We start from the raw sequence: 72,089 nt of genomic DNA on the forward strand, positions 1-72,089 counted from the left end.
GGGGGCAGTAGAGGGCAAACATGATTCTGTAAGTGCCGAAGGCAATTTCGACGCAGAAGAACGGGACGTCTTGAAACGTTCAGCACGTCTTGGTGTCGACACAGCTTTGACAACAGTGTTTTGAAACATATGCGTGATCGTGTTGGACATGGCAGAACCCTGGCAAAGGCTTTTAAAAGGGCGGGGAAATGTTTAAATGTTTTACCCTGTTCATTACAATATTTCTGAATAAAAATCTTTGAATTAAAATGTTTCTAGACATAACTATTTGTTAATTGAAATGTTTTATTGCACCGGGGGAATTTGTGTTTGTACACAGGGGCACAATGGTAAAAGATAAAATCACAACAAGCTAACGTTATACAAGCACTAAATAAAAAAGTGACAATGAAACCAGTGAAAGGAGAGTCTTAAATACGTGGCTGCAATGACAGCTTCCTCCAGCAGATTCGTTTCGAAACATTTAGAAACACTTACAGTACATGTAAGTGTCACCAATGTTTCAAAGTTTCCAATTTTCCATCCCGACTGGTAAGTAGAATGAAAATCACAACAGACAAACATGTCAGCAATGTGTCCCCTTGTATTTATTGTATAGGAGAAAGGGGAAAGAATAAATAGACAAAATCTGTATACTGACTGAATTTCTGCCTGAACCCAGTGGTGGAAGGATACGTCCAACATGGCGATCATGATCCTACAGGTCTCCAAACTGAATGCTGGAATGAGAAATGCAAATAAGGTAAATTATCCAACTAAGAACAAAAGGCTTATATTAGGGCCTCAAGTTAATATTTACATAGCACTACAAGACCCTCTGCACAATCCACTGTGATAATAATTAAAGGAGGCAAAACCCTTATGAATAGATCAGGACAGGGAATCTGGCAGCATGCAATAAAAGTTATATTTTTACAAAAAGAACAATTTTATCAACTATTACTTACTAACTTACTATTAATTACTTTGACTAACTAATTATATCTATATATTGAGTTTTGAATGGACAATAATTTAGACACCATTGTGTTTAATGAGTCTTTGATGGACCAGGAAGAACTGATGACATCACTGAAAGACATCAAATGGTCAAGAGGTATAAAATGACCCATAATTGCGGTGATAAAATATATTCCTCCACATCTAGTCCTAAAACACACATATCAAATACATAACCCCATATTGGTTTCAGCGACGGTTCAGACGCTGCCTCCCAGCGCCGCCGCCGCCGCAGGTTCAAGTCCAGACTTTTCCATTCAAATCCCATTGCTTTAACCAAATGCTTTGGAGGAGACGACCTAGCTCCGTGAGACTTGCCAGCTCAAAGACGTAAGCCGCTGACTTGAGAGTTCGGTGCCGAGTGAGCTTTTTGAAAGCCGGCACCCTGAGGGCGTTTAAAAGCGCACGGAGACCAGGGCGACGGGTGAAGGCGACCCGGTGGCCAGATGGTATTGTGAAGGCCGACCCTGAACACATCCGTGGATGTCGGGCGTGTGCCGGGTTCAATTCACTCTCCAACCCGATAGCCGGACGGCAACAACAACAACAACCCCAAATCCTGCTGCGGCGGCCCCCAGCCTCTGGCAATGGTGGCGCTAGGGGGGTTTTCTGAGTTTTGAAATGCATTGACTGTTGCTAAGGAGAGTTTCACTGAATATGACCTATTATTTCACAAGCTCTTTTTTCGTTTTGTGGCACAGAGCGGTTAGGTTTTGTAGAGTACTGGAACTAAAAATGGCGCATAGGCTACCGCGTATTATCCGTACGACTGCGTGCTGCCTTATCATTATTTTAAGGGAAAATGATTTTCTTAAAAATATAAAAATAAAAAAATAAAATAAGATTCGGTCTTCAAAAAGTATTTTTCCAAAAATGAGTCTTGAAAAAATCGTCTTACAATCAGGGCCGTCTTATATTAGGGTCAATACAGTATATTATAAAGAAGTGCTACATGTTATACCGTGATATAATTCCTCCAGTTTGATATTATATGATAATATAATATCAACTGAAGCGTGGACTTACGGGTGTAGCTTCCGCTAATGCCTGTCTGGGTCAAACACCTCTGCAGCTCCTCAGCGTCCACCTCTCCGTCCTGTTTCCGTGGAGACAGAACATTTTGATTTATCAGCCTACAATGACATTCTAGAGAATTGTGCGTTAACAACGTTGCGGCAACAGTTTGGGGAGAAGCCCATTTCTGTTTCAGCATGACAATGGTTTACTGAAGAACTAGAAACTCGGGAAAATAGATTAAAAAAAAAAAAAAACACTTCTCAAAATGTTCTCGTCTATTATAGGATTATATTTATTGTAGGTTTATTGTATTATGCCAAAATGTTAGCGTTTATATATTTACATTTTCTGGGGGTTGATTGTCTATCTAACCTGACACTCTACTTTCCCCATTGAGTAATAAGATAAGTGGAGGTTAAAAAGCATCGGAATATAACTCCCTGTTGAGAAACTGGTGGAAGAAGGTAGCTAAGAAAAAATTAAATAAAAACACTTCCCTGGATTACAATGCGTTAAATGTATATTCATAACACCCATCAGGAGAGGAGCGTAAAACAGATTCTTCTGACATCTGACACTCGGGAGCACCGCCAGAGGAGTTCTGACATTTCTCTTACGGGGTCCAACAATAATTTGGGAAGGTACATAACTATTAGGGCTGCACGATTATGGCTAAAATGATAATCACGATTATTTTGCTCAATATTATGATTACGGTTTTTTATCACAATTATTCATCCAATTATTTTTATTGCACTTTGTTAATCGACAGAAAACTGCCTTCACAATAATTGTGAATTTTATAAACCTATAAATAAATAAATAAATAAATAAAATGAAATATAAAAATCTTCAATCAAAATAGGACTTTATTCACATGAATTCAGTCTTCTTCAGGCTAAATTACATTTTACAAAAAAAAATAATAATAATTAAATTAAATAATGCTACTCCATAAGCACCAAAGAAAAATAATTTATTGACCAAACTAGGTAAAAAAATAAGGTCCTCAAAAAAAGGATTATCGTCCTCGGCACGATCAATTAATTGTGGGGGCCAATATCGACATCACGATTAATATATGATAAATTATGCAGTCCTAATGCCGATTGGAGAAGGGGTTGTTAACCGAGGGACAAAACACCTTAAAGAGATACTTTCTGCGGTACTCTCATGCCCTTGGGTCAAGCCCATCTGTCTGGAGTGAGTTAAAGTGAGTTTTGGGCTAAGCTTAAATTGAGGGACAGTCCCTCTTATCAGGTGTTCTCCCTCAAGGCATATCTTATCTTGAACATCCTTGAGCTGTTTCTGCCTGCCTTGTGCCTGAATCACATATTCTTACACTTATACAAAGAGACAACGTACATCTTCAAGGCATCGTACAGTTACATGTTTTTGCACCTTTATATGAACAGACAAGGTGTCTCTGTAACATTCAGTTGTACAGTCATGGTCAGTAATTTTCCATCACACGCTCACCTGTCCGGCTATGGAAGTGAAGTACCCCCACATGGGATCGTTGGCAGCAGGGGGCGGGGCGCCATAGGTGGCAGGGTAACCCGCTCCGTATGGGGAGTACCCACCCTGGGGTCCCCCCATCGGACCCCCCATGGGAGGACCCCCCATGGGACCCCCCATCTGTCCCCTCATAGGTCCTCCGGGCATTCCTTGAGGTGGAATTCCTTGGTGGGGCATTCCAGGCATGGCTCCCCCATACTGACACGGAGAGATGAGACACATTAAAGTGGACACATAAGACCCCCTCAAATCAAACATGACTTAATATGAGACCTCCCATTTAACAGACATAAAACATTCTTCTCTTTCTCTTCTCTTTCAGGCTTCTCATTCTTCTGACACTCGTGGATTTTTTAACCAATATTTGACAACTACAAAACATAAGCCTCAAACTGTCCGATCTCTGGTGCACCATGTGGGGGCATGCACCTCGCGTTGGGAACCACTAGTCTCCACAGGAAACAACTGAGTTTAATAAAAACTGATTATACGGTACCTTAAGATATTACAATTTGATTTACACACTGTACACACTATTCTTTATTCCACTGCCTAGTATTTTCATTAACGATCCTTCATCATATATAATAACACTCAACTTTTGGTGTAATGTGATCTCTCACCAATAACCTCAGAAATCTCAAGATGCCAGCAAGGATATAGAATGTTACAACCCAACCATTTTGGATCACGATAACAGTATTATTAACAACATTGTATATTTGTCTATATTACTAGCAACGTCCAGGATTATTATTATTTTTTTTTTTATGATTGAGTTTACATTGCAAAGGGAACACACACACACACACACACACACACACACACACACACACACACACACACACACACACACACACACACACACACTTAAAAATACATATAAAACAGAAAGGATATTTACGTTTAAAAAAAGGATGTGTGTATATATATATATATATATATATATATATATATATATAAAAAACAAATACATGGTGTGTGTGTCTGTGTGTATATACATATATATCTATATGACAAAAATACAACTAGTGCCCCTCCCATTACCGGAATGTGAACCTAAAACGACCCCAGACTCCCAGGTTCCTAGATTATGTAATCACCGCGGAAAAAAACACAAACAGAAAGATGACACACTCACCCCGCCATAACCCGGATAAGCCATCAGCGAGAAAGACGTTGGAAAAGTTGCGAAAACCTGCGGAATTTAATGCACAAACACTCGCATTACACCAAGTCTGAGCACTAACGGGTTGACGGCAACTTCCTGTACTGAGACGGCGCTGGCAAAAACGTCACTTCCGTGCCATGTGACCACAGCCGCCGGAAGCCCTGGTTTGATTGACAGCCGGGGCGGCAATGGCGAGCGAGGACAAAAGGTTTCATTTTCATTGCTTTATCGTTTTACTTATAGAGTCCATGTGTTTTGTAGAATAAAACTAATAATAATAATAATAATAATAACAATGACCTCGTTTGTGGTTGAATCCACGAGGACAGGGCTTGCTGCCCTGGTATCAAATGCGCTTTATGAATAAAGTGTGACTTGACTTGATCCGCTGCCCCCCCCTAGCGGTAATGGAAAGAATTGCCGGCAGTCGTAGCAAAACGTTACATTGATGATGATTTTATCACATTATTTTTTGTATTTTACATTCTTAAAAATATAATGTACTCTTAAAATATAATATGAAATATTATATATAATATTTATTGTATGATAGACTCCTCACCAATGATGGCGATTTTTCTGTGTGACGTGTACACTTTATCAGCAAGACACTGTATAGGTTACATGTTAAAACCATTTCAGAATCAGAATCAGAATCAGAAATACTTTAATAATCCCAGGGGGAAATTACTTAAAATGTATAATTTATATATATTATATATATATATATATATATTTTTTTTTTTAATATAAATTATATATAATTTATAATTCATAATTTATTTATGTATTTATTTGTTCTTTTCTGCAGAAGCAGGCTAAAAGTTGATAGTGGTGCATGTTTGTCTCTATGTGGATGTAAGTTTTTTTCCTGTGTGGAAAAACTGTCTCAATCAGTTGTCTACCATCCAAAAGGTCACAGTCCACAAACAAGCTCTGCATGTTCACATAAATAAATAAATAAAAAAACAATAAATGTAAAAAAACACCACAGACAATCGTATCTTCAAATATTAAAGTGGTTATCCACAAAATGCTCAGTGTCGGGTGGATTACACCACAAGTCCCAATTCCAATCAATATTAGACTGGACCAGACAATATACCATACAGGTTAAATTACCAGTGCATTTCTTTTCGTGCATTGTTTGCACAAAAATAAAAAAAACACCTTTAAATCAAAGGAATGGATAGTAGGTGTAGGTGTTAGGATAAACATCTAATTTCCTCTCATATTATCCATTAATAGTTATGATTTAGAATTGGATCCCTCTTTATGAAGACCCCACTTGCACTTCAGTATTTGCAGCAAATCAAAGTACAACTCCAAATATATACATTACATCTGACCAGTTTGAAGCCAGGAACACCATTATCTCTGTCTCACTTACATCATCCCTGCCTATGTGTTTGTCAACAGGAATAAACAGCAAGGCAGCTTCTTTGGTTAAGGGTTACAATGGATGATCTGCTGAGGGGTTGGGATTGTGTAATCGTGTATGTTGGCTATTCTTGTGTTATGATAAGATAAGGTAAGATGACCAGTGGTGGAATGTAGCAAAGTAACAAAGCAACAAAGTGACAAAGCGACAACGCGACAAAGCGACAAGGCGACAAGGCGACAAAGCGCAAAGCTTCAAAGCGACAAAGCGGCAAAGCGACAAAGAAACAAAGCAACAAAGCAACAAAGTAACAAAGAAACACAGCAACAAAGTAACCAAGCAACAAAGCAACTAAGTAATAAAGCAGCAAAGTAACAAAGTAACAAAGTCAAAAAGCAACAAAGTAACAATGCAACAAAGTCAAAAAGCAACAAAGCAACAAAGTAACAATGCAGCAAAGTAACAAAGTGACAAAGTCAAAACGCAACAAAGCAACAAAGAACATTGTTACGGCCAGCCATAATTACTAATTACAATTTTTTTTTTTGTATTTTCAAAGCATTGAGCTCTCAGAGCCACCGTAAAGTTCAGTTTACATGAAATACGACAAATATATTGACATTTCTGTGGGTGATTGCAATTGCACGGCTTCTATTTTTCTGATGCCACGTTGGAATTTGAAGGCACACCGACCGATTACACGCCGCCCAATGGACGTGGTCAACTGGACATTCTCAATCTGTACATTTAGAGTAAATAATATGTTGACGTCATCAAGCGCCTTACTGTAAATCTAATCTTGTTCATTTAAGAATAATATCTGGTCAGTTAACAATGACCAACTGAATGTTTTGGGTCAAAGTTGTTTGGTTTTTCACAAATATCTGCTCCGTATGTGGATTGATTTGGATGAGATTTAAACCGCGAGATCCTTGTGACAGAAACGACACCTCAACCGTGTTTCTAGAATATGCCCAAGTATGTCTTCCAGATAGTTTTAGCCGGCTTGGACATATTTCGGTCGTCAGACATACTGGCTTGTTGGTCTTAAAATCGTTCAAAATTTGATAGGTTTTTCGCTAATATCTGCTCCGTATGTGTATTGATTTGGATAAAACTTCAACCAAAAGTCAGCGTGGTTCGAACAAGATATGAACCGTGTTTGTCTGTTATTCCGAAGTTGGTTTTCCAGATAGTATAAGGCCCCTGGACCCCTGATAATAAATATAGCTGCAGGCAGCAATACACAGGGTCCATTATCGTTACCAATTAAACATTTTTGAGTTCTTATGGAATGTAGGATCAGTTCGTGCTGTCTCTTCTCTTTACATCAGCATGAGGTCTTAAACAAGTTTCATTTTCAAAGTTTCCATTGGATGCAGCATCGACTCACGTAATGACGCACTGTCAGTTTTCCGAGTCCCTGTGACACGCATAATTACTAATACAAGGATACACTTGTTGCAGTATTTATTGTTACACGAATGTTGTTGTTACACTAATCTCTGTCGCAATGTAGCTTGAATGTTATTCTCCCTTGTAAGTCGCTTTGGATAAAAGCGTCTGCTAAATGACTAAATGTAATGTAATGTAAATGTGCGTTAATGATTTTATCCTAAAAATAAGATGGCTGTCTACTACTGTACCTGTAGTCTACAGAGTCCTGCCTCACGGTGTCCCTGTGGAAGGAAAACATTCCTTGTGGAAGTTCCCAACAACACGGTTCCATTTGAGGTTTCTGAAAGGTTTGAGGTGAATAGGTCACTGAGCTCACAAAAATGAGATATAGTGCGGTAATAATATTAACGTATGTTACTTTGAAAGTTACACAGAGAAAGTCAACTTTAGAGTGTGTACATTGGAGGCCCAGCGAGGAGAGAAGCGAAAATGTTTAGATTTATGACAAGACAGAGGCTGAGCTGACACCTATGGATTGGAACCTGTCACGACCAGAGCTAGGAGAGACCCAAATGCACGACACGGGGAGACGGGAGGCAGGCAAAGGATGTTTATTAGCCCAGACGGTGGAGCTGGCCAGGGGGACCCGATCAGGTAGGGGTGGAGCCGGACTGGGCAGGGATGATGATGACCAGGAGGAGGGGTCCAGGATCCGGTTGGAGAGACAGGGAACCAGGCAGGTAAACCGGGCTGGCTGGAGTTGGACAGACAGACTGGGTCGACGAGAGGAGACAAGCAGGTAAGGGGAAGACGAGACAAAGAGACATAAATTAGGAACTTGAAACAAGCACTAGGAGCTAGGATCTTGGAAGGGAGCCAGTAGCTGTACAACTCGGGTAAGCTAGTTGATGGTCTGGCAAGGAATGACTGGGAAGCTGAGACAAAATACTGTGAGAGTGATGCAGGTAATTGATCCCAGGTGTGTGCAATTGCGCTCAAGTAGGGAGCTGCAGATGGGGCAAGAGCGGCCTCTAGTGGCGCTGGGAGGACGTGGGCCTAACAGAACCAGATATGGTATGTTATGTCTGTACAGCAATTAAAGCGAGTGCCGAGTGCTGCTCGGCAGAGAACACTTCTGGCTTTGTTCTCTCCTGGGCTGTCCATGGCAAGCCCGTTTTGATGCTGATTTGTGTAATAAAACTATTATTTTAATCAAGTCAGTGTCAGCAGAGACTCCTTCTTCATCAACACATCAAAATCATCCAGAAACCACAAAGTGGCGTCACAAACAGGATGTGTTGGGCCTCATCTGCCACTGCCGCCCCGCTTCAGAAGATACCACTTTAATACCTCAAGGGTGAGTATTCACTTACAATACGAGCTGTTATGTGGTCTGAAGCGGTTGTGTTTTGTGCAGATAGGCTGCACTAACAAGAGCAGATTGTGCGGAGATGAGAGATGATGTGTTGATGTGTGAAGTGAGTTTCCCGCCTGGGGCGCTGTTGGCACCGTGCTCTGGCAGGTTATCTCCCAAATAGGAGCCTTTCTGTGTGGAGTTTGCATGTTCTCCCCGTGCTCACATGGGGTTTCCTCCACCTCACGTTAGTAAGGACCCCCACCAAAAACATGCACAACATCATCGTCTGACCAGCGATGGACACTTATCATCTGGTCCCCGGGCGCGTCCACAAATGCTGCCCACTGCTCCTGGCTGTGCCCCCGGAGGAAGGACAAGCCAGGATGGGTTAAATGCAGAGGCCTCATTTCACCGACCACCATCCAAAGCATGTGTGTGTGTGTGCGTGCATGTGTTGTAGTGTGGTGTGCTGTGTGACGATTAAAGATTGTTCTTGTTGTTCTTCTTCTTATATTATTCAACTGCCTATTCAGAAGTAGAATTGGGGCTACCACGGTGCTACAGAGCAATGGTGGGAGTTTATCTAATGTATGATAAAGCATCATCAGTAACTATGGGTTACCCATTGAGAATTCTTACCCATTATAGTCTCAGAAATCTTTTGAATTTTGGTAAATGTATATTGACTGTCTAGGCTAAGAGACTATCATAGGCTCTTAGAGCAGGAAGATTTCACCTTAGTAAGGTGCGTCATGGTAAATCCAGCTGAGAAATTGCCAACACCAGAGGATGGAGAGCCACATGATTGTGTTCAGGAAGTAGAGAGGTATGCAAAGCTCAGATCAGACTTGCAAGCTTTCCCACTGCATGTGTCAGATGTGGAGTATTGGACTGATGGGTCCTGCTATTGAATAGGAGACACATTGAGTGCTGGTTATGCAGTGGTCAAAGCCCAGGGAACTGAATTTGTTGTTGAGGAAGCAGAAGTAATACCACAACCTGCTTCTGCACAGCTTGCTGAGCTTGTGGGCCTGACTGAAGCTTGTCTATTGGCTGAAGGCAAGCGAGCAACAATATATACAGATTCTGCATATGCACATAATGTGTGTCATTTATTTGCATCAGTGTGGAAAAATCGAGGATTTAACAAAACCGATGGTTCTCCGATACAGCATCATGCCCAGATAATGAAATTGTTGCATGCAATGATGAAGCCAAATGAAATAGCTGTAGCTAAGTGTGCAGCACAAAAAATGGAAACGTCAAGGGTCACACAAGGTAAAAAAGCGGCTATAGAGGCTGCAAAAGCAGTTACAGGAGCAAACAAAGCAGGCAAGGTTCTTCTGGTCACACATGAAGTGGACTTGGAAGATAAAATCACGCTCAGAGATGTGATTGCGATGCAATCACATCTCTGATGAACAATTGCGATGAACACCAGGGCTAGCTGGTTAGCACAGGTCTTTAGTACACTGAGAGTGCGTGCTCATCCCCAGCCGCGTAACTCCAATTAACAGGAGAGCTAGCGGTGCTGTTGCCAGACTCGAACCGCGCATAAAAGCAGTTCAGTTGGTTGGCAAGGGAGGCATCCACACTCCTGGCTGGGGAGGAGCTGCTCTTGTAGTTTGTTATTGGGCAGATCTGATGATCTTGGGCCCATTTCAAAGTGCTACCATTGCCCCCCCACCTCACCCTACAAGAAAACACATAAGGTGTTTTTGTACTACAGGAACCGTCCCTTTTTTTGTGTTGCACCACAGGAACTGGGAACGATCACAGTTCTTAGAACGCCGTTCTTGAGGGACTTTTTTATAGCAGGGACTCAGTACACTCAATACACAGTACTTTTCAATTATCGATGTGAGTGTGTCGTGTGTACTGTGTTGTGTGTGTCCTCTGTACTGTGTTGTGGTTGTACTGTGTCGTGTGTGTACTGTGTACTGTGTGTACTGTGCACTTAAACAGTATTAAACTGAATTTTCCAATTGTAGATTATTAACACAAAAAAAACAATAAAGTAGTAATTACAACTAACAAGTATTTTCATATTTATAAAATGAAATTATGAATTTATTGTTATTGTTATGAAAAGTAATAACAAAAGTTGTTTTGGTTATTGTTGCAGTTGCTGAAATATAGCCAAAAATCTAAGACACTAATGAAGCCATTGTCCAAAAATCCCGTTGTCAAGGTCGGTCACAATATAAAAACAAAAGTACTGAAGAAAAATGCTGTGAAAAAAAAACACTAATTGTAAAACGTTCAATGTAATTGTTGATTCCCCATATCAGTGATTTTCACCAGGATGATTTAAAAGATTCAGAATACACTTCGACACAAAATGACCTAGATCAGGGGTCCAAACTTTTTTCATTGAGGGCCACATACAGAAAAATATACGAAAGGCTACGCCACTCACTAGAGGTGAGGTATCGCCTTAGCTCTAGTGTATTAAAGTGAGCAATATCAGTCAAAAATAGGTAAATAATGCTTGATGATTGAATATGCTTAAAGAAAAAAACAGCCTACATCACAGCTTTCCATTAATGAGTTTTCATTTCTTTTGTTACAAAAATGGTTGGCAGCACATTCTCAAAACAGCTGCCTCAGACTGCTTCTCAGTCAGGATGCTGATCCCCCTTCACAGCTCTGAATAAAGGGGGGGAAATAAGGGGGAAAAGGGGATGGGTATATTTCAAACTTGAACTTATCAACTTGAATTGACTGGATTTAATAAGTAATTGGGCTTAATAACACATGAATACTGTGTAATATATATTTAAACTCACCTAAAATGGGAACAGCGTTGTAATCAGTGGGAGCAGTGATGCTGCACTTTGGACTGAAGGATGGTCTGGCAGGTCAGGAGTAAGTTTGGTGGTTAAGATGTGAAGAACATCACAGAGATGGCTGTCGGTCATTTTGGTTCTCAATCTGCTTTTGTTCAGAGTTCAACAGAGAAAATGTTTGCTCACATAATGTTGAGCCGAACAGACTCAATCAACCATCAATCATTCTTTTTGCGTGGCGTCTCATCAGAGGAAACTTGGCCTTTTCCAAGCTCTTGTAGTAGTCGGGTAGGGAGCGAAGCTGATGTTGATTCTTCAGAGAATTATCACACTGCATTTGGATAAGTTCTAATTGCAGACTCTCTTCCACTTCCTCTGCATCTTTCAGGAAGGGAGTCGAGAACAGCTTGATTTCTTTCTCCATGAAAGAAAAATCTTGGAAGCGCTGACAGAATTCTGTCATGAGAGATGTGATCACAGACACATATTTCCCCTTTTTAACAAAAAGCTTGGCCTTTGGAAAAGCAGATTTGATTACGGACAGCATGGGGAAGTGTGTAACATTGAAGTTGCTTAGTTGTGAGACGGAGCTTCACACAGAATGCTTTCATGTGCGCATAAAGTTGTGGTACAAGCTGGTCTTTGCCTTATATGTTCAGTGTGTTAAGATGATCAGTAAGATCAACTAAAAAAGCCAGGTCTGCCCACCATAGAGGGTCACTCAGCTAATGAAGTGTGTGTGTCCTTCTTTTTCAAAAAGTAGTTGATTTCTGATCTCAGAGAATAAACCGCTGCAGCACGGAGTCGCGACATAGCCAGCGCAAATCAGAATGTTAGAATAGGTCCCTGTATTCAGCATCGACATCAGATAGGATAGCTTGAATTTCTCTGTGGTAGGGCCCTCGCGCTCAAATTATGTTGACAGTTTTCCCAACAGTGTTCATCACATCGCCAAGCTGGACTGTCTTGGCACAGAGAGCTTCTTGGTGGATGATACAGTGCATTTTATAAGCCTCACCTTCACTCTCTTGCACCTTGGCGCACACCATAGAAGCCATTCCTTTGCGCTCGCCTGTCATTGCTGGAGCCTCATATGTTATAACTCCACACAGCTTGTCCCATTTTACTCCCATCTTGTCAATTGCATCTGACACAGCTTCAAAAATGTACTTACCCATTGTTGTGCCCTTTGGACTCCTGAGATCAAGCAGCTCCTCCGTAATGAAAAAGTTATCGTCAACTTCCAGCAAAAAAATTAACAGCTGTGTGGTTCGTGGCATCTGTGGTCTCATCACATGCAATCAAGTAAAAGTCAAAAGCACAAGCTTTATCTGACAATTGATGTTTTAAGTTAGCTGACAAGTCTTCGATTCGCCACACAACTGTGTTTCTGGACATGCTAACGTTGTTGAATTCTTACATTTTCTCCGGTTACAGTATTCCTGCGAATTCAGTGAGGCACTGTTTTATGAAATCACCATCTGAGAAAGGTTTCCTGTGTGGAACAAATAGTTGAGCAACCTCCTAACTTGCTATTGTGGCATTTTCTTGTGTTTTGTTAGCACGGAAAACATATTTTTGTTAAGCTAGCAGGCTAGCTGCCATTTGCTTAACTTAATATTCTCGCTCGGCATCAGTGTAGGACATGTAGGTCTGATGTTTGGTTTTATCGTGTCGTCATACATTATAGTCTTTCATCACTGCAACAGTTTCATTGCAAATCAAACAGACACAGTTCCCGTTGCTTTCTATTTAGAAATATTAATTTTCGCACTGTGTCTGAAATTTTCTTCACTCACTTGCAATTTTGCGTTTCTTTGGTTCTGCCATTTTTGGTCACCCGTAGCAATTTTTATTTTATGATTGCTCTTGTTTTGTGGAGAAGCTGCCTTGTTCAAACAAGTAGCTCCAGCTAGAGTTAAAACTAAGAAGTACAATACAGTGAAGCCCAAGTTTCATGTGTGGGCCATATTCCATTTTATTTTTAGAATTTGCTGCTGGCCAATTAAAAAAAGGACCACCGGCCACAGTTGGCCCGCGGGCCGTAGTTTGGACACCCCTGACCTAGATGATGTTTTGATTAAAGGAAATAATCTTTTTCAGGATATTAAAAAGTCTGAGGGAATAAAAGCTAATGTTCCAGGAAGACAGCATATTGCAATAACAGAATTGCCAATGAGACAAATCATGTTTAATACAACATTCCAAATAACCTATGCTGAGCCGTTTACCGTCTGCATTGGTGTGGATCATTATGACTCAGCGTTGTATAATATAGCTATACCAATTGATACAGCAGATTAATCTGTAAATAGTAAAGATACTGAAAATAAATACAATGTGCCATGAAGAACCACAACAAATAAATAATAGTTTAATAACAAAATCATATCCACTCCAAATGACTAAAAAGAACAAAAATGTGTGAATACTAATAAATCTATTCAACCATCCATCTATCTTTATGTTTATTGTATATCGCCATTGTTTAAATGTTTTTTTTAGGCGTATTGCATAATTTTATTTAATAACTAATCTGTTTCTCAAATGAATATGGATGAGTACCCCAAGATACCACTAGATGGCAGTACAGCTCTGAGCACCATGCGCAACGCTGCTGCGACTACTCAATCCATGCGCCAACTCAGACCACATCCACAAGAAAAATATGGACAAATAAATACAGTCCATTTGTAAATTTATATCTTGCCTTTTCATCTGCATCCCTCTTCTCGTAATAAAACAAAGAATGGCAGCGGCTCATTAAAAAACCCAGGTAATTTTTCACAGGCTTATAATGACACATTATCCTCTGTGGGTGGAAGACCGTACAGAGGTGTGAGGGGGAGGAAATCCATTTTCTTCCCGACGGAAATAGAGATGAATGTGTTCTCTGCGTGACACTCGGCCCCGCCGCCTTCAACGGCAATTTACCATCTAAGAGTCATCGTACATGAATCAGTGGATCACTGCGGGACGTCGCGGCCCCTTTGAGGACGGAAAAACCAACCGACGAGCGATCTCTGAGAGCCTCCGTCGCATCATCCTTCCATCGTAATGTCATCACCGCGCACACACACACACCTGGAGATCACCGTTTGCATTCGTTGACCCTCAAAAACGAAACCGATCTCCATCAAGGAAGGGACAGAGGAGGTAGGCGATCTTTCCAGACACACAAATAAATAAACAGGCATATAGTAGTAATCGTAGTCGTAATCAAAAATGATACTGAAAATGTAATTCAATTTAAATTAATTCAACTCAAGAATAAGCAAAAGCAGTCCTCCAATGAACGACTGTATATATATACACAGTATACATACTTCATTAAAAGTAAGGATCAGGTGTTATCGTTAAAAGGGGTTAGAGGACAGGGAAGGTCAATGACGTATAGGAAGACCTTCAAACTTACGCATTTAATTTCAATTTCCACTTTTTGACACAAAAATGCGTTGTAACCTGTTCCAATGTGAATGCTCATGGTGCTAAAGGTTTATTTCTGTATGTTTTGAATTTGTGTGGCACCTTTCTTCGCTGGGTCTCCTCTTGACAAAAGAGGCTACCCTGGTTGAATAAAGGTTAAAGTGGTAATCCGTTCGGTTATTTTGTTAAAAAAAAAAAAAAACAACAAAAACAATCCCACTTTTTGTTTGAGCTGAACCCTGTTCAAGAAACAGCCATTTGATGTATTTGCGTTACGCAGTTGCTCCTCTACTGCGCGGGCTGTTTCCATCACTGGTGGCCCCAGGAAGAACTGTTCGCAAGAGCTGAAAGGCAGCCGAATTTGATGAACGGGCATAATATTGATTAAAAAAAAAGTTAAACAAAGGCACAGTTCCTAAAAGCCTTCCTTGGAAAACTACAGTAATTCCTTCGGCAGAGTACTTATATAGGCGAGTACATGAAACTAATGACTCCCCCCCCACATACACTCACAGAGCCAGCAGCTGAGACCCATTGAAGAAACTACCTGCGGGCTGCGGTTTTCAGTGCCAGAGCCCCCCCTCCAAAAAAAAGAGACGGAGAACCTGTCTCACCCCCCCCCCACCGCCCAAATCCAACCGAGATATCCACGGGAGATGGATGCAACTTACATCTCTTCTTTTTTTTTAAAGAAGTGTTCGGGCTTCCCTTTGGTTAACGAGCCGCCGGGAGCATTGTGGAAACACCGCTTTTTTTTGGGGGGGGGACCCCACACCGACACGGGGGATTCTACGCCAGCATCACGTGTGAGGAGAAGGGTGGAAAGATACACAAAAGAAAAAAAAAAACCCACACAAACACACTCACACACACTCTCTATTAATGAGTCCATTTAAAGCATCACGGCGTGTTGTTTTTATTTGGGGGTGGAAGTTATGAGGAGTATATCTCTACCAATGGGGGGTGTGTAGGTTTGGATGGCGTGTCTGTGTGTGTGTGTGTGTGTGTGTGTGTGTGTGTGTGTGTGTGTGTGTGTGTGTGTGTGTGTGTGTGTGTGTGTGTGTGTGTGTGTGTGTGTGTGTGTGCGTACCTCGGACCACCGGGGTAAGCGTCGAGGTCTCCAGAAAGAGGCTAAAATGTCAAGGCGTGGACACTGCACACACTTCGCTCCGCTGAGTTACGCTCCAATTACACGGGGGGTCGGAGGGATGCTCTCGCACAAACTCTCCTATTTACCTGTGTTTCTGCGGTCGTCCGCTCAGGGAACGTTAACGTTCGTGGGGAGAATGGCTTTCAAAAGTTAAAAAAAAAAAAAGAGCATTTGGAGGAATCAACGTGCCATCGTTTTTTACGGAGGAAGTCCATGAGGACGAAACAGTGTAAATAAAATGGATGCAATGGTATCTAATCGAAGCCCTTCACATCTGGAACAACAGATACAGGAGTGTGTGCAAAGTCAAAGGTATAGCAAAGAAAGACGATCCCCGGTGTGTACAGTATCAAAAGAGCTGAAGGTATAAAACAAGGATGGTAATTGGACACTGCGGGGACCCCGTGGGTCGGCCCCCACTGGCCCCTCCAAGAAATCCTTAAAAACTCAACGTCGGCCTTGGAGCTGTGGAGACGCCGAACAAACACAACCACATATTACATACTGTATGAAATAATTGCCTCAGCCGAACCGGAGACCCTGTGACTTCTGTATTTCTGACAGACAACTATTCGATTTCATTTTAAATGATCTTTATTAATTAAAGCATCGTTCGAGTTTGGGCGTCTGGTCTCTATTGCTCATCACTCCCAGCGCGGTGTGCAAAAAGCATAGGCAAACCTAATGAGCTAGAAATATAGGAGTGATGAGTGTGAAACCCCCCCCGCCCCATTGAGGAGTAGAGCCCAACGGGTGGAAGGCGAGGCAAACAATCAGGCAAAAAATCAGGTAACGGGAGGGATTGGCTGCTTAAATTGGAAGGCCAAATAAGGTCGTGGAAGCATGTGGCGCCGTCAAGTTGTCTGACAGAACTAGCTACGCAAGCTCGTCTCTTTGTATACTATTTCATACCCTGGAATTCGTCACGATTTACTTGCTTTTTCGGGGTGCAATGCTAGATTTTCACTGGACCACCCATCGAAAAGTCCAGTCACCAGCACCACAAATCACCATTTTACCTCAATTTCGATAATATGGCACTTTAAATTGAAATAATTTGACGATATCTTGGGGGGAGGACTATTGGGGATTTCATGAGATATTTACACATTGAAGTTCAGAAAACTGCATCCCTTTACTGTAATGCAGCCTTTAATGCAACATCAATCCCAGACAATTTCTGATATAAACTGATGTATCGTCCTATCTATGCTTTTTTTCGGACACAATAGAGGGACATACGATGCGATGCGCTGGGGCGGTACCTCCGAGTCGTACGCACCACAAGACGCAGAGTAGATTGCCGTCACAGAAGTATAGATTGGAAGTAGAGAGTGTTCGAAGAGAATCTCTCACTTTTGTTACATATTACAGTCTAGGATCGTTGAGACGCATGAAACAACGCTTTGCGGTTGAATCGTCGCTTTAAATTTAAAAGGCCAGTGGCGAAGAGGGCCAAAGATCAAATCGGTTGAAGTTTAAGGGGAAAACGTCAAAAAACGTAGACTCCATTTTAAAATGTTCGGCTGTTTTCAACCCCAAAACTTGGCGGCCTGGAGGCAGCCATCTTAGAGTCGGAAGCCGATTACCGATTGGGCGGGAGGCGTTTCCATGGTATCCCGGAGTGGACGCCCATAAGCCATCGACGGGAATTGTCGGCTCATCAACTCATACCCGAGCATGGCCCCGCCCCCTTTCAAACATAATCAAATGACTTTTTTTTACAAGTGAACATCGGGAGAGATTTTAACATGAAAGGAACCCGGTTTGCAGGTGGAGGTGAATTTGGAATTTCTTCGTTTGGCCGTCCTGGTCACTGGCGTCAGTGTGGGCGGGGTTGAAAATAAATTCCGGGAAACAACCAGCGGAGGTGCTGCACATATCGTGGCTCCCGTTCTACGCTCGCCGTGCAGGTAAAAGCATCGTCTCGGCAAGCGCTGAGCGGTTTCCTCCCGAGTCACATCTTTTGCTTTTTGGGGGACAATCTTTGTGTGTGTTTGTCAATATCCATCCGACTCCCCTCCGTGCTTATGTGTGTCCATGTATGTGTGTGTGTGTGTGTGTGTGTGTGTGTGTGGGTGGGTGTGTGTGCGTGCAGTTGAAAATGGGTAAAAGCCGTATTTCATTAACGCCACAGGACCACTCACCGGTCATGAGAAAAAAACACCAACCCAAGGAGAACCCCTTCAGATATTTCCGAAACGTCATGGGTCCCCCCCCCGCCTCCGGGTGAGGAAACCAGCTGGCAGAGGGCGGGGGCGCACGGAGGGGCTTCCCTCGCCTCTGCCGTGAGAGATGTGGTAGTGGTTAGGTTTAATGGACCGGTCCATAAAAATGTTGTTGTTTTGCAGCTACCGGTGAAAATGATGGGCTTCCCTGGAAATTAGAAGCGCCTGCTTCCCAACCCCTGAAATAGGTCACACTTGACGTAAAAAAATAAAAATAAAAAAATACTCTCGCTCCCTTTCTGAATTGGTTCCACCTGTGTGTTAAAGACCCCCCCCCCCCCCCCCTCCGACCCCCAAATTTCAGTAAACAACGAGGGAAATCCAATATTTTACCTCTGGGCATCGATTACTGGAATGCTGCCAAAATTAGACTTTTTGGCGTTGCATTTTCGTACTCAAAACACTGAATGATTTTGTTTTTTTATGTTGGACAAAATTAAAATAATGATATTAACATTTCTCAGCCTGCTTTTTGTAGACCTCTCCTTTTGAGACCTCATTCCATCCACTGGGCAAACGTAAATTATAAATGTAAAAGTTAATTTGAAGCGTTGAATGAGAGAAAGACCAGCTAGTTAGCAGCTTAATTATTCATTTAGCCAACTCATGACATGAATTACAAAGTGCAAGAGATCAGTTCCCTACTTGGTTAGAGAGCCTGCCTGCCCCTGTAACCTTGTAGGAACATATTTCCATATCCACTTATATTGAAATACATTATACACATCCATTATAAATTACGATACAGTAGTTCCACAACAAAAATCATTTAATACGAAACCCAGGAAAATAAAAATAACACTTTATTAAAGGGGGAATTCATGTGTTACAGCAGCAAAACAATGCACAAAATATGCAGTCACAAAATATGTAAAAAATAAAATGAAATAAAAAATAATAAATAAATAATGAATAATAATAAATATGTATTTATAAAAAAAACTTTACAGGGAAATAATAATAATAATATAATAATAACAACGACGCCGGTGACAATAATAACACCAATAATAATTATAATTCAAATAATAATAATAATGGCAATAATAATAATAATAATAATAATAATAATAATAATAAAATAATTAGTGGAAGCAAGCTGGTTTCGGTTTTAGTTTGTTCAAGGCTGTAAAAAATGAATGAGGCTCACCATGTGTAGTATAATTGCTTTTACTTGATTTAAATATATATAGTGTATTTTATCCTCATTCCTGCGCGCTGATCCTGTTCCGGGTCTAGGTGTGTGTGTGTGTGTGTGTGTGTGTGTGTGTGTGTGTGTGTGTATGTTATCATGGAAAAAGTGATGCTATGATGGAAGGAAAACATTTTCGTGTTTGTTTAGAGGCATAAACCAGACTCTCTGCCAGCTGTCCTCCCAGTCCTCCCATGCATCGCAAAGCTCCTCCCTTGGATGGAGTGTACTTGAACCTGGACCAGAACCCCCCCTGCCTCCTCATCCATTCGGGTTTTCACACCGACCGCCCCTACACCGAGGATGATGCTTCCCAAAGCACCGTGCGCTCTGGAGCTCTTGGGGCTCCTAGGGCTCTGCAGCCTCCTGCTCTGCCCGGCCGCGGTGACCGGCGCCCGGCAGCGGAGCGAAGACGGGTCCCGGTCCGCGGAGAGCGTCTCCCGGGCGCGGTGCGCGTCCCGCTGCCTCAGCCTGCACGACGCCCAGGTGGAGGTGAGACGCACCAGGAGTGATTGATTAATTGTTTTTGTTTTTTACGAAACAATGGATAAGAAAATTGATTTAAAACAAAAAATATTGGAGAAAACAAATTCTTGAATCATGAATAAATAAGATAAGTCACAGTTTACACAGGTTTTTATTTTTTATTTTTATTTTTTTTTACCATCAAGTGATATTCTTTTCCAGAAGTTAATAAATGTACCAAAGGTTAATCAATTGTTTAAATAAGTTGATAATAAAAAGTTCAAAATAAATTGATTCATTCATAATTTGACTTATGTTTTATCAAGTCAATTCACCAATCAATCAATTAGAGAAATAGTTAGTGCCTATGCGATGTATGCAGGCCTTTAAAAAGTCTTAAATTCAGCTTTACAAACGTTACACCTTAAAAGTTATGAACGAGTCTCCGTTTTTAATTCATGAGGTCTTTTTTTTTCTCTCTGTTAAAATAAGAAGTGTTCTTTTGCATCAGAGTCAACATTTCTGTCAAAAAATGTGTCTCAAATTTGTCTTAAAGTAAGTACTTAAGGTAAGTATTATATGTAACTCTTCATTCCCTACAAACACCCTGTCATCTGTCAGTTACATAATGTTACAAGATTTGACAGTATTGACTTGTTGGATATATATTTTGCATATACTGTCTGTACTTTGTGAGATATTTGCATGATAACTGGTCAATATGTAAGACAAGTTTTCAGTATGAGTTTCTACAGATCCGTATTCCACTCTACGCTCTCTCTCATTAAAAGTTTCTCTCGACTCGCGCTCGTTTGTTTCCCAGCGCTTGTTATCCTGATCATATTATCCGTACTGATGTTCGCACCGTGTAATGATTAGCGGCGATGTCTCCACTCCGCACAAATTCCGCAAGTACACACACACACACACTGCCCCCCCCCACGCCCCCCTTTAGCTCAAGGGCAAAGGAAAAGCAGATCGAAATGATATCTACATCTAGCTCACCCACTTAAAGCAATGATAACCGCTCAGCATGATGGGACAGGGCTGAGAACGTTGAGAGGTCCGACAAAACCTTCATGGGTGTTTGCTCTCCTTCGACGGAGGGAAGGGAGCCTCAGAAGCACTCCGACACAGCTTTGGATATTCCCAGTGCGCTCCATCTGGTTGGTTTACGTCCCCTTTTCCTCGAGATTTTAATGATGCTACCGCTCTGTAAGGATCTGCTTTATTTGTAAAGCCGGTTCAGGCCTTTCGGTATATCTTTCACGGCCGACCCCGGTGTTTTTTGGTTTTCGTTTTTTTCACATTTTACTCCTCCATTTACTGTACTTCTATAGCGGTGGGTCTCAATGTGGCGCCGCGGGAGGCTCAGGGCTCCTCCAAGAGGTCCCAGGGAGTTCCAAACGAAATTTGAGTTATTGTTACACGTCACCATCAAGATTTTGGCTCCGTTAGAAATTGGACTAAAGAAGCTGTTTTGATCATGCGCCATAACCCTAGTATAGACAAGTGCGGAGGTTTGGACTAAATCATTTTTAACAATAAGTCTTCTCAGACTGGGGTCCCAGAGACAGAAGCTTATCGAATGTGGTCCCTGGCCTGTTGAGCATCAAATGGAGGCTGTGAAAAACGTTGAGAATCACTGATCTCCAGCTCCCCCTTCCGTGATCCACAGTCGTTTTCGACAAATAATTGATTTCAGCAGCAAACGTTGGATTTTCGTGTTGGACCTGTGCCTCCTTAAAAGTGTTTCATGGTCATCCAAGATGGCACGTCCAGTAACGGGGAAATTACCACAATGTCTTCACACTCTCCTACTACAGCCTTTTTACAATGAAGGCTGTTGAGTGAGTGTCTGTGTGGGAGGATCCTCCTCGGTCTGGTCAATCTGCTTCATTTTTCGCCGGTTGCCATGGTGTCGCCGTCACGCAGGGCTCAATTACTGGTCTCTGCCCCCTTTTCTTGTTTGGAGAGAAATTGAGGGTGGAAGAAGAAAGTCAAATTGGCTGGAGCTGGCCTTTCACTAATTAGGTATCTCAAAGTTGGCGTGTGTGGGTGTGTGTGTGTTATGTGTGTGTGTGTGTGTGTGTGTGTGTGTGTGTGTGTGTGTGTGTGTGCGTGTGCGTGTGTGTGTGTGCGTGCGTGCGTGTGTATGTGTGTGTGTATGTGTGTGTGTGATAACAAGTCCAGTCTTGCGTTTCACAGTGACTGCCATTCAAAAAAGTGACTCAGGTGTTCTGATCTGTGTTACTGCAGACATCCCGTCAGATGTCACACCGTCGGTATGGGTGTCGGCGAGGGGGTCAGGAGATGACCCCAGACAGACACCCACCCCCACCCCCAACTCCACCCCACCCCCATCCTGCCATAGAACATACAGTATCAGTACATGGAAATGGTGACCGTGTCCCACCCCTTCCCGTCCTCCAAAACCAGCATCAGTAACAATGAGTGTTACTGTTACCGCCAGACGCAAGAAGTTGGATTGCTGCTTCCAGAAACATTTATTATTATTTATTGTATTTATTGTGTCATTGCAGAGGGCAGAACGCTTCCTTGCCGGTTCCTAATGGGAAAATCTGAAACGCCAAAGGTCGCGTTGCTGACAATGCCCAAAAAGTGTCCGATCCCCTTTGTGTGTCTCGAGAAAATCGCACCACTGACGATCCCCCATCTAAAGATGAAGGACTTCTTGTTAGTCAAAACGTCGGCCCAACAAGATGGCGTCCGAGTGAACAGGCGCATCCGTCCGTTTCCCAAAATGCGATGAGAAAACGACGGCCGTTTTGTCAATGCCAAAGACTCTGACGAAGGAGTCTGAGATGCAGGGGTGGTCCACAAACAGCAGAAGCACAACCCTGAACTCAGAGTCACAGCTCGCTGAGGTCAAGAGGAGTCGACGCGTCCATCCGTCACGCCGCTCGACCCAGTTTGATCCGTCCGACTCCACCTGCCGTTCCACGGTGGATACTCCCTCGTGTTTTTCCGCCGTCCGGCAACCCAGACGGTCCGAAACCGTCAGAGTAGAAGCTCCAGCTCAAGATCTCAGCGACATCCGGGTTTCTAGACCTTCTCCTTACGGTTGACGGTCTCAAGGCTCCACGCCGGCGGTGAGACGGGTCGGGCGGCGCGGGAACGTCGGAGGTCCAGCGTCGCCCCCGACGTGAGATAAGGATGCGTTTCCTGTGGCGTGGGGAAAATAACAGTTTGCCAATGTGCCCTCTAACAGACTGTAATTACACTGTCTTCCTCCGCGTTCTGACATGTCTCCAACCTGTAATTACAACATTAACGCCGCCTCCACCGCCGTTAATTCAATTAGACAAGTTTATTCAGCCTCTCTCTCCCTCTCTCTCATTTTGTTCCTCTGCAGAATAATGGATCCCTGGAGTGGTGTCAGAATCACAAGCAATGCGCTAAGGTAGGAAGAGTACACACACATACACACACACACACACACACACGCTCGCACATGCACACGCACACGCAGGCACACGCGCACACTACTCCGCATGCCAACCAGCAGTGCTCTCATCTCCTGTTTATATCACAGAAAGCGGGGAAATATTAAATTAGATGGCTTAATTAAGGCGATCTATCTTCGGATAAAAAAAAGGCCATACGGGAATGTCAGCGCTTGCTAACCTAATAAATCACTCTGAATAGAGTGTGTGTGTGTGTATATGTGTGTGTGTGTGTCAAGGCCTTGTATGCTTATAAGGTTGTTTTCTATAAACTTGTGCGCTACCACTTTCTCCAGTGTAATAAATCATACAGCAAATGAACATATTTGTGTATGTATGTATGTGTGTTATTATTATTATCTGTGTGTGTGTGTGTGTGTGTGTGTCTGTGTGTGTGTGTGTGTGTGCGTGTTCTTGTTTCGATATGTATTGTACACCACTGCGGCACCTGTTCCCGCCAGCTTGTGCATACCGGCTGTGATGCAAAAGCCCTTCACGGACGTCCTTTCCTTTCCTTTACATTCCTTTCCTTGTCTTTCCTTTCCTTTCCTTTCCTTTCCTTTCCTTTCTTTTCCTTGTCTTTCCTTTTCTTTCCTTTCCTTTCCTTTCCAGCCCCTATCAGCGCGTCTTCGCCGCCGCATCCCACTTAGCCGACCGCTGGATCTTACCGATGGCTAATTGCGGTGACACGCCGCCCCGTCCGTGGTTTTTCCCCCTGAGCGCCGTCATTAGATTAGCCAGTGTGAGCCCGGCTGCCGGCCTCCGCCGCCTTATACTATTATCCGCCGAACACTACCTTGTTCTCTTGGCTTCTGTGTTTGATTTTGTGCTAAGATGGAGACACACACACACACACACACACACACACACACACACACACACACACACACACATACACACACACACACACATGCATTTACGGGAACCAGTGGTATCCATAAGGCTGTAATCCTATTTTTAGAATCCCAATTTTTTTTCTTACCTCATTGAAACGCCAGTATTTTCTACCATCACTTACAACGTTTCTCATCGTGCATTCTGCCTCTTCATTCGGAATAAATAACTGACGCATAAAAGGTACAAATATTTTTGCTTTTCTTATTTTAAAGAGCGCGCCCTTAGTTCGGATCGATTTCAGTCCCTCTTTCTTATTCTTGTTCACTTACTTACACAGATACAGCCAATGAGATCACGGCGTCACATTCGGTAGCCACGCACACACCGGGAAGGCCCTGCCCACCAACTAGCGCCGAGTTCATTTCTACAGGAACCTTTTTTTAAATTCTCACCCGTAGGAGGCGCTAGTGCACGTGTGTGTGTGTGTGTGTGTGTGTGTGTGTGTGTGTGAGATTCACATTTCATGTAATTATGTTTGAGGTTGTCAAGTGGGGCCTCTTAGCCTTACTGAAAATACCGGCGCTGGTATAATTTCAACTCTTTAACGCTGACACCGATTCAACCTACTGACCTCTGAGCGTGTGTGCTGAGCTGGCTGATCCCATCCAGGAAGTGAACTCAGGAATCAACGTTATTTTTAAGGAGATAAAAGTGTATTTGCCTTGGAAGTCGGATGCTTTGGCCCGGTAGCGTTACCAGTCGCGACTTAAGCATCGGAGAGAAAAATATCTCCAATGCGGAGAATTCGCTTTAATGTCTGATAAAGTCCTTTTTTATCAAGGCTCGGCCGCTGCACCTCTTTGGCCGCGGATCCGGGGTGCGCGCCACGCTTGGCTCGGAGCAACGGCGTTGAGGATGTTGGCAGGGCTCGTTTCCATCAGACACTCCATTACTTTGACTCGAAAGCCGCTTGGCCTCGCGATGTCCCCGTAGGCCTCTGCGGTAATGAGCACTTGTTAATCCTTCCGTCGCTATCTCCTTCAGGCAGACGGCCATTTTGCAAGTGCCAGTGTTAATTAACAGTGGGCTCCCGCACAAGACGGAGCCCGCCCATTGAGTATATGCACTTTACTGCGCATATCTGTATATGCAAATAGCCTATCCCATATACATAACTCTAACCATTACCATTTGAGTCTGATTTTATTTTAATTGTATTTATATTATTCTATTCACGAACTGCGTTACGTTTTAGGAATCAGTTAGTTTCAGTTAGTTGCTCGGTAGGAATTAGGTTTAGCTATTATGTTCGGTTTAGTAACTATTGTGCATAATCTCGGGTGCGTTGCAAAGACATTTCACTGCATATATGTATGAACGTATGTATATGTATGTGACAAATAAACCTCTTGAATGTTGAAGTCCAGTGCGGTACAATCCTCGTGTTGTTAAGAGAGCAGGCAGTCGGTGATACCACCCGTTTGAGTTGTTGAGAAACCAGTCGTGCTTTTGTCAAACCAGTTGAATTTCTAAATAGCCCTGAGAAACATATCAATATTATATCGATATTGTGATATGAGGCCGGATATCGTCTGGGGATTTGGTTATTTTCATTGGTCCGTCGTGGTAATAGCTGTTCTAACTGTTGTGATCTAGCTACATGGCCATAATATCAGTATTACTTTCTCAAATATTCCTTGTGTGTAAATGTCTTATAAAAAGCACCGGTAGCCGCCCCCAACATAATCAAATTATCAAGCTCTATTGAGGCAACGGCTAAAAATACAGTGCTGTTTGATGTTGCCGATATCGCCCCAGCCCTGCTTTCTGAAAAATTAGGAGTGTTTCCACTGAAATCTGCGACAGTGTAGGAGAGATTCTTTTCTCCCTGGGTGTTTAAAAGTGCTGGAAGAACCTCAAAGACGGCGCAATTTGTCAAAACAGGAAGAAGCCGGAGACAAAAACGTGGGGGTGGGTGGATGGGGGAGGGGGGCTCTGGGCGAAGAATCAAACAGCGCCGCAGCCTCACTCCCCAAAGCAGAGGCATTATGCACGGTCAGCACATCAGTTATTCCATCCATTATCCCTGGACAGTCATGAACACACTCACTCACACACACCCACACACACACAGAAACACATACACACACACACACACACACACACACACACACACACACACACAGAAACACATACACACACTCACACACAGACACACACACACAAAATATGCATACATATATAAAATAAATATGAATATAAATAAATATGAATATGATATTTTGTGACTATGAATTATGAAATAATATCAATATAAATATAAAAATATGTATATATAAAACAATACACACATGGAAATACTAAAACACAGACACGGAAAGACACAAAGACACACAAATGTGCAAGCATTCATCATTTGTTCACATAGACATACACAAAGAGAGAGAGAAATAAATTATATATATTTTGAAATTATATATATATATATATATATATGCACACAGAAATACACACAAAAACACCCACATATACACACATGTCCAGCTGTGGACCACGGCGCTCTTGCATTGTTTCATCCACCCCCCAAAAAGGAATTTTCCTCCCTGAAAGGACCCAGCCCGGCTGAGTCAGAAACCCCTCAACTGGGACCTCAGGTGCTTCCCCTACTTAATATCCCCCCTGGACCTGGAGTCCTCCACTTTTTCCCAGATCTAGACGCTGCTCCGCGGCATAGTGGAAATGGACGCTTGATTTGAGCACGAAATGTGCCGTCAAAAAAAGAAAAAACCCAACCCCACCCAAACCCAGCCAATGCCGAAGAACAATAGAGGGGATAGCTCTATCCCCGCGTCATCCAAGATTAGCGGATTGATCTCCCTCCTGTAGAGCGGGGGTGGAGGAGATGATTAGAGATGGCAGGGCTGGCGTTGTGCTATCGGGCGAGCCGTTGTCTGTTTGACTGACGCTCTATCCATCATGCCCCCCGCCCCTTACTCTCTCGGGCTTCCATGCTGGTATGTACAGTGGTACTCGCTCTGCGGTTGAGGGTAGAGCAGAGATTCTTGGGGTTGAGGTCCACATGTGGGGTCGCTTGATGTGCACATAGGGGCATTTCTAAGGCTGATATATTGGTATTTGATTGGTATATTTTTCCACAATCACTCATTCATATCATAATACAAGTAGGCGATGTGATACAGGAATTCCCATGAAACAGTTTCCTGATGTGCAAATGTGGAATATTTGCACTGTGACCAGTCATGCGGTGTCGGTTTTGAATGTTCAGTTTTTGCAATTTAGTTTCTATCTGTTGTTTAAATTCCGACATGTGAATTGTAATACATGCAACATTATTGGTACTGGCTCCAATATAAAAACAAAAGTGGGAAAAAAGAAAAAAACACGTCGCACTCTCAAATTTCTGTTGTCTAAGGAATTTTGGGACCTAAAAACAGGGTCATGGGCCAAAAAAGGTTGTGAATCTCTAGAGTGGCGGATTAGTCCAAGGCCACCTGCTGTACCTAATACGCTGGTGGAACTAACTTATTTGTGTTTTATATTTGTTCATTCATTAATTCATGTGTAGACTGACTCCAGTTAAAATGAACAAGTGAAAACAAGTAAAATGGTTAGTAAGTGGTGAGAAAGTATGTCTAGTTGTACTGTATACTGTAACTACTGAAAGACATTAACTAAGACACCTTATGACACAAGTAACACAAGTAACACTTTCTGGCATCTGGCATTTCTTCTGTGTGCGATACAGTCATGGGAGATTCTCAAATCTAGCAGAATAATCCTAAAATGCTTGCCTTATTTCCGCCGTTGGCACAAATAGGACACCAGAGCCTTGCGGCATAACGCTAGGCCGTTTGGTGCTGTTCAAAGGGCCAAAAATGATGCCACACTGCCCATTGGAAAGTATCCGGCCTGTCAATATTGGTATGGATAAGAGAAATTGTTATTGATTTCCATTAGTTAGAACCAGTTTCCTATGGACAGTGATCCTCACTACTGTGCCCTTGCGGTAGGGCTGGGCAATACATTGATATATTTGTGATATGAGACTGGGGATTGCCTGGGATTTTGGTCTTCTTAATACCGTGACACACAGTAGTTAATGCTGTCTTTATGTTCTTTGGCCCTAGCTTGCAGTTAACATATGTTAGTTTGTGTATATCAGCGCAAGGAATTTAACAAGGGATTTAACATCAGATCCTGTGTGTTGTTGTATGTAATAGCCTTGTGCATGTGTATGCTATGCGCTATGTGTCCAGGCCCCGGGGGCGATCTCAGCAGGGTCCCTGTGGAGGTTTATGTGTAAATTGAAGACTGCAGCTGCACTTTCTACACATTTATTCATAGTTTCCACCTACTGTCTCCCCACAAAATACACACACATGCGTACGTACACACACACGCCTTCATTCCCTTGAACAGATGTTTAACATAAAACTAACGCCTCGGTTCATTAGGGAAAGTTGCCTTTGGATGGTAAGGGAAGGTTCCTCCTGCTTAAGGACGTTTCTAGGAGTTTCCCTAAGCCACTACTGCTTCAGGAAGATTATGGAAGTTTCTCTAAGCTACTGCTGCTCGAGCAAGATTCTGGGAGTTGATTTCTTCCTTAGCCACTACTGCTTATGGAAGATTCTATAAGTTTCTCTAAGTTCAAGTTCAAGTTTGAGAGATTATTTGTCACATACATATACGTACATACGGTCATACATATATGCAGTTCTAATAGTTTTAATAGCCAGGACTTCTACTCTGTGAGGTAAGTGCTAGAGGTAAGTTGAGATAAGTTTCATTGAGGAGGATTTAAATGTGTATTTAATACAACACAGAAAATGAATTCTATAAAAAAATTATAGAACCCAGAATCGCAAAGCCAGTGCTTCTTAAGAAAGATTCTAAAAGTTTACCTAAGCCTGTGCTTCTTAAGGTTGATTCTAGAAGTTTCCTTAAGTCACTGCTACCTGACGGAGGTTCTAGAAGTTTCCCTAAGACGGAAGATTCTAGAAGTTTCCTTACATGCATGACCTCAGTGACATACCTTGAAAATGTGATCCTTGTTGCCCATTTTCTGCCACAATATGATGTGATTTAGAAGGCTTGCTAGATCTGACAATCTAATCCAATGTAATCTAAAAATAACAAACAAATTAGCAAACATTACATCTAAATGTTGGAGATATTACCGGCTACTTATTCCCTACATACTAATTAATTGCGGACCGGAGTAAAACGTTGCCGTCAGCAAGCGTTAAATAAGCCAAAGCCAGTTAATGTGGAGTTTATATTGATCCTTCAACTTTCAGACAACCTGCCCTTGCGATGCAACGCTGCTCACCTTCCCTGTCAAGGTCCTCCATGCTGTTTATCACCATAGCATGAAATTACAATCGGGCTGCCGTGGCACACTGTGGCGTGATGCGATTTTACGGAGGAGGACAAAGATGCTAATGGAGACATGCTCCAGAAACATGCAAAAGAAGAAGAAGAAAAAAAAAAAAGGCCTAACCACTACGAGCTTTCAAATGCAGGCCTTTCATTTAATTTCCAAAGAAACCCAGAAATAAGAGGAGTTTGGAGGGAGTTGGGTTGCGATCTGGGATCTTCTGGGATTCAGGAATTACCGGCCAGGGCTAACCTGCAACCACTTCCATTACAGGTTATACCTTGTCACTAGAATTGAAAACCAGACTGTATTCATTTAATCGACGTTGTTATTATTGGCTGAGCAGGTTTCACAGCCCATTACTATTCCAGGCACGCCATTTGAATCTAAGGGCTGTGTGATTCAGTCCAGTCAAGCTGGACTTCCTTTTCTTCCACAGAGGTCATACCTTCGCCCAAGCAAATATTGCTGATCATGGTCTGAACCCGGTCTGCTCTCCTATGCTGTGGGGCTGGGGAAATGCGTTGGCTGGTTCTTGGGCTTACGGATGAAATTTTGCTTTGAATGAATAGGATTTATCTCTAGTGGAGCTACTGCATGAAATAAGCTTCAAAGTGTCACTCAGACCCCCCCATGTAATATTTAGAAACCTGTCCAGCAGCAACACAGTTCCCTTGTAATCAACACTCTTTCATGCCTCTTTACATAAGACACAATCTTCTACTCCGACCTGTTCTACGTTCTTTTCCCCACCTCTCTTTCATCTGACTTCTTGTTTGATTCCCACCTCTGCTTGCAGTGCCTGGAGCCATGCAAAGACTCCTGGGATACGAAGAGGAGAGGCCGCTGCGGAGGCCTGTGTGAGGTACGGCCAGATACGCATCGCCACGGTTTCACAGAGAAAGCGTGCTCAGAAACCTTAACCTTAAGCTAAACCACAACCTCAAGACCATCATTTATTTAGTGTCAAAAGTCAAGGCTTTTATTGGCATGAATTATTACATCAACACTGTTGGATATTGGATATAAATTCTGTGGCTTGTGTTGCTAAATATTGATACCTTGTAGGATAGGTTTGCTTTTTTTCAACCCAGGACTTGGCGCTGTGATCAGCAGCAAAGAGTTTTGGCTTTGTTCCAACCTATTTCACTGGCCTTTCCCAGAAAGCATTGCGAGTGCCTGACCAGAAGATTCTAGATGTTTCCCTAACCCACAGCTGCTTAAAATGGATCTGTTATACTCCTTTTCAACAAGTTAATATACTGTAGGTCTCTGAGGTCCCCAAAACATGCCTTTGAAGTTCTTTGCTAAAAAATACCACTCAGATTATGCATTCTAGCCATTCTAACATGCCTCAAAACCCTCCTGTTCCTGACGCACTGTCTCAGTGTGTGTCGCATCCCTCCCGAGGCCCCCAGTTCTGTGAGCAAATGGGTTTTGAGCGTGAGTAGTAGTGTTCTGTTTAATGAAGTATGTAAACTTTCACTCATTTCACCAAAATCGGTTTCTGAACAAATTTGTGGTGAGAAATAAGTAATCCAGTCGCTGGATTGCAGTTGCAGCTCAGATCGGAGCGATCTTTTTTCCAAACAAACCACAAACAAAAAGAAACTGCCCCAAAAAACTGTGTGTTTTTATTTGGGATTTATTTATTTTACCCCGTTTTCTAATTGAATGAAACAAACGAAAAAAAAAGCCCTGTGCGTAACAGGGACACATGTGTACTCGCCCCGGAGAAAAAAGTTGACTCCCTCTGATTGTCAATTGTACATAATTCTCACTCTTCAGCCAACAGAGCAGTTCCCATGCTTAGGGTGTTGGTAGTTCTCCAGCCGTGGGTGGAGTCACTCAGATGGATGGAGGTTCTAATCTAATGAGTCTCCAAGTGATGTAGGGAGGAGACACAAATGTGAACAGCCTGTCTCATTTCTATTATTACAATAAGTAGGACAATCACAGACCAAAAATGTTGACAAGCACTGAAAAAGTGAGTTTTTCATAATAGGTCCCCTTTAAGGAAGGTTCTGGAAGTTTCCTCACGTACATGACTTTATTGAAATACCTTGGCAATTACATCTTTGTTGTCCAGCGAACATCACTCTCGCTTTCCTCAAATTGTAATGGGCTTTGTCGTCTAACTGGCGGAGTTTTGGTGCTTCATCCTTGCTCGTCGGTGACGTCGCCCTCCCTTGTTCCCCCTCTCCTAGCTGACCTTTCCCAGGAAGCACTGGGAGTGTCTGACCAGTTGTGAGTTCTTGCGCTCAGTGATGGCGGCCAAGCAGGGCGACTGCCCTCCCGCCGACCGGGCCAGCGGCTTCGCGGCCGCCTGCGTGGAGAGCTGCGAGGAAGACGCCGAGTGCCCGGCACAGAAGAAGTGCTGCCCCAACGGGTGCGGCCACACCTGCCAGCCCCCCAAGAACCTCTACAAGGGTACGAGGAACCGACAACAAAACCACTGACTAACCCAAACGACCACAGCATTGGCGTTAGCATCACCAACCTCCGTGGAAACGAACATGTTCTTCCAGGTCTTCCAAAATGATAAATAAAATAAAATAAACATTTGAAATTAAAAATGTCAAAAACTGTTTTTTTATGTAAAAAAAATAATATAATATAATATAATATAATATAATATAATATAATATAATATAATATAATTTTATATAATATAAACTATATACTTCTTCTTTCGGCTGCTCCCGTTAGGGGTCGCAACAGCGGATCATGAATAATATAAATGAGTAAGTATATAATTATAATATATAATTATATAATAATATAATGTATAATTTAAAATATATGAAAAAAATATTATAACTTTTTTATATTCAACATGTATGCCAAATACAGAAACGTAAAAAAATACTTGTGGAAATAAGGCCCTGCATTCTCTATGGCCTTTGTTTTTTTTAAGATGCCGTAATTAGTTGGAAAAAATATAAAGTAAGCGTTGTTATGGCTGCCACCGACCAAAGGGCAGTCAGGGGGGGAAAAAGCACAATGTCCAGAATGTGATGACAGCGGCAAACGCCATGAGGGGATCAAATCAAAATGACCCAGAAAAAAAAAAGAATAATAAAGTAATTTCTCCTCTTGTACGCCCTCGCCCGCCCTGTCTGCCCTTAGCAAAGTGCTGGGTCCTCTGTGGGGGTTGCACCGTTGCCCCCGTCCACTCTGAGAGCACTGATCCAAAATGTGCAGAGAATTAGATGTGGAGTGTGAGAGAGAGACAGAAGGAGAGAGAGACAGAAGATCTGGGATGTGTGCATTTATTGTATATTTTGGAGCTTTGCCTTGTGAATCTGTTTTATGTATTGTTTAGGCATGTGTGCAAGAAATGATTTCCTTATTTTTTTATTATTTTATTTAAAAATATATATATTATAATATTATATATGATATTATTCTCATTATTAGTTTTTATTATTATTGTTTTATTTACTTTGGTTCCTATTTTGATAAGCATTAGGCAACAAGAAAAAACATTTAATGATGAAATTAATGAAATGAATAAAGAGAAAAATAAAAGAGTAATGAGTAGTAAATAACAAGAATAAACATATCCATATGCATTCATAAATAGATTTAAAAAATGATTAGATATATAAAAAATGTAAATGAAAACATAAATGAATTATGAATATACTGTTTAAATAATTAAGAAAATTAATATCAAATTTATAATTATAATAACATTTATATGTATAGCACCTTTCATACACGACAGGCAAGTTGAAGCGCTTCACATTAATAGAAAGCCATCAAATAGTAACAATAAAAGCAAAGCAAACAAAATGAATTTACAAAGTAGAATTATAAAATATTTAAAAGAATGAAATTGATTAAAAATAGGGTAAGAATAAGCATTAAAAGGAAAAACAAGCGGAATGCATTTAATAAAGAAAAGGGAAATATCATACTCACATATTATACTAATGAGTTAATTAAGTTGTTGTTTAACAAAGGGTGAGTTCACTTTAAACTTTAAACCTGCATCAGCCACTGTACCATTGAGTAATTCACATAATTTCATTTTTATTTCCATCTATCTATTTTATTGTGTTTCCAGGGGTCCCGCTGAGGCCCAGGAAGGAGCTGACCCTGGAGGAGTGGCCCCCCGGCCGGCTGGACGTGCGCTGGTCGTCCCGCTTCAATGTGTCGGCCGAGCCGGTGGTCTACGTGCTGCAGCGGAGGTGGAACCACGGCATCCAGCCCAGCGAGGACGCCGCCACGCCCTGGCAGGAGGTGGCGCAGGTGGGTGTCTGGCAGACCCCGCCGCCTCCCTGTCACACTCAGTCAGACGCGTGATCCTCAAGCTTTCTCGCATCAAGGACCGCCAATTAGATGAATTAGATAAATGGTTATTTAGCCGTGTGAGTTCTTCACAAGTAGATAATATTTATATTTATTATTTCTTACATGTTGCCATTGCAGCATACCATCCATGCATGCATGGTATGCTGTAATGGCAACTGCTGTGATAGCTGCAATAGCTGGAATGCTGTAATGCATGAAATGCATGCATGCATATCAAGTGGAACTCTCCACGTTCTTTCCTTCTTCTCAGAAATGAATGGACTCAAATATTTCACATTTTCCTGGTTTAATTGAGCAGGAGTAGGACCAGGTCATTGTCGCTTGATGTTGACTCCATTTTTCTGAGTGGCGGCTTAAGCACCCTATAGAGTCCATTCGCATTTATTTTCATATGAGTAAAAAACGTTGGATAGTCGTGTTTCTTTCTTTGGTGTTTGATTAAAACCATTTTTCACGCATATCCATTCATGTTTGGGTAAACCGACTATCCCACGACTCACCGTCTGTTTCTTCCTCCCGTTGTTTAAAGACCACGGCGCTGGCGGCCCAGCTCCAGGACACCAAGCCCGGCCGCTGGTACCAGTTCAGAGTGGCGGCCGTCAATATCCACGGAACCAGAGGTTTCACCACGCCCAGCCGACACATCCAGTCGAGCAGAGGTCCGTTAAGCGAGCGAGAGAGAGAGATAGAGAGTATTGATTGGCTCTAATGAAGTTGAATCAGGCTTAATTGGGTTGGCGAGCGTCCCGCCAGCGCTTCCCAATGTGAAGCCCTAATGGACACTCACTATCGGTTTATTTTCGTGCGGCGATAAATAAATGACTTGAAACACTTTGAATTAAGTTAATGTTCCAGCTGACGAGCAGGGTTCATTTTGGTCCTACACTGGTCTGATTTGATTATTCCACAAACACAAACAGTTCATCTGGTCTTCACATGGAGCTCCAGTTGTATGGGTTGTGTATGTAGACTAGAGGTCAGATAGATAGACAGACAGACAGACAGACAGACAGACAGACAGACAGACAGACAGATAGACAGATAGATAGATAGATAGATAGATACATAGATAGATAGATAGATAGATAGATAGATAGATAGATAGATAGATAGATAGATAGATAGATAGATAGATAGATAGATAGATAGATAGATAATTTGCTACATGGAAAAATGTGAAAATATACAACAAACCTAAAAATTAACAATTAATGATAAAAAAAGACCCAAAAAAAAGGAAACAAGAAAGTTTGCTTAACAGAAAATTAACAACAAAATAAACATTAACATAAACAAAGATTTTTACACATAAAATGAACAGTAGATATTTGACAATGTGTACTAAACGTAAATGCTCACCTGAGGCTAGATACAATTTTGCTTGGAAAATAAAACAAAAAAAAAAAACAATTAACGATGAAATAAAGAGTAATCAATAAATAAGAAAAGTTTTCCGAAAGATTAACAATGAACAGTTAAAATGTGGTAATGAGGAATTGACATAATACAATAAATGAAATAAAGATAGAAAAACAGAAAATATACAAAAAATCGGAATAAATTACAATAAAAAATATCCTTTATATAAAAATAAAGATGACAGATTTGGCATCGATGATGAGGAAAGATAATGATATGTAGGCTCCGAAAATGTTGCCCCCGACGGCTGTGGCTGCCTCTCTCTTGTTGGTGAATAACGGACCTTTTCAACCTTCACCCTCAGACCCCTCCAGCCCTCCGGCGCCATCGGACCTCCATGTGTCCAACATGACCTTTGGGCCCGGCCGGGCGGTGCAGGCCCAGCTCGGGTGGAGCTCGCGTGGGGAACCGGACCTCCCCGTCCATCACTACAAGGTGTCGTGGAGCTGGAGCAGCACCGCAGAGCCCCCGGCCCCCCACTCCGCCAAGCGGAGGAAGACGGTCCGAGTGGTGAGGGGCTCGCGCTTTTCCGTGTTTGTTTTCTAAGGTCCGTGGAGTGCAAACCGTCCAGCTGGGAAGTTGATATTTCTGGAAGACGAGGGGGGAGAAATAACCTTGCCATAGCTGATTTGCCAGTACAAGAATTTCCTGACTGGCAGTCTTTTGGGGGCTTCGGCAAACGCCCCCAAAAACCCCAATCTGCAAAAACATTGATCTCATCAGCAATGCGTCATCACCAGAGACGTATGGCTTCCTATCCAGCGCCAAGTCCTATGAGGGCTGAGGGAGACACAGAATGACAGAGTCGTTTTATGTTTTTCACGTTTTCAAGGAAACGTACACCTTCCAGTAGTCAACTGAATTTTAACTGTTGGAATGTGCACATTTTGAATGAACGACCTCAGATCCCACCACGCTCCGAGTAATCGTTCATGTGTGTCACGTGGTCCGTATCTAAGGTAGTGTGTGTATTATTGACTGATTATTTATCTGTTCTTAAAGTGTCGGTTTTTTTAAAAAATTTTAATTTTTTGGACAGTTTTCAAAATGTATTGTATTGGACAGTGGCGAGAGACAGGAATTGGGAGGTAGAAAGAAGGATATATATATATATATATATATATATATATATATATATATTTTTTTTTTATAAAATATGGAGGTAAGTAGTTTAAATGGGTTCCTCTGTCAATGCTCTACCACATCATAAAAGTTGCCAAATTCAAGCGGAAATTCACATTAAATGGTTTCTAAAGTACATTAAGAAAGATTGTTATTTAACCCCAATTTGTAGCATATAGGCCTAAATCTAAATTGTTACACATATCATTTAGACTTTAAAATTTGGGACTTGGGAATGAGGTCATGGGCCAAAAAGGTTGAGGTTGCTTAACATTCTCATATGCATATGAATACTTTTGTATATATTTAGTATACATTTTAGTATACATTATTTTGTATAAATTTGTCATTTCCCTTTAATTTCCACGTGTATCTATATTTCTGCTTATCATTTATTTTTGTGTGTCTGTGTGTGTGTGTGTGTGTGTGCGTGTGTGTGTGTGTGTGTGTGTGTGTGACCCATACAGAACCGGGTGGACCTGGAAAGCATGCGGTCCAATAGGAACTATAGTGTGGAGGTACAGGCCGTGTCCTTGTGGGGACAGAAGCAGCTCAAGGGTCCCAAGACGGTCCTGCGCTTCAACACGCAGCCAAGTACGACAAAGACCTCAGTAGCGACACATACATTCACCTGTATATTTCGATTTTTTATTTTTTTATTTTAACCATTTACCTTTTGCCGGGAAAGTTGTCAAATCGCAGAATGAGAATTTCTCCATTTCCATATTTTGTTTTATTCCTCAAGTGACTCTTTCTGAGGGGCGAATTCACAGAGAAATGGATTGCGGCCGCTCATAGCACCATCAATTGTGCAACAATTGCGCCCGCTATCCGCGCCGTGTCAATGTCCGATTCACAAAATATATTGTGCTAATGATATGACAGCGCAAACACGGCCATAACGTTTTCCTGCTGAGTGCAATTTGCCCTTGTTTTTTGTCTGATCGCAATGATCCATGTGGCATAGTAAATGATCCATGCGTCAGCGGGGAAGCTCTCCATTGGAGAGTCATTATGCATTTACGTCACTGCTCTACAGTACACATGCCTTTTTTACGAATTATCAGTCTTAAATAAATACAAAACTTAAAATAATTGTCGGACAGTAGTTATGTTGATTTTAAGTGTTAAATGTGAAATTGTAAGGAAATCCTTGGAAAGGCTGGATAACATGAAAGGGGGAGGGAGGGTGGATGTCAGGGGACCCCGGGTTTTACTTAATATTTTTAGGTTTATGTGCAGTGACTATATAACATTGAAATAGTATGGGTAAATCAATAATAAAGTGTACTCTTCCCATACAGTTATTTTAAATAATAATTATAAAATAATAATAATAAAAATGTATGTCATTTAAATATTTACTTCTGAAATTCTAGTTCTAACTGAATCTTAATATTACAATGTAGAAATTAAGACGATTAATTTCATATATTTTCCTCTACCAAGTTCCTTCCCCAGCACCCGAAATGACACGGCGTGCGGAACTGTCCGTGGTCCTATGACCAATGCTAATATCTTTTGAGTTTAATAGGAATTAAGTAACTGTTTTTGTCAACTTTTGTAACGCCTTTTTCATACAGCAAATAATTCAACAAGTTGCTTTTGGAGTGCATTTTGAAAACCACCATGGACTGCTGCCTGTTCCGCTACCTTTGGATGCCGTGACAGTGATTATAATAATAATAATTATGTGAAAATATTATTTACTAATCACTGGAAAGGCTAGGCGTGACACCCCTTATAAATGCGCTTCAATTGCACCAGCTCTCTGAAGACGACAAGTGCTGCATTTAAAAAATATATATTTTGGTCATACAGTTACCACGAGGTCTCCCACTTACTGCGTGTGGCTATTGGCACCAGTGTTTGTAGATTGGACGCTATTTGCACTGAGGCTCATTTGCATAAACAGGGTCCAATTGTACACCAAATGTATGAAAAATACCTAATTTAAATATGCACAAATAGCACTGGCACAGCGAGACACTATTTGTGTGCCAGCGCAGTTAGCAGTGTATTTCACAGTTTGCGGGTGCTTTGTGAATAAGACGCTTGCTTTTTGTGTTATTTGCACAAAAGCTGTGCAATACTTTTGTGAATTCACCCCTGAGTGTGTCTGGGCTTGTGTCAACGTCCCTTTTAAATGGGCAAAAAATGGAAATAAAATGTGCTTTACGGACTAATAGAAACTTCAGCGCATATTTAAAAGCTGAAAAAAAACACCTTCAAAATGTCAAGGTATCCTTCTACAAGCTACTTGTTGTCTTCTTATTAGCTCACATTATGGAGACCTTTTGTGTTTAAATATCAAAATAATTTTGATTTAACCAATTTTTTTACCTATTGTCTGCTTAAGTTCACAAATGTGCCTCTTAAAATCGCTTTCTGTTGCCTTGGTAACGTAAGGTCCCAGCCCGACCCCCGCAAGGCTCCCCCCAGAGGACATGCTGGACGTGGGAACACCCTTCTACCAGGACGGCCAGCTCCAAGTGCGTGTCTACTGGCAGAGCAGCACAGGTACATACACTGCATACAGTACTTTAAAAGGTGTTTGTGTTCGTGTGTGTGAAGGCGTAGACAGTACAGGGGTTCGACTGGGTTGTATGACCTACTCCAAATTCCAAGAGGTCCCACTCATGCTGTGCCTGCTGTGATTGTAACCAGCCAATACTAAAAATTGCCTATAGTTAAAACAGCAGATTGCTGGGTATCAGATGTTTAAGAATTCCTCATAAATTATTATTAAAACGTGACACCTTTCTTCTAAAGCAAGATTGCTTTTTATTTGGCATTTTTAACATCCCCGTGTAAAAGCTTGGGAACCTTTTCTATATTATTTGTTGTTACTTTTTAAAACGGTCATTACCCAGGCTACACCATGCCTTCCAAACTATTCTATAAGGTTGTTCTGCCTGGAATCAAAGTCCCTGTAAAGCAAAGAAAAATATGTGTTCTGAATTTGTCACACCACAGAGAAATGTATTACTAACCACCCAGCCAAATTTGAATGATCAAAAAAATCGGCCATTATATATGAATGAGGTTTCAAAATCGTGAAAAAAAAGGCATTTCCCACTGCTCTCAATCGCTGGGGGTGTGTCCGCTGAAGAAGCTGAAACCACGCCCAATCATGTTAATCATGTTAAACGTTTACATTGGAGTAGGTCAATTCCAGTTTGAAATGTTTTGCTGAACCCAGTCCTGGTTGTCTAGTTGCTCACCTCAAAGCGCACCTGTCTGGTTGCGGGACTCCCCGCACGCCGGTGCCCCCATGCTGGCTCCTCCACAGGCCAGGTCGGGGCTCCGCGGCCTGCTACCATGCAGCTAATGCTAATGTACGCGGTCAAACCAGCGGGACGGTTCTTTTTTGTTCTCGTTGTCAGTGGCATGGGTTCAGGGTCTTGCTATAAACACCTTTTACTCCAGGTGTTCCCAAAACAGCGTTTTATCCCAAACTCCACAATTCAGTACTACATTGTTAACTTTGACATTTTCACATGTTTTCATTTCTAACATGTATAATATGTTCATAAACGAATCACTGAATTTACTCTGCATGGACTTTACAACCAAGAGCAACTAAGGGTTCAAGGACGCCACTATTGGGAAATTTCACTTCCACCAACACGGCGAAGGAAACAAAATGTACCCATTTCCGCTGTGATAAACAGAATCAGAAAATGGAAGATAAATAGACCAGTTGAAGTCAAGCCAGAAGACCTTGGCCTCTCCACCTTGAAGGAGTGAATCCAGAAGAACTGACCAAAATCCTGGCGAGAATTGCTCACAAGAACCAACGCAGTACAGCAAAAGAGCAGAAAACTGTAGCAGAGACAGGTCTAGGCATTCATGGACAACGACACACGAAAACACACTTTAGCCAACAAAGACATCCATGGCAGAGATTCCAGAATGAAGCCTTTCCTACGACCTCAACACGAAACTCAGCGTCTGAAGTACGCTATAGGAAACCTTGGGAAAGCCTGAAGGCTTTTGTAACAATGTGCCTAGGACTGATGAAACTAAAAATTGACGGTAAAGCATTTGTAGAGTAGGACACCTTGCAGACTGTCAGGCACAGAGATGGTTCCATGATGCTTTGGGGTTGGATGGCAGATGGTGCTCCAGGAAATTATTCTTCAGGTTGAACAATGCATTCCATCAAATCTTAAGAGATTCCAGACGACAACGTCCTCAAGGGCAGTGTTCCAGACCAAGACGTTGAAGTTGACGACAGGTCGGGTATTCCAGCAAAGCCGATGACCCGAAGCATACCTCGAGATCAACCATGAAGTACCTCCAGGAGAGTTTTCATTCTGGTCCTTGGATCATTTTCCCACAAAATAACTTTATTGTATGAATATTTTGTTTATGTTTGGTTTCATATGTATTTTATTTTATTTTTTTAACTGCAAAGCAAAGCAATGTCCACTTTTGGCCACAACCCTTTTCATAAGGCTCTCTCCGTCTGGGATGGAGAGACACCCTTTGAGAGATGACCACCTCTCTGTTGCTTATGTACACAACACAAAGCTCCCAGTGATGTTGAAAAGGCCACGGATCATCTAGAACTATCTCACATGAAGGCACTTTGCTTTGAAGATGGGATGTTGTCGACGCGTGGCGCAAAACCACCAACACCAGCCAGACCAGTGATTCTCAACCTTTTTCTAGACCAAGGACCCTCAATTCGATATGCATTAGGCCACACACCCCTTTAATTAAGATTCTGTCTTTGGGACCCCAATCTGGGAAGACTTAATGATTTTATTGTTAGATTGAATTAGTGCGACTAGTCCACAAAAGATAGGAGTGAAACTAGGATCAAATCTGTCATTATTGTACATTCTCTCATTGTGCTCATGTCTTGTAAATGAAATAAAGGTGTTTGTTTCATTTTGCTGCGGGCCCCCCTGGAACCCCTCGAAGGTCACCTGGGGTTCCCGGACCCCACGTTGAGAACCACTGCTCTATACTGCACATTGTGAGGGAAGCAAAAATGTATACTCAAGTAGTTACTTTTAATATGTAAGTTAAACAACTAGTAATACACAAGTAAGAATCAGGTTCCTCCATTTAAACATTTCATTTTTATGTTAATACAAGGGCTGATTTCAGCTGAGCTGGGTTCACTTATGAATATATTTTTATTTCTTTGTAATTCCTTGGGAGAGACACTTTTTTGGGATCTCCTGCACATTTTGTCTTCAATTTCCTTTTACTTTTATGTAATTGTTCAAGTGTCCATCCTTTGCTTTTTTTTTTAGGTAATAAATAAATGAACTAATGTCAAAAAAGTGCTGTTACAGTCAGAGTAAGAAAGCATTGAATCCAATATTTAATCAAGCACTAGTTACTTTCAATGATATCTGTTGTTATATCCTACCAATCAATCGAACATAGAGCAACATTTGAACATTTTTTAAATTCTGAGTTCAAGTGCTTGGCGCTTATCGTGCCTTAAAAGCCACATTATCTAAGTAGAGGTGACCCGTCTGACGTGTGAGATTTGGGTCGCCCTTTTCACCGCGTGTCACGATGGCTGAATTTGTAATCACATCTGATGGGTTTGACGGGAGGAACGTAACCAATGCGGACATTCTAGAGGAGCCGCGGCTGCGTTCATCTCACAGAGGAAGGGATGCGACGTTTTTACAATGTAGTCGGAGAAAGGCTGAGAAAATGTATTAAGTGAGCTTCTCGTTTAAATCAAAATGTATTTTTTTAGGAATCTACTCCCCATTTAATGTTCATTACTGAATCATTTCGTTTGACCTTTGCTCAACTCCCATGACAAGGATCGAGAAGGTTTTTTTTTCCCTTATATTTTTTGCCAAGACAGCACTGTGGACAAATTAACTATGAAAACACATTGGTTTTCCGCGTGGAATAGATTGCTATAGCTATTCTTTTTCCCTTTTCTTCCTTTTCCTTAGACCCTGCCGCTGGAAGATACCGCCTCCAATGGGGACCGGAGCACTGCACGCACAACCGTTCCAGGCCCACGGAAAAGCTCATCACACGGGTACCTTTTTTCTTCATATTCATAGATGGTGTTGTGTTTAGTAATAAAAAGTTTGGTCCTTTGGGAGATCCCGATTTTTACGAGTCACTCTGCAAAGTGTAAATCAGTCACATTCAGTAAGAATAAAGCCAAATGTCTCCCAAGGCTCCTGCCAAGGCTCTTCTCGTTTGGCAAATTGGTTCAGGACTCATTGCCTCAATTTGAGGCACATGCGCAATTCGCGACCCACGACTCTCTGCTCTTTTTGTTCGCAAATTGAGTGTTGAGTCTCAGTGAACGCCTGTATCCTTGGCTACAGTTACTGAGTTGCAAACGAGTCGTTTAAGTCATTCAATTTAAAAGATTTCTTCACTACAAACCAACCGTAAGCAAGTCTTGTCATCACTTGTCACATTTCCCAAGTCTTTCGTTCTGATCCAGTCGGTTAAGTACTTGATCCACCATCTTTCTTCTTTGCTTTCTCTGTTTTTCTTGATCCAGGACAACTTTGCCAGCCTGCCGGGCCTGCTCTTCTCCTGCAAGTACGCTGTTCTGCTGCAGCCCATCAGCAGTAATGGCCGTCCTCCCGCGGAGAGCATTAGCTTCTTCACGCCGTCCTGTGCGACCATCCAGGCCAAGAGTGCCAAACCCATTGGTTGTTCTGGAGAAGGTGAGATATTGTGTTTAAGATTTAAGTCTGTTTATTGGTTGGTTGGTTGGTTGGTGGATTCATATGATTGATGGTTCACTGATCCTCACTTATATATCCATCCATCCATTTGTCTCATTGAGGATTTTTCATTGGGCCATCCTTCATGAGCGGCCGCATGAATGGATTCATGAATGGATACATCTAATTTAAACCCAATTTAGCCTTTATTCATAATTTATCCAACCATCAACCCTTCCATTCAGTCACTCATCCATAAATCCATCAATCTATCCGTTCTTCATCCAGTCATTTAATCAGTTGATTGATTAATGACCATCAGCCGCTCATATGTCTTGATCTATAGGTCCATCAGTGAAATTTGTTATTTCTAACTGGCTCATTGTGGCATCCATCCACCCTACTTTATTTTCATCTACACCCACCTCTTTTTAACCCCTTTCTGTCTGCCCTTCTTCCCACAGCACCGGACTCCCAGAAGGTCCAGGCCCGGGCAGAGAACCTGACGGCATCCTTCGATGTCCGCGGGGTCAACGTGACAGCGGTCTTCAGCTGGGCCCTGTCTGCGCCCCGTTCTGGACCGTGGCCCACCGGCTTCCAGGTGACCTGGGCGGAGGCCACCTCCCATGGTCACCTAGACAACAGCAAAATCAAAGACAACAACAATTTTCCCCAAAGCCTCATCTCCCAGTCTCAAATCCTCCCCCCAGTAAGTGGCCAGACCCATACTGGAATCTACTCGTACTGGTTAATTAATACTGACAATCTGAGGAGACGCACACACACACACACACACACACACACACACACACACACACACACACACACACACACACACACACACACACACACACACACACACACACAAAAATGATAAAGCTGAGTCCACAATTACTGAAATGTTCACCCAACCCTTTTTGGCTAATGCCGAGAGTTTTGACAGTGCCTGCACATAATTAACTCATCTGACACAGAGACCTACCTTACACTTACCCGCAACGCTGAAAGAAATCAAAAGAAAACAAAGAAGAAGACTGAAATGGAAAGAGAATTTACACAGCTCAAATTTGAACTCCTACTGCATGACAGAGGATCCCATTTTTACCACCAGCCTCGGACGAAAACGCAACAACACATAGATCAATTCTCAAATGACTGTAAGAGTCGCACTATGGGTGCAAGATTGGGTCTCCAATTTCCACTCGATTCTCTCAATGTCCAAAAGCAATTGCGCGTTAATCACTTGCTGAGAGTAATGTCTTTTCTAAACCGATATCTTCTCTCCCTCTGTTTCGGCCATCCCTTCTCTTCCAGGAGCAGAAATTCTTGGTCGTTTCGGGCCTGCGTCTGGCCAGCCCTTACAGGCTTGAGGTCCAGGCATTCGCGGCAGAAGGCGAGGGTCCTGCCACCAGCCGGATCTTCCAGACCCCTGGGTCCAGCTCCACCTCTAGGAAGAGTAAGAAAAAAAATTACCTTTTATACTCCCTTTCACAAAGTCAATATAGGTCTCTAAGTTCCCGAAGAGATGTTTTTACGTTTTTTTGCTGAAAATACCACTCCGATTATGCATTCGAGCCAATCTAACATGCGTCCAATCCACCCTGTCAGAAAACGGGATGTTTCAGTGGGAGGAGCCATCCTCCTGAAGCACCTAGTTTGGTGAGCCAGTGAGGTTTGAGCACAAGTTTCAGATTCTGTAAGCCAATGGGGTTGGAGCTTGGCTTCCCAGTCCTGTATTTACTCTTTAGCTTTCACTGATTGCACCCTATCAGTACACTAAAATCTGTTTCTTAACAAATTCGAGGCGAGAAATAAGCAATCCAGTTGCTGAATCTTCACTCATATTTGACCTACAAGGCCTAATATATGAGTGTGTTCTGACTTTTACTGCAGCGCGGAGCTTGGAGCACCGCGGGATACAGCGGGGCTTGGGGCTTTAGTTTCATTTCAATTATGGAAATGGCAGAAAAAATAATAAAATAAATACATTTACGGCTTTGTTTGGAGAAATGCAGAGTGGATTGTGTGTCGCACCCTACAGTAGAGTAAACCTTCCACACACACACACACACACACACACACACACACACACACACACACACACACACACACACACACACACACACACACACAGAAACAGCAGAATTATTATTTTTTTAAATACTTACATTTCCATTGTCTGCAGTTTTGTCACCAACAATTGGCTTTAATTGCTCTTTCTTTTAAAAGATTTCTCTTGAGACACAAAGCTGAACAGGTCATTTTAGGACATGTTTTCTGAAACACACAACTCACTAAAAACTGACCGAGTTGTCTTGTTTCACACTTTGTGTGTTAGTAGGCCCAGAAGATACCCAAATGTATGTGCACAAGCACTGAAAAAGTGAGTTTTTCATAATAGGGCCTGTGCCCGTTTTTCCTACCACACGCCACCCAAGTGGCGTTTTCAGGGCCCTCTGGCACAGAAGACCAGTTTATTGTAGAGAGTTGGCCAGTTGGAATTAGCCGGAATCAGATAGAATGTGTCTTGACAGGGCTCCTATCCTGAGAGAGTGTGGGGAAGGCAGTTTAACCTGTTGCTCCTTAGACCAACCAACTAGCCACAGGTATGCAGCCATACTGACCCAATCACCTAGATCCAGGTCAGGTGTGGCTGCTCAACCAGACCCTCCCCACACCACAGTCCCCTTTAAGCTGAGCTTTGATTAATGACAAATTAAAATACGCCAAACTTCGGTGATTGCACGATACTGCTTATGAATTGAGTTGCCGCATTGAGGCAGTTAAAGAAACCCTGACCCTAACCCTCACCCCCCGGAATGGATAAAGTAGAGCCCTACTTTGAGTGTTTTTTTTCTATTGAGCAAAACGCTGTTAGCTGGCTAACTTCATACTGCAGGTTGATATGAAATGCCGGAGAATTTTGACCATGGTGGAATGCAGCCAATTGTCCTCCACTGACCAAAGTGTTCTCCCCCATGGTCAATGGTGGCCAATGGAGGGAAACGACTTTTGGGGCTGTAGACGAATCTTGACTGTCCTATGAGAATCACGGTCTCATCCTGTTTTCCTTTCTTTTGGTCAATTTGTTTTTCCAGGAACGAGACCAAAGGAGCATCGCTATCATCAGCCAATCATTGAGAGACACTGAGTGGAAGACTCAATCCGAATCGCATGACTTAAACTTGGGACACCGGAGAATCCAGCTTGAGGTGGCGAGTCCTTCTCCTTGAGGACTAATGACCCATTTCAGAGCCATTCCGCTCAAGACATTATTGTGGTATTTAAACCCGGGGCTCAAAAATAGCAATAAGGTTTCTTTACGTCCCCTTTTTCTACTCCCACCTGTTGACTGTAGACATGTCGGTATACGTACTGTATGAATGACATTTAGAGTCGGTAGATTTCATTAACTGCTCAAGCTCTTATAGATCCATGTGACAGACCCTGCATGCTCACACCCAAATAACCACAGTCCTTCCCCAAGTCCTTCCCCAAAGAAATATCCAGGAAAAAATGAGAAAAAATACTACCCGATAAGATTGGTAGGGTTTGTAAATGGGCTGTATTGTGCTCCAGGCATTCACACTGTAAATTATGTATATACTGTTTGTCTGTATTTATTAGTGGTGGTGGTGTGTGTGTGTGTGTGTGTGTGTGTGTGTGTGTGTTTGTGGGTGTGTGTGTGCGTGCCCGCGCGCATGTGTGCGGAGAAGTTTCTATTGTAAACCTTATCCATTTGTAAGCCTCCCGAGACTCTGTACAAAGTCTTCTTTTGTCTGGTGGTGTTTTTAAGGAATAAAAAGGTAAACCTACCCCTTTGAAATGTGGACAGCTCGACTTGTGATTCTCATTTTAATCTCCTGCATATTTAATCGCCTCTTTCTTCTCCCGTTCCGCTCATCGCCGACCTTTGTCCGCCCGTGAGGATTTGTACGGTCGGCAAATCGCATCCCTTGGGTGGATGGAGGAATGGGGAGGAGATCTGCCCTCTAACGCTCTCCTTCTGTCATTCTTCCCGGGTGACAGGCGGCGGCAGCCCCCCCTGCGATGCGCTCGCACGAGGCAGCCATGTGCACAAGCAGAAGCGGTCCTATAGGGAACCTGGTCCCGCTGGCCCTCTTGCTCCTATCCCAAGGCACGTGCGGGCAATTGTTCCGGAGCTTGTCTCCCAGAATGCAGCAGTCCGCTTTGCTTGATGTGACCGAGACTGATTTCTGGATGCGACGTGTCTGCGTTTACCGCGGGAGTTAGTGATGCAAGACTCGCGAACGATTCGTTCATAGTGAAGAAATTGACTCAACTGTCAACATCTGGTCCAGCAAGCAGGCGCACTACCACACAATACTGATCAAATACATTGCTGCTTTTTCAGCAAACAAACCCTTTTTTTGGTGTATAAGATGTTAGGCTTTCTTCACTTCCCACACATGGACTCTCCTCCATTTTTAGCTGAACAGAAAACGTTATCTCTGTAAGACGAATCTCTGAAAAAAAATGATGCCCAGGGGATGGGCTCTTTACGAGTGACTCATGGAAAGAAATTGCAGTTACATTCAGTTGGTATCACGAGTCAGAGGAGTCAGTTCGGCGACTCTTCTGACTCTGGAGTTATGAATGTAAATCTCAAACATCTATCAAGTCCGATAGGAATATGAATCAGTATATGAATATTTATTATACCAAACACATTGCTTCCTTTGCCCTAACTGAATCCTCCTCAGTACCTATTTTCGTTTTTGCGCTTGAAGACTTCCCCGCTTCCTCGCTCTGGCTCGGCCACCCGCTGAGCTCGGGGTGCATGCGTGACTTGCCGCTCGCGCCACTCATCTCTCTTCGTTCACAAGTCGAGAGCCGAAGTGACTCCCGACTCCCAAGTCATTGCCGGGCACAAAATTTGTTCGCTACCGACAAATCCTCTGCCAGTCTTGCATCACTAATTGGCGGTATTTAGGAATCCTTCATACTACACAGAGTCTTATGATTCATTTCCTGAGCAGAAATATTGCTTATTGAGGTGATCTTGTCGCAAAAGGGATACTGTACACTGTATATATTATATCGGCGCTTGGTTAGACCAACTGAAATACTGCAAAGAAATGTGTGATACTGAAAAAAAATGGCCTTGACTGTCTTTGCATGTATCTCTAACCCTACATTGAGTGTTTGTTTGGAAAAGGGCCGTATCTCACAGTCCCAAGGCACGAAACCATATATTTTCCTTCCGTTTTGCGTCTAAAATCTCGGTGAATGCAGCTGTAATTTAAATATTGGCGGCATCATGCCACTCATGCGCTCGTACGTGCGTCCATCAGAACACAAAAGACACCTTCCATAAACCGACCACAGAGAGCGTTGGGATGGTAACGAAAAAGCTGTCATACTCGGTGGTGCTAATGTCCCCCACACAGCGGCCGGCACGGCGGTGTGGTGGAGGGCCATCCAAAGCACTTGTACGGAACATGAAAAGACTCAATGTGGCAGCGGAGCTGGAATGGCAGTCCATTTGGATAAGGAACCGCTGAGCCCAGGGACATGAAGCCTCCCTTCACTTTAGAGTTATGAACATTTCCAGGGCTGGGATTTTTCCATCGGCCCGTAATACCTTCACCGCAGTCCTTGGCATGGGAGGGAGAGAGAAAATTAGATAGAGAAAAGTTGAAGAGAGGAAATGGAAGTGGCAGATAGAATAGAATAGAATGGAACAAAATTTGTATTTTAGCCATTTTATCCAAATATTGTATCCAAAATGGCCTCAGGTTTGCTGGTTTTAATTTGTGGTCAAACAGGGAATTCAAACTTGTTGAGATTACCTTTAAAGGATAAGTTTTGCTATTTTGCAACAATTATTAAAATGTTGGTCCTCATCATTAATAACTGTTCATAGGACAGGATAGGTGTACGCTTTACTATTGAGAAACGTACTACTCTGCTGCAGCTTCTCACTGGGGTGAAATCCAGTCCAACGGGGCAAACGTTTAAGCCTCAAAAAACATAAATTAAATATCCGTTAAATATCCTTTCGAAAATGGCATTTTAATAGTTGAAAAATGGTGAACCTATCCTCAAATGATCCCCAAACTTCAAAATAAACGCAACATGACGTGATAATGGCAATGGTGATTATCTATGTCCTGGACGGTACACAGTGGGCCTACACTATATATTCTTATGTATCAAAATATATAATTAATACATTTGCTTTACCAATTATTGCCGCTTTTCAAATACTGTATTATACAATTATATTTTGCAAAATTATCATGTAATATATTACATGTAATGTATAACATATTAATGTAATATATAACATGTAATATATTACATGATCATGTAATATATTACATTATATATTACAAATATAATATTGCTTTCTTATACGGTAAAAATATATCCAAATAATAGAAAGATAGTGATATCCCTTTGTAATATAAATTAAATTGTTAAAAAAATGGATATAATACAATAAAATTACTATTATAAATGAGTGTTTCAGTGCGAACACAGGATTTTCATCATTGCTTCATTGGTTGACATTTTAGTGATTGATACGTGTCCTGTTGTGTTTCTCAGTGGTTAATGAGATCTGTGCTGTTTAAAAAGAGAGGAGACCTTGAGAAGGAGACGTGTTTTCCGACTCTCTCTCTCTCTCTCTCTCTCTCTCTCTCTCTGTCTCTGTCTCTCTCTCCGCCCTCTGGAGACACTGACTTATTATGATGTGTGGCCCGCCGGCTAGAAAACCCAGTCCGCCATCAATGGGAGGAGGAGTGCGACCCGGCCTCCTCATAACAGCACAGATGATTTGTACTGTGTGTGGTTATTGGAGGGCACACGGGCAGGAGGCAGAAAAGAAATCCAAGTTGGGTTTACAACGCGTTTTATATTGCGATATTTTTCCCTCCCTTTTCGGGGCGCACCGGAAAACGCAAGTGATTTATCGGCGCCTGCCGCTCGCAGGGAATACAGGCAGCATGCTTTTATGGCGCAAGAAGTGCGGGCCATCTACTACAGCAGGAAGTCTAAACAGCATCATAACTCATTGTTTATGGGATGCTGTGGTTCAGATCCACACAGTGCTACACTGCAATAATAAAACTCCCTCAACAAAAAGAGGGCTTTTCACAATCACAGCGCCCCTTTGGGTTCACGTCTTTGATGGTTTTTTACAGAGATAACCCATTTATGACCTACTAAACATCCATTTTTAGAGAGGTTCTTGTAAACAACTGCTTCAATGCCTGTGCTAAGCTATGGATCTCTTTAAACTATCTGTAAATGAGACACAATCTCTGTACTTGAGTAAACTAAACAACTTTCTTGTTTTTAAGTCCACAACGAGGAAGTATGGCCGATTCTGGTCATGCCTTCACGTCGCCGTCCTACAGAAGTTTCCATGGACATTCTGTGGATGTTTTGTGCATTTTATACATTGACTGCCTTTACAGCAGGTAAGGGCAGTTTAATTTCAGTGGTTGAATATATATATATATATATATATATATATATATATATATATATATATATATATATATATATATAATTTTATTTTGCTGTCCTTTATTGGAATTGGCCTCATCTAGCATCAATGAAACCACCAAGATCACATGATGCATCAAGACCCCTCCGACCCCTTCAGATTCGCTGATTCTGATCCCTGTCTCCTCCATAACAAATTAGCTGCAAACAACACCGCCACACAAGAAGTGAACATTGCTACCGATAGATTCAAAAGCAGGTAGGAATTGCTTCCACATTTGTAAGTTGTTGGTGCGTGGCCCTGAAACAAGTTCTGCGCATGGCCAATAACACATCACAATGGTCTGCCAACATTCGCCTGTCAGCTGCAATACGAGGCTGTAGGATTTTCTACATCAGAGCAGTGATGAGATGTGGTGATTCGCCAACCTTTGGCTAAACCCCCCCCAGCAAACTGGAGCTTCAACTGAATAAATTATCGAGAGAGCACCCACGAAAAGGTCAGACGCTAACTTACAGGTGCTCGCGTCTGTTGCCTTGAAGAGCAGCCGTAGATGGCGACTGTAGCTCAACTGGCGCGGCGCTCCTCTCCGACCTCCAAGTGACAGCTAGCGCGATAGGGAAAGGTGTGTTGTTTAGAGAGAGAGAGGGGGGGGGGGGAGAAAGGGATGGCCACCGCCTTGCCCTGCAAACAGTATACTGGTAATGCTAACGAATCCGGAAGTCTGTCACTCTCCATTCGCGTTCAGTCAGTATGCCGAGTGGAGGCTAAGGAGATGACCATTTTCACGGCGCGTCCTTTTCTCTCAAGTAGACACAAGGAAGGCAAAGTTAGTGAGAGACAGATGAAGATAGAGAGAGAGAGCGGGAGAGGTATGTCTTGAAGAAGATGAACAACCCCGCGCTGACCTCTTCCTATGAGGTCGTCAACGTTTTTTTTTTCTTTTATGACGATAATTGCGAGCGCCCTTCGAGCCACCGACCTGAATACAGCTATGGACTCATTCATCTTAGCAGACTTGCCGTCCCCCTTGGACGCATTCTACGAGGGAGCCACGGACTTCAGGGTTGTTGGGACCTATTCAATGTGCGATGGGTATCGACCGGTGCTCCTTTGTTGTCACATTGAGTTCTCCAGAGGTGGATGCTCAATATTAACCAATGAAAGGGTGGAATCTCATTGGTTGGCGGGGAGAATGGCCACTGGGAATGTTCACGCTCACAGCCGCTCTGAGGTATTTTTACACTGAAAACCGGTAACCGTTTAAAATTTCACAGACTTTTTGCTGTCGGGCTTTGTGATCGTTACGGATATTACCGGACGCAAAGGCCCTGCCTGGGCTGCTGCGTTCAAATAGACATTGACAGTTGGTGCCTCGCTTCACAGTTCTCGACATTGGCTGAAAGTTTAAGAGCAGATGGACTGTGAAGAATAGCTTTTGGATTTGCCTGGATGCCGAGGTGTACAACCGAATGCGCGCGTACACAGGCGCATCCATCCACTGTGACGACCATACAGTCTCGCACACACACACACACACGCGCACACACACACACACACACACACACACACACACACACACACATAACATGCTTCACACCCCATTTCCACAACTCACATTTGTGTGCAGTAATCCCTCACTGGATCCGCGCGGCGTCTTTGAAGAAGCACCGTCTGGCAGCGCTCTCTGTGCTGATTTGTGCTGCGTGGCCGAGCCGGGACCCGCCTCGGATCGTTCGCGGGAAGAATCTGACGGGTCTCCAGTGTCTGGCGCTTCGACGGAAGGGGTGGATACAGAGGATGGTCTCGCCAATTTCCGAACCCCCCCAGCTGATGCAATCACCAATAGATATATATCAAGGGATTCAAGGGAAAGGGAAAGTTTATGATCTGTGATCGATTCGGCACGCTGAATCGGCTTGGGTAATGGAATGTTTGCAACGCGGGAAATTAGGAAGATCTCAATATGTTTGGAAGCGGTTTACTTGCTAGCCATGCCTAATCGGCCGAAGAGGACACCTGCTTCATTTTGTTTCTACTGCATGCTATACTGGGCCATGCCACAATCCAACGCGGACAACAACACATGCTATTCTTTTTTGCAATTTAATTGTAAAAAAATCCAAACAATAAAAATAATAATGTCATTCTTTAATGATAGACAAGGTCCAATCTGCATCATATTTGATTGTTTGCATTAAGGCACGTGCACACCGATTAGAATAAAAACCTAAAAATTGTTTATGGATCCATCAGAGTTGTCGAGATACAAGACACGGCCTGCCCTTGTTTCCCCAGATCCACTTTCTGTACCTTCCAAGATCCTAATGCTTCACTTTGCCTCGGAAACGCTCTACACCCGTTCTCACAGGCGGTTCCACAGTTCCACTGGGCCTACGCCTCGGGGTCACGGTCTCGTGTGTTGCCCTGGTGCTCATCAACGCTTGCCATTAGTCTACCCAAATAATATTTGTCACAGCCGTGAGTTTTGCAGCAGACTGGAGTGGATGATGAAATATTGATATGTTCTCCAAAGACCAGGCTTCAGCTCCACACACGGGTACGATTTTTTTATTGATGCCCGGGCGACCCCCGGGCATCAATTGGCTCAGAAATCAGCCAAAGACGTTATTGGCAGAGTCGCAAACGGAAGCACCAGCAGACTGACGGTTTCAATTAGACACCTCCGACATTTCGATATTTGCCAATCGGCGGTACTGGGGGCAAAGGGCCGGTTCCGGTTCAATATTTGCTGATCTAATTTGACAGGAAATACTCAAGAGTAATGATGTTTCCAATTCTCAAAACCCGGAATCAAATGCAGCACAGCTTTTCCTCAACTGATCCCTTAGGTGACTCACAGGTAGTCTGTGTATATGGAATTCTAATGCTAAACCACACAAGAAGGCATTTACACAAGACTTGATAGTATACAAATACATATAAATCAATCTACCTCCCGTTGCTTAGACATTGACATGGTATTTATTTTCCGGCATGTGGTGGTGTAAATGCATTCAGTGACGTAAACGCATTCAGAGCCACTTTTGCGTGCGCCTAACAAGAAGTCACAGCAGGCTGACTGACGCCTTGACAGCGTAATGTTCTCCGCCAAGCCAGGAAAATTACACGTTTGGATTTCGTAAAGGCGACAGGCACACGGCGTGGCAATCGGGTTCTGTTCACCCTCCGGGCAATGAAGCATGGACTGTGTACAGTCAAGAAGTGAGTAATGGACGTGGTGGTACCCGTCAATTCACACTCTGGCGGCTGAGGTGAAATGATGTTGTTTTGTCATGCCATCGTGGGGTGTTGATGGGTGTTCTAAGATGCTTTGCGTCACTTCCAACCCCTCCCCAGCCCCCCACACTCTCATCACTCTGGTCTTGCTGAGTGCTGTCAAATAAGCACTGAAGAAATTCCTTTCAAAGCACTAAGCATCCGTGCTCAGGAGAACACCATATTTCCTTAGTAGACCACTGTGAAATCCACCTTTTTCTTCACAAATAGAATGAAGGTTTCACAAATCTGAAAATGAAATCTTGAATCTGAAATTATATCAGATCTGAAATAGGGTTTGAAATGATGTTTAGAATTTTTATTGTAATCTAGTCCATGTTTGACTAATATAAGTACAGTCGTTTTTTTTAATCTAGACTTGGTCTTAAATGGCCCGTGTGTAAAAAAAACAACTGTGAAATCCACTTTTCAGTTTTCACAAATTTTACGAAATTTAAATGAATCTGAAATAGGATTTTACATGCTGTTTAAATGTCCATACAAAAGTACAAACCAGTTATCATGTGTTTGTATTGAACTTCAGCCATGCACCAGTTATGTCTGAAAATGTCGAGGTTTTGGGACTTTACACAAATAATCTGATGTTTTTGAATGCACCATAAAGTCAGAATCTGCGAATCGCCACACTTTCAGCTGATTACTGAAATAATAATTATGATTAAAAAACGCTGCTGTTTTGGTGTTATAGGTTGGTGTTTACTCAATATAATTGTTTGTCTGAAATATATATATATATATATATATATATATATATATATATATATATATATATATATATATAATTTTTTTTTTTTTTTTTCCTCCTGCAGTAACCCTGGTTGAAGGCCACTGGTTTCGTTCATTTATTTGGTTTAAAGGTGATTCTCCTGAGGTCAAATGCCTTTTAAATGCTGTTGACCCACAGTCCACTTCAGAGAGGAGAAGCGAGAAGAGAGAAGAGAGTTAAGTGAGTTACTAATGAATGACAACAACTCTGGAAACGGAACTTGGAAACTGAGGGGAATCCAGAAATATACCCGAATGATTGGCCTCTAAATGTGGCCAATCAAGGACACAAAGAAATCAATGGCATACTCATCTGTTATGGCATGCTAGTGTAATATGAGGTATGCCAATTTACTGTAGTGCTTAGCATGTTTGAAACCATATGTGGCTGATTCGCCTGCCACACGCCATCCAAGTGAGGCTTTCAGGGCCCTCCGGCACAGAAACACAGGCGATGGGGTTGAAAACACACCAGTGTTATTCCAGAGAGTGGGCAAGATGGAACAAGCCTGGAGCAGATGGAAAATATGTCATCACAAGAGCTCTTCTCCGGTGTATGTGTGTGGGGATAGGGGTTTACCTGTTGCTCACTGATTACTCTAAAGAGTCGCGGGCGTACATCCACACTGACCCTGAGCACCGTTACCTAGACACAAGACAGGTGTGGCTGCTCAAGCCACAACATCCCCACACTACACCATAGTTCGTTCAAAAAGCAGATGTCATATGACATACAGTGAAATATCTTAGTATGCAAAGACTGAAAAAGTAGGAGTAGGGAAGATTTATTTCCAAAGTCAAATATAAGAATTGGCCCTTGCCACTGCCGTTCGAATTTGACCAATAAACATGTGGGCGGACACGACGCACAATCAATCTAAACAGTTTGTGCTGCGAGCAGGTTGTCAGTACATTATACCTTCGTCTGTATCCCATCACACAGGGTCTTCTCTTTTAGCGGGAATACGGCTGAGTCTCTTTGAGCTATCAACAGAAAGAACTCAATCTTTCTGTATGCTATAGTCTACGAGGCTGGCAGGCCTGGAGGGTCCTGGCGTTCCCCCGTGTTGACGGGGCCTCTTTTGTGATGGCACGCAACTCTGCTCACGTGCATCCGCATCTCCCCGCCGCCACGTGCGCGCTCTGCTCTAATTCTGTTGCCGCCGCCACTCGTACTCGCAGCTAATGCGACCGCTCGGGGCTGTGGACGTCTTTCATGGCTTTGACCTGTGTGTGTGTGTGTGTGTGTGTGTGTGTGTGTGTGTGTGTGTGTGTGTGTGTGTGTGTGTGTGTGTGTGTGTGTGTGTGCGTGCGTGCGTGCGTGCGTGTGTGTGTGTGTGTGTGTGTGAACCACAGAATGGCCCCAGAATAAACCCACACATTCACATGAATTATACATTAAAATAACTTCACAGACCCTCGTCCCAAAGTGCAATATGACCGCCTCAATATACTATCTCGGATTTTAATTAAGTCTTGTACTCGAGAGTGTTACATTTTTCATTTCCGACTCCCATTTAACACTCCGAAAAAGATCAATTGAAGCATCAAGTACAGACCTTCTACATCTCCCGGGGGCTTTAAAAATAAATAAAAAATGGTTTGAGTGAAGTCGGCCAATATTGCAGCCATGGCTCTTAGTGCATAGGCTGCAAAATGTCTTTCTGAAACAATGTTTCCTCGTTCTAAGTATTCAGGTGAAAAAGACCCAACCTCTCCTCAACAAATTGGATGGGGTTGTGGGTTGGGTGGGTACGGGGGTGGCAAAGCCAACAGATGGACGGACGGACAGACAGGCAGGCAACGCACAAAGGGTGAGGGTTGACTTAAATATAATTCGATCCCGACCCTTCCTGACAACAACAACAACTTGGGTGGACTCGGGGTTCCCCCAGAGAAGTATGGGTTGGTTTGTGGCTTCGGTTGGAGGCGGTTCAGGTGTGTGTGTGTGTGTGTGTGTGTGTGTGTGTGTGTGGGTGTGGTTGTCCTCCCCCAGCCCACTGACAGGCTGTCGCGGCGTGAAACTGAGCCAGCGGGAAGATAGGGAACACCAAGACACAATAAGAGTTCTGGAGGAGGTGGGGGCTAGTACTGTGGCAGTGTGCGCGTACTGGGGGCGGAGGGGTTGGAGGGGGTGATGGGGGTGGGGACAAGGGCGGGGGAGGTTGTGCAAATTGGGAGAAAAATGGCGGATTTGTCTGGCTGTTGTTTAAATTTCACGGATCGATGTCGCAGGTGTCACCAATGTTGTTCGACAAGCCTGTATCTTACTCGAGGCCCTAAGAAGGGTCACTACTTTATTCCATCACACTTTTTGATAAGAATCTAAAACAACTTAGGGCCATCAGTCAGTAATTCATAGGCCAATCATCTTTCTGCCCAGGCCGTGATCTAGTGTTTCCTGTCAAATATGCTGAGGTTTCTCGATGACCTTTGACTGTAAAATGCCCTCGTTCGATTGTTAAGCAGCACTGCCCCCTGCTGGTGAACCGTATCACCCTAACAGGACATCCCAGAGAGAGACAATGTCTTAAACATAAGGCATAAAAATTTGGGTCGTTCAATAAAGATCAGATCAGATTGTTGACACTTTTGTCGAAGCGAAGGGAACTGAGTCTTGCTGGGTGATGAGCAGTTGTTTTTTTTTTCCCATGTTTTACAGACATATTTTGTCTGTATTTGTATTTGTATATATATAAATATATATATATATATATATATATATATATATATATATACAAATACATATATTGTATATGTTATGTCAGGGGCATACATCCCGGGAGGGCACACACCCAATGGCCTTTAGTGCAGGTTCAGATGGTATTATTACTTTGATAAAATTTTTAGTTTTATTTCAATTATTTATTTGACATTTATTATTATTTGTGAAATTTACCGTTTTATACCTGTTTACCACAAAAATTTATATTTTTAATATTATCCAAATAAATACATATTGCTTTCAATACGCTGATTGGCAACACACACACACACACACACACTCACGCACATACACACACACACACACACACACACACACACACACGCACACACACAAAAAGTGCAGGCGCAGCTAGGGCTGGGTATAGTTAAAAAATGTACCAGTACCAATACCAGTACCCATAATGTGATACCGATACCAATAGAGTACTTCATTTGATATATTTTTTTCTTCTATACCCATCATTTGAATGGAAATTTAGTAGTTAGTTAGTTAGTTTAGTTTAATTGCCTAAAATGCCACCATTGACTGGAGAAGTTTCGATACTTCTTTGTATTGGTAATTTAAATCGATGCCTTGAAGATACAAATACCCAGCCCTAGGCGCTGTTATCATGACGATTTTGTGATTCCTGAGACTTGAGACGGCGGTGATATTTAATAAAAGAAAAATACTGCTCTGCGGCACGGCAGTGCGTGTCGGAGCATTGGCAGTGACATATTTTCAACCTTTCAGAGACAAAATGGGTTACCTTATAAATAGTTCCTATCTATCTCTGTGAGAGAAAAATGCAGATGATCTTGTCTTTGAATGATGTTTCACATGTTTTATATAGGACAAGCCTTTTGTATGTTACGCAGCTTTTAAAACACATTGACTTCGGGTTTAATGAGTCTCTCAGCACTCACATGAATGGACTGTTCTTTCAGATTATGCTACACTGTATTGTAAAGATCATATCACATTCCATCTTTACTTAACCTTGAATTGTGGTTTGTTTTATAGCACAGTAAGAACAAAGGAGGGCTAAAAAAGGCTAGGACAACATATGGAAGATCTTGCCAGGAGGAGGCCATGATGTTTATAAAATACTGCCCCGATCCCACCCTTTATTCTGTTTTCAAGATTAAAGCTGTTAGGCCCACAGCCTCCCAGCGCCACTAGAGGCCGCCCTTGCCCCATCTGCAGCTCCCTACCCAAGCCCAATTGCACACACCTGGGATCAATTACCTGCACAGTATTTAGTCCCAGCTTCCTAGTCATTCCTTGCCAGACCGTCAACTAGCTTTCCCTGAGTTGTATCGCTATTGGCTCCCTTCCAAGTTCCTAGTGCCTATTCCTAGTTTATGTCTCGTTGTCTCGTCTCATCGACCCAGTCTGTCTCTCCAAAGCCAGCCAGCCCGTTTTACCTGCCTGTCTCCGCTTGTCGACCAAGGCTCTCCGTCCATCTCCATCCAGCCTGGTTCACCGTCTCTCCACCCGGATCCTGGACCCCATCTCCTGGTCATCATCATCCCTGCCCTGCCCTGCTCCATCCCCACCCGACCGGGTCCCCCCGGCCAGCTCCACCGTCCCGGCTAATAAACATCCTTTGCCTGCCTCCCGTCTCCCTGTGTCGTGCGTTTGGGTCCCTCCCAGTTCTGGTTGTGACAAAAGCATCAGATAAATGGAGAGCCGGTGAGATCCAAGAGCATATTGATCGCTACCAAATTGAAATGAAAGAACAGGTGCTATCCAAATCAAAGTACCTTAAACCAGTGACAGTCCGTGTCCAGGCTCCTGCATTTGACGATTCAGGGATAACATGCCACCCAAGCGAGTCACCTATGCAGGGTGAAAACAGCGCAGCATCCAGACCCTCTTGTCATGATAACTGCCTGAAAAAGTTAGTCAGACATTTTGACCAGGCACTGTCACAGAACAACAATACTGCACACAAACCCATCCCCCCTGATCAGTTTCAGCATAGATCCTGCAGGGTCTGCCAATCTCTGGGGTACACCACCCTTGCACACTACATTCAGAAGTGCCTATGCCTAGCATGCTTTGAGCCAAACCACCAAGACAAACTGCCCTATTGCCAGCCTGGCCAAGGTCAGCGTGCCTCCCCGCCACAAAACACCCAATCTTTAAACTATCTGGCCCGCATGTGGTGGGGGGGTGTGTGGGGACAAAAGAAGAAACCCTCAACAGTGGTGATATAGAACAGCACTATATATAAAAGCATGCTACAGTAATAGTGCAAAACACACAGAGAGTGGAGACCTTTGATGAACTGTTTTCTGTCAGCGTGAACAACACATTTCAGGTGCAGGGGATGCTTGACTCTGGTTCCATGGCCTGTACAATTAGCGAACAAGCAAAGCTTAAGATGTTGGGTGAGAATATACTCTCAGAACCCATTCCCTTGACGTCAGAAGGGTGTGCTTGTAGGCTGTGGAGGGACACTAAGCAAACCCAAGTGCATGTATGAGGTGGAAATGAAACTGTATGGATGTGATGCCAACGTGACAACTTGATCATAGGCACAAATGTCATCAGATTTCTCATGCATCAGCTGAAAATAACTAGTGACTAACGGCGTCTTGTCTCCAGTGGCAATGTTCTTCCGGAGTGTGAACAGTTTCTCGACCTCATGGAAAACTCATCCCGGTGAAGAGACGAGGAGCTTCCAGACAGGATCGGGACTGTTAAGCTCCGGCAGTCAGCCACCCGGTTGGCAAGGCAATAACATTTAGTCTGGGGTAAATTGCCAAATGACGATCCCATGTCACAAGGCAGTAATTGTGGAGCCCACCTCATCCAAGTGCATGCCTCGTAATATCATGGTCGGTTGTGTCATCACATCATTGTGGGGTAATAGATGAATTCCCATGAAAGTGACTAACATGTCAACCAAGCCCATCACCCTGAAGAGAAACAGCAAGGTGGCGTACGTGTATCCCTGTGTAGCTGTCGAAGATTTTGAAGTTTTCCAGGGTACCAGCCAACCTAAAAAAGCCAAACATGAGGAAAAGCACGATAATGCCATGCCCACAGATCTCAAACAGCGACTACAACAGGTTGGGCTCACTGACATTGACATTGACCAGTGCCACGCTGACCAAGTGAGGAAAAAGAAGTTGGTTTCGAGCTGCTGGAAAAGTACAATGACATTTTCTCCAAACACGCACTGGACTGCGGTGAGGCAAAGGGTTCTGTGCATCACATCCGCCTCACTGATGAGAGACCATTCCGCCTCCCCTACCGAAGGGTACCAACAGCTCATTACCAGAATCTGCAACAGGTTCTTTCTGAAATGGAAGAACAGGAGATAATAAAGAAGTCAGCATGCCTTCCCCTTGTGCTAGTTTGGAAAAGCATGGCAGTTTGAGACTCTGCACCGACTTCAGTTGGTTAAATGTGATGACCCTCAAGGACCCACACCCACTACCACACCAGTCAGACTGTATGGCCGCCCTGGGTGTCCTATTCATGTGAATGATGCTAAGCATATTTGTTGATCTCAAATTCAGCAGTGTGTCCTTGATGATCAGCTCGTATTTGCTGCGACAGAAGAGAAGGCTTTGGTGAGGTTGTGTTCCAGCAGCTCCGGCTCCATAACCTTCAACTGAGCCCCAAGAAATGCTACTTGATGAGATCTTCAGTCAGGTTCTGGGTCACATTATAGATGGCAATGAAGTGGGTGTTGACCCGGCAAAAATGTAGGTCATATCAAAGATGGCAAAGGTGGACGTGCTGGAGGACGATGGCTGTACGCCATCAGTAAGGAGGGTGAAATCCTTTCTGGGAATTTTACTACCAACACTTTATCCCTAGTTGCTCCTCTATAGCCAAGTCACTGTTTTCCATCACTGCTGGACAAAAGAAATGTGGGAAAGTAAAAAAAAACCTCCAATGCTGGCTCTTACAGGAAACTCAGACCCTCTGATTGCATAGACGATTGTGATGCGGCCTTTTATTACCTGAAAGTAAGTCTTTTGAGGTGTGTTGTTCTCTCACACCCAGATTTCTCTCAGCCCCTAATTCTATCCACTGATGCCTCACCGGACGGGCTTGGAGCTCTACTGTCACAAATACCAGCTGGTGAAGAGAAAGCACGCCCCATTGCCTTCGCCAGTAAGACCTTGAGCAGTTCTTCGAAGAAATACCCAGCCCACAGGCTTGAGTTTTTAGCCTTTAAATGGAGTGTGTGTGAGAAATTCAGGCGCCCATCTAGGCGCCACTGAGCAGGATGTGATACAAATGCTATGGTGCTCATCAAACAGTGGGAGAGACTCAAGGTTCAAAATGGTATCCTCTACCGGGTCACCACTGACCACATCAGTTAACAAAATAGACACCAGTATGTTATGCCTGACAGCCTAAAGAGCACTCGGTGGACATTCTTGTCATGAAAGACCACTTTACTAAGCTGGCCCACACTTTCCCATGCACAAATCAAACTGCAAAACAAGTAACTAAGAAGCTGTGGGATCACGTCTTCTGTGTGTATAGGTTCCCTGAATGTGTCCACTCAGATCAGGAGCCAACATTGAAAGTGAGCTCACAGCAAAACTACTGGAGTCTACAAATCACATACTACAGCACATCATCCCATGGTAAATGGAGAAACCAAAAGATTCAATCGAACACTCAGAAGCATGCTGTGGTCTATTCCCCTCAAAGACAAACACAAGTGGTCTCAACAGATACAAACTCTGACATTTGCATATAATGCAACAGCACATGACACGACAGGATAAGTACCGTTCCAGCTTATGTTTGGCCGAATCCCAAGGCTCCCTGTGGATGTGATAGTCAATCAAGTGCTAGATGACCCAGTGGTTGTCGATCACAAAAACTATGTGAAAACTCTCATGTCGCATCTTCATGAAGCAGCCAGAATTGCCTGAAATCAAAGAACAAGACAAACAAGCAAAAGGCTACAACAGAATGGTAAAAGGCACTCACCTGAACCTAGGAGACAGATTACTCATTGCAAACAAAGGTAAGAGAGGAAAGAAAAAGCGAGCTGACAAATGGAATGCAAGTTTACACAGTCACAAACAGATACCTGCAGACTCACACATACAAGCTCGAGGACCGTAAAGGCGACACAATGATAGTGCACCGCAACCAGGTTCTGGACATCAGCTTTCTGCCTGTGGTGACAACTGATGAAGAATCGTTTGACACTGAACCAGAGGAAAGGTCATGTGCAACTGATCACCTGGACTCTTTGGAGGAAGAGGATGCGGGGGATAGGACCAGTGCATGGATAACGAGTGGATCAGAGGACACTCAGAGTCAAGAGAAGTACTGTCTGAACCGGACCACCAAGTCAGGGTGCTCCAGAGAGTTTGTGTTGGTTGTCCTAGTGTTTTGACTGGTTTATTCAGAGGTATGGTCTGGATTTTGGTGAAATCTAGGAGGGGTGGATGTAACCAATGTATTCATGAAAGTTAACAATACACCTACTGATGCACAAAACTTGGACACATCCTCAGTGTTGTTTCCTGGATTCAGTGGGTGTTTCGGGTCTTACAACAGACACCCTCCTCCAGGCGACCCGACCGGGGTGATTACATTACATACAACGGACGGACGCAGCCATCAGGAGCAATTAGGGGTTAAGTGTCTTGCTCAAGGACACTACAGCATGCTAGCAGGAGGAGCCTGGGATCGAACCAGCAACCTTTAGATCACTAGACCACCAGCTCTACCGCCTGAGCTACCATCCCCACAAATCCCGACCTGTGTACAAGTGGCATGCTACACCCACTGCACCCACTGCTCTCCCCTTTTCAACCAGAGCCATCTGGAGGCTTTTTCTACTCCCTCCACGTTGTTGCCTATGGCCTTTCTCCGGTTGGCACCTGTTATGCCTAGTGTGCCGTAGGCTTTGCTCAAGGAGTGGCTCGCGAATCCCCGACTGCCCACCTCCACTGGCATGCACCTGGTCTTCCAGCCGTTCCTCCGACAGTCCTCCACCAGCTCCTGGTACTTCTCCCTCTTTCTTTCTTGAGCCTCCTCCATCCTCTCATCCCAGGGAACCGTCAGCTCCAGCAAGAAAAGTTGTTTTGTGGCCTCTGAGACCAAGATCATGTCAGGTCTCAATCTGGACTGGGTGATGTGCAGTGGAATTTTCAGCTGCCTCTCCAGGTCAACTGTCATCACCCAGTCTCGGGCTGTGGAGAGCAAACCAGCAGAGCAGTTCTTTGGTGTCTTTTCAGGTCTTTGTCCTTCCTTGACAAAGTGGATGGCCTTGGCTCTGGCTTGGGTGTATCGGCTGCCCTTGATCCCCTTGCTGATTTCTTCAGCGATGGATTTGAGGACCTGGTCGTGCCTTCATCGATACCGACCCTCACCTAGCGCCTTGGAGCAGCTGCTCAGGATGTGTTCCAGTGTCCCTGTTTTGGAACACAGGGGACATACAGGTGTTTCTATTTTGCCCCATATGCACAGGTTGGATGGGCTTGGGAGGACATCATAGACCCCCTGGATCAAGAACTTCATCCTCTGGGGGTTCCACTGCCAGATATCCTTCCAGGTGACACTCCGCTCCATTGCCTGCTCCCACCTCATCCACGCGCCTTGCTGCCGCATGGCCACTGCTCTGCTGGTTCGCTCTCCCTCGACTGAAGTTCGCACCTCCTCCTGCACCAACCTCTGCCTCTCCCTTCAAAGGCACAGTCATATTGGGTTGCTGTAAGGCTCCCAGGTCCAGCTCTGCCTTGTGCCACTGTTCCTAGGATAGCCTTGTGCTTCAGTCGTGTTTCTGCTTCCTGTACTGCATCGGCTGCCCTCCACTTCTTCCCTGCCCTCACAACAATCCCTGCTCCAGACACTTTGGCATCTCTGGATCCAGAGTACTGCAGGTGTTCCCGTACCCGTTCCACAATGAACTCCTCCCTGACTGAGCTGAGGGGGCCTCTGCATTCTGGTTCCGCTGCCTTGACCAGCATGTTAATTGCCAGTGCGAAGAGGGTCACTGAGATTGTGCATCCAGTGATTATGCCCACTTCCAGCTGGTGCCAGTCAGATGTCGTATGGATGTCGAGACTCTCAAACTGAACCTGCTGTAGTAGTCCAGGATGAGGTGTTTCACCTTCTGGGGAACATGGTGTTTCTCCAGTGCGACCTCCACCAGCTTGTGGGGTATCGAGCCATAGGCGTTCCAGATCCAGCCATAGCACAGCCAGGTCCCCCCCGCCTTCTCTTGCCTCCCTGATGAGCTGGGTTACCACACCTGTCAGTTCCAGGCAGCCAGGAACTCCTGGTATTCCTCCCTTCTGCACTGACGTGTTGATGTACCTGTTGCTCAACAGGAAGTTGGAGAGTCTCTTGGCTACGATGCTGAAGAAGATTTTGCTCTCCACACTGAGCAAGGAGATGACACGAAACTGGTCGATGTTCTCAGACTTCTCATCTTTCGGTATGTACACTCCCTCAGCATACCTCCATGACTAGGCTATCTTCCCTGTCCTCCAGATCACCTTCAGGGCCCTCCAAAGCCGATGCCGTAGCTTCGGGCAGTTCTTACGCACCTTATACGGCACTCCGCTTGGGCCTGGTGCTGAGCTTGATCTTGCTCTCTGCACCACTTCCTCCCCTTCACTTAGGCAGGGCTCTTTCAGGTTGAAGTCCACTGAAGGCTCTGGTGGTGTTGTCAGTGCTTCGCATGGACCTAGCGGTTGTTCTCTGATCGGGTCACTGTACGTGGCCTTGAGGTGGTTGTTAATGATATCCTTGAGCAGGTTAGGCGGCCAGTCCTTTTTTGACCAAGAAGCTGCTTGGTCAACTTGAAGGGATTGGCCAGGAAAGCAGCCCGCTTTCTGGCTCTCTCTTTCCGCCTCTTCCTATGGAACTCTGCCCTCCGCAGGGTCAAGAGTTGCTTCCTTAGAACTGCTTTCAGGTCCGCTAGGCCAGCTCTCTCAACGTCCCCTGCTGTCTTGTACTGCCTCTTTAGCAGCTTGAGCTCTTCCCTAAGGCTCTGGATTTTCCTCGCTCTGTGGTTCAGAGCATAGGCCGATGGCATGGGCTTGGGTGCCTCGGTTCCAAATTGCTCAGCCGCGATGTTCACTATGAGGGTGGTCATCGTTTTCAGCCGACGGTCCACATCCCCCTTGGCTGTCGCTTCCAGGACCCGATCTACATCCTTATCAAACTACTGCCACTCAGTTCTCTTCGAGGATTGGGGACACTGGATCCTCGGTCTGGCCGAAGGTGCGCAGCCAGTTGTCATAGCTTGCTGGCTTTGGAGGCTCTGTGGGTTGTTGGGAGATGATGCTGTTTCTTGGGGGCTTAGGGTGGCATGTGAGCTGTTGGCAGCGGGTGCAGGCGACACTAGGAGGCTCTGGCCACTGTGGGTTGCCTATAGGCCTGGCTCCTCCTGCGTCTGACCATAAGTGACTTCTGTGCCTTGTGTCGTTGTTGCCGCTGCCAAACACTTCATTCTGCCTTGATGTATCTTTAAACCCTTCTGATTCTTACAGGTTTTACCGCAGATGCACTGTACTTTCGTCGTCGTTGTTCCATTGTCCTGGGTCGTCGTTCTTAGATCCGTCCTGTTGGGGTGCTCACCCCCCCCCCTCTCGGGCACCCCTGGGGGTGTTTTTCCAGAGGTTTATATTTCACCAATAATCCATTTCTGTTCACATTGTATTATTATTTTCCTTGTATATACTTGTTTTATTGTATATTTTTTGGGGGGAGCTTTTATTTTGTTAATTGTATTTTTGTTGTGTGACGTTTGACATTTTGGCCATGCTCCTTCCTGTAGATTCACACAGTTCTCCTCAGTTGGCTACAGGCCCTGCTTGAGAGAGGTAGAATTATATGAGTTCTCTGGTCAATGGTGTGTTAGAATGTCGTAAAATCGCTAAACAGAGGCGCAAATCTGACTTTATACAGGCCACAAATGCTGTTCTTGTCAAAATGTTTATTTCAGCATGTATATATATTTTTTTTTTTATTGTGTACAGCACTTTTGTGTAACATGCTAGTTTACCGATCTCAAGCTCGGCTAACAGAGCATGGAAATGGTTTCTCATGCGTCCACTATTCTTTCCCTTTCTCCTTTAAAGGTTTGCATGTAGAAACCCAGTCATTTTAGTTGCTGTACTGATATTATTGTGTTTTACACAGGTATGTGAGCTCCCTCTTTGCTATTTTGTTCTGTAAATGTGTTTATTGATAATTTAATTTATTTTCATAGACAAAGTGCACATTTCTATGATGTTCATGTTCACATTTTAAAATTAATATTAATTCATAAAATACAAAAAATGTTGCTGCTGGGTTAACACAGCCTCCGACGATGACCCCACCCCCCCGGCTGACAAGGCAGCAGTTGTCCTTGTCTCATTCTTCACCATTCATAAACACAAAATGGAGTGTCAGGCCAGACCAGCTACATTAACACCGAATGTACACTTTCCCGGGAACTGACAGTGTTCAATGTTTTTCTTTGTCAAAACATGTTCTGTTGTTACTAAAGGCGAGAGCCAACCGCAGATGGTCTCAGAATGGGACACAACCTCTCATGTCTCGAAAGGCCTCTTCAAGTGAAGCAGGGGCAGGCTGACCAGACCGCCATCCTGAAGCATGTCTGTATCTTTCTTTTTATTCGACAGAATACATTTCTTTAATGCTCTTCGTTTTGTTTTCCTGTCGCGGGCAGATTAACCTCACTGACCACGCGGTGAAAATTCTCCAACAGGTCCTTCGTTTGAAAAGGTTTGAGAACCCCTGCTGGTAAAAGACAAGTTCCACTCTGGTTCAACGTCTCACTGTGCTTATATGCAGTCCTACGGGGCAAACGTTTCAGCCTTTGAAAGGCATTTTTGAAAACTGAGCAGTGAAGCAACCGACCTCCAGAGTAATAAATGATGGGAACCAACATTCTAATAAGGCCTGTGTCGAAAAATAGCAAACATTGGTTAATTAGTGATTAACCACACACACACACACACACACACACACACACACACACACACACACACACACACACACACACACACACACACACACACACACACAATCATCATCAATCGGAGCTTCTAAATTCGAAAGTGCTCCTCAGTAAACAGGCCTCATTGACATTCATGCGAGAACGCGAGTCCTGTGTCAGGCGGCCCCTGGGTGCGGAGTGATGCAGCCCTGATTCAGCAGCAGAAGGGGAGAGAGGGAGAGAGAGGAGGGGGGAGAGAGTCTCTCGTGATTGAGAAGCCTGTCACTGAAAATGCCTTTGAAGAGGCCTTGGAAGGAAAAAAAACAAAATAAAAAACATTAAGGGATCAGATACTATCAGATGCTGATAGTATCTGTAGTGTCTATAGTGTCTGACTATCAGACACGAAGCCATCAGTCTTCTTTACCAGCAATAATAAGCTACTGATCGTATGGATGACACATGAACAATTCTTCATTTGTACATTCATTGTAAATTACCCAGTCTAATGTATATATTCATCGGCACACCTCCACTTTATATTATAATATTTAATATTTATAGTCTTATTCTCCGATCATACTCGCTGTGTGTCTACAACCATCAGGATACATATTATATATTCCCCATTTTTACATTTCTTGGTAATGCTAGTGTTTCATTATTATTATTATTATTATCATTTTTTTATTATGTATAATTTTTTGCTATTCTTGCCATATTTTCGCTGGTCTTGCTCTCATTTGCTGACTCTTTTCAACAGTTGATTACCTTCTTTCAATTTCTTCTACGTGGTAGGCGCTTGCCCTGTCACAAGAATTGAATTTCACTGATCAGAACGACCCTGTGTTATACAGTGCGTTTGATGATAAAACTCTTTCACTTTGAATTTAAATATCCAGCCTAGAGGTCAGTGTTTTTCAAAGCACAATATCGACAGTGATTGGGTGCTCATGATGTTCAGGACACGGGTCTGTTTTCTTTTCCTTCCTCCGTGTTGATTAGACATCAAGATGATGAGCGTACAGCACCTGATCAGCGCTGTTTCATGCATGTGATCTGTGCTGTGATCTGTGATGGCCCGCCTGATGATTAAAGCACGATTCCACCGCAGGGCGAGGGGTATTTAAGCATTGACTCAACGACGGTTCAGTGCCAGGTCAGATCTGTCCGTCCATCGGTCCATCCATCCATAAATCCATGTTTTTTGAAATGCATACCTGGCAACCAAAGTGGGCTCTGCAGGTTTTACCCCCCCCCCCCCCCCCACAAACGCTTCAGTTGACTGCGAGCGTGAGAGAGACGTCAAAGGACTTTATAAAGGGATTCTTCCGTGTGTGTGTGTGTGTGTGCGCGCGCGTGTGTGACAGTGAACTGCCGGGTCGAGCATGGAATGGATGGACGACCAATCTATTCGTTCAAAGCCGCGTTGATCGATGGCTCTGGAATCGATTATTTACAACTTCAATGGGACGATGACAACGTACATCCATCTACGACATAAACCCAGGATCTTCTTGCTGTGAGGCGGCAGTGCAAATGCACTGTGCCACTCTGCAACCAAATACAATAAATACCTTGATTCAAAAAAAAATAATCTATAGTCTTCTCCCCTTCTCTACCAACGGGTAGGAACGGGTGTAGAGCTCAGCCTCCACAGGTGGTGGAGCGGCGTGCTGCAGTCACCGCAGTCTGGACTTTTCCGTGTGGCCCCGGGGGGAGGGAAGCCGACCGAAAGCGGGAGCCAGAAGAGGCAGAGGGAGTAAAAGAGTCGCATCGTGCTCCAGGACACCGCACTCTGTGCTCCTCTGGAGGGGCACAGGGACTCCTGCTGGGGGGGAAAGTCCAGCTGGTGGCGGTAAGGCACCTCAAAGCTGCTCTGCCAACCGCCAATAAAGCCCGAAGAGGAGGAAGAAGAAGAAGACGAAGAACAAGAAGCAGCGACTGACAGGCAAGCTTCACCTGCCTTCTTTTGGCGGTGGCCGTTTCGACCCCTCTCCTCTGGGACGCGCGTCTTTTGATTCGGTTCACTGGAACGAAAAAAAAAAAAAAAAAAAAAAGACGAGTTCGCCGACGACGCTCGCGAACGACTCGTTCTCGCCGTGGATTCGTTCAGAGCGAAGTCCGCGCAGGGAGTCTGCCGGCGCGCAAGCCTGCGAAAACGAGTTCGACACTTCGTTGCCATTTCGTGGGGTTTGGTTGCCGAGCGCCCGAGGGCAGTTGACTGCGTTTCGTGACGATTCCGGGATCGATTTGCCGTTCGAGAACGGCAAACTGCATCTGCAACAAGAACGAACACGGCAAGCAATGAAGTGCAGGGAGGGGAAGACGGCGGCCTGGAAGAGCCAGGGCGACACGGTGACATCCAGGACGGCACGACTGTGCGGTCCCGTCCAAGCCCTGCAGGGCTACGGCGTGCACCTGCCAAAGAAGACAGCTGCAGCTGTTTTCCTTGTTCCACGCAATCTCATTTCTAGCTGTAGTTTCTTTTGTTGATATAATGTAATACATACATATTATATGAAGGTATATATATCTCTACACATGAATGTAGTTCATAATCACAATTGCAATTATCTTGCTACATATAGCACGGCAGGCAGGTCACTAAGGCACACACACTCACACTCCTGGTGCAACAATCAAAACATAATCGCAACGCATTAAAAGTAATAATCTATCATAACACATGTAACATGGCTAACTTACACTAACAACAGCATAACAATTAACATTACTGTAACTAAGAACACGTTAGACAATCCCTTTCCCCGACAAGCCCAAAACACAAAATAAACAAAGCATGCTGGGAAATCACCACCCCACCTCTATTCCCCAACATGCGGCTATATATATATATATATATATATATATATACATATAATTTTAAACTGCTATTATATTTTTATACTGTGATCCAGTCCCAGTGCCATGATAGACTTTACGGCGCAATATTTTACATTTGTAGTATCCTACACACCATGTATGTATTACAAACATGTTTCCAATTACCCTGTGAGGTTATCCATCATGGTGATATCTGTATAAGCGAAAGCCAGTGCGTATATAGTTTTTATTTTATTTACATTTTATTTGACTTTTTTTTGTTCTTTATCACTCTTGTCCTTTGACTTTGACTCTTGAGCTGCTGTTACAAGTGAGTTTCCCCCGGTGTGTGATTGATAACGTGCGTCTTATCTTGATGCTGCTCATGTTACTTGTTTCTGGTTTCATCACAGTACAAACCTCCTCTAGTTTCAGTTAGTTGCTATGTAGGAATTAGGTCAACTATTATGTTTGGTTGAGTAACTATTGTGCATAACCACCGGGTGCGTTGCAAAGACATTTCACTGCATATATGTATGAACGTGTGTATATGTATGTGGCAAATAAACCTCTTGAATCCTCTTCAATCAGAAAACGGTGTCCTTCTTACTGACACAAAAAGTCTTATGGCTTTATGGTGTTATGCTATTAAAACATGTTTGTTCTGAAACATATAATGTTGGAAAAGTGAATGATCTATGAGGTTTTAGTGCACAGAATTCAGATAAATTAACCATTGAACCTTAACCTGGTGACCAGTCTCCCATCATCTCTCGTGCAGGTCAACCTGCGATGACATGAAAAGCTTTTTAAGATGAACCCATTTCCACCGCCCTACCTGGGTGTCTGCGTTTTAACGTCACTAGTGTGGCCGAACCAAAACAACGCGTGCATATAACGTTAACGCAAGCTACTTTAGAAGACGAAAAAAAACAGCAGCTTTAGGAACGATGAATCTCTCTGACTTACTTTGATGAAAATGGCGACAGCAAACCAACATGAACGGAGATATCAGTGCGAAAGCGAGGGCTCTGCGCCTCTTTGTTTATGTCCTCTACCTGCTGTCCAGAGCCTTTTTTTCCAAGTGGGAAGCTTCAAAAAATCTAGCCTCGTGCTCAACTTTTTTTGCTTTTATTGCAGCTTTGTACACAACACAGATGTACCATTTCACAAATAAAAGTATGCAAACGCGTGATCCCCACACAGGCTCTGTTGAAGATGAAAGAAGAATCTTTAATTGTCACGCAACAGACCACACTACATGCATAAACACACACACACACACATGCACATGCTTTGGATGGTGACCAGTGAATTGACGCCTCGTCATTTAACCCATCCTGGCTTGTCCTTCCTCCGGGGGGGCAGCCAGGAGCAGTGGGCAGCATTCGTCGACGCGCCCGGGGACCTTGTAACAAGTGTCAATTGCTGGTCAGATGATGATGTGTGCATGTTTTGGGTGGGGGTCCTTACTGATGGTAGGTGGAGGAAACCCCATGTGAGCACGGGGAGAACATGCAAACTCCACACAGAGAGGCTCCTATTTGGGAGATAACCCACCGGACCACGGTGCCAACAGCGCCCCAGGCGGGAATCGAACCCAGGACCTGACAAAATACCCACAAAATTATACCACGATTATACCCTTCCTACCCTTCCAATACCTTCAGTTATTGTGAGTTTGACGTCATCTGTCATTGTTTGGACATTGTTAAATTGAATTAGTTTGCG

General features: G+C 43.5%; 2 protein-coding genes across 2 annotated transcripts in view; one reads left to right on the forward strand and one right to left on the reverse strand.

The window, feature by feature from the left end:
- Positions 1–4,816, reverse strand: part of LOC307227427 (grancalcin-like) — an 11,155-nt gene extending 6,339 nt beyond the window's left edge. Inside the window, exons 1-4 of the mRNA XM_079996737.1 lie at positions 4,676–4,816; positions 3,496–3,732; positions 2,026–2,095; positions 676–719 (exon numbers count right to left, since the gene is read on the reverse strand). Coding sequence (XP_079852863.1) covers positions 676–719; positions 2,026–2,095; positions 3,496–3,732; positions 4,676–4,699 — 375 coding nt within the window. The 5' untranslated portion in view covers positions 4,700–4,816. The remainder of the gene's footprint in view (positions 1–675; positions 720–2,025; positions 2,096–3,495; positions 3,733–4,675) is intronic.
- Positions 4,817–19,929: 15,113 nt separating this feature from the next.
- anos1a (anosmin 1a) lies at positions 19,930–44,977 on the forward strand (the record flags this gene model as incomplete). Its single annotated transcript, XM_080023899.1, has 14 exons — positions 19,930–20,118; positions 23,468–23,515; positions 30,593–30,658; positions 32,001–32,223; positions 33,866–34,050; positions 34,643–34,772; positions 35,837–36,042; positions 37,122–37,248; positions 39,064–39,174; positions 42,594–42,682; positions 43,163–43,331; positions 43,796–44,040; positions 44,646–44,787; positions 44,940–44,977. The coding sequence occupies 14 exons, from the start codon at positions 19,930–19,932 to the stop codon at positions 44,975–44,977; spliced, it is 1,968 nt and encodes a 655-aa protein (XP_079880025.1).
- Positions 44,978–72,089: the final 27,112 nt, after the last annotated feature.

This window comes from Zeus faber, assembly GCF_960531495.2.
Source record: "Zeus faber genome assembly, chromosome: 2".
Classification (NCBI taxonomy): Eukaryota; Metazoa; Chordata; class Actinopteri; order Zeiformes; family Zeidae; genus Zeus; species Zeus faber.